We start from the raw sequence: 70,532 nt of genomic DNA, 5'->3' as shown, positions 1-70,532 counted from the left end.
CCTTATCTGTGGCATGGAATGTTCGACGGGAGCTGGAGGTCCGACAAATTGACGTAAATCTTTTCCTTCTTCAGCTCGAGCACTCAAGGGAGATAAATCTAGCTATGGTCAATGGGCCCTGGCTAGTAAAGCAATTTGTAATTGTATTCCAGCCATGGTCAAAGGAAACTCCCCCTGCTATGTTTTGATTGGGTGGACCTCTGGGTCCATGTGTTTGACCTCCCCTTATACCTCCATACAAGGGCAATCGCTGAGACAATCGCGGGAAGATTTGGAGTGTTTCGTGCGGTGAGGCTCCCTGCCTCATTTAGGAATTACTCAAAGTCCCTTGCTATCCGGGTCTCCATTCAAGTAGATACCCCAATACGAACTGGCATGCGCCTATCCTGTGTGGGTGCAGGCCTAATATGGGTAGAGTTTGTCTATGTAAAATTGCCTTCCTTTTGTTTCTATTGTGGCCTGATTGGACATGATATGCGCGGGTGCCATGTTAGGGGTGACTTTATTCAGGGGTTTCGTTCACCCCTTTTCATACATTTTCCCGTTCCTACAAGAAACTCTTGCTTTGAAACCTTATTTGAAGACTGGCTCCGCCTTGGTGGATCCACTGTTCGCCCCGTTGCAGTGGTACAAATGACCCTTACTGCAAAAGCTATTCTGATTGATCAGGAGCTATGTTATATAAAGATTGTATCTCCCTATGATCCCGATAAAGCACAAAGCATGTGCAATCTGATCTTCTCCCTGCTTAGCCCAGAGGACAGGTTCAAGCAAAGGCAATGCCCTTCAACAACACCAGTTTTCCTTGGGCCTCCCAATTTTAGGCCTAAAAAGTGCATGATGTCAGCCTCCAAAACAGCTAATAGAATTGGTGGTGGTTTCGGTTTAAGAAATAGTGGGCCTACCTTTAATGCCCCTACAAATGAGGAACCTTTTCCTTATGGTTTGAGATATGGGCCCCTTAGCCATTCAAAGCCCCATCTCGCGTGCTTTTCTCCGATGAAATCCCTGCATGCATTAATGTGGGATCTCTTCCCAAACGTCCTGTTTGCCCAATTAAGGACTCTGGTGTGGTCGTACCTATTTGTCCGCCTTCCTACTCAATGTTGCCACAAATGGAATAGGGTACTATTGGTGATTTGGAGCCACCTATTCTTATCCATTTCCTTTCTGAGGAGGTATCCCCCACTACTGCAGAATCTTCTGTTGGCTCCCAGTCTATACGTAGCTCACCAACGAAAAATCTATCACCAGGAGAAGATGCCTCCAGCACAATGGTACTTGCTACGACATCCAAAATAGTTGTCGTTACTTGACTAGATCCATGTGAAATCCATTCCTTTGTTAAAATTGAGGAAATCTACAGCACAAAGTCCCCAAGTAGTCGATCCTCATTAAAACGCAAATCAAATATTTGACCTAGCCCAATAATTCAGAATTTCAAGCGGCTTCAGATCTCCCAAGGCTTGGGTCTTGACCCTCCATTACTTGCTTGGCGCCCTCCTTCACAGGGTGCCCCCCGGCAACTTAAATTCCCTATGACAGAATCAAAATCTGAAAGGGTGTGGGTAGCTGCCCTCGACCAGCCCCCCAAGACGTAATGAGTCTATTATGCTGGAATTGCCAGGGAAGTGGTCGCCCCCTGATAATACAGTACTCGAGCACATTTTGCTCCTCATCTAAGCCAGACCTGGTCTTCTTAATGAAGACTAAACAACAGCAAACTCATTTAGTCAAGTTAAAAAGAAAGTTAGGCTTTGGCAATATGTTATGTGTTGACCCTATTGGACTCAGTGGAGGGAATGCCTTATTCTGGAATGACTCCTTTAACGTCAGTGTTCAGTCTGCCTCATCAGGGCTGGTTGACACTATTGTGGGCAATCAATCCTTTGACACTAGATTGTATATTACATTTGTGTATGGCGAACCCCGCTCTGATAAAAGACATATCTTTTTGCAGGAGCTAGCCCAACTTGGTAGAACCATCTCTAGGCCATGGCTATGCCTTGGGGATTTTAATGAGGTTCTCTCCAGTGATGAGAAACAGGGAGTGATCCCTAAAACCATTACACAAATTGGTAATTTCCAAAGCACTCTTGACTCATGCAATCTATTTGAGCTCAAATTCTTTGGCCCTCCTTTCTCTTGGTCAAACAAACGAAGAGATAATGATCTTATCATGTCTAGTATTGATAAAGTCCTTGGGAACCCGACTTCATTCGTATCTTTAGTTGTGTAACTGTCTATAAGCACCCTATATTGGATCAGACCACACTCCAATGGGAGTTCACATAGTCCCTTCTATGAAGAAAAAGTGGCATTGCCTTAGATTTGAAGATAAATGGGAAGGTCACCCAGACCTGAAAAGTACCATTGCTAATGCTTGGGCCACGGACTTTGATGGGTCTGCTCTATACACCCTACACCAAAAAATTAAGAAATGTGGTGGTGCACTTCGTTGTTAGAGTAAAGCCACTTTTGGTAATCCCGTGATGAAATCTGTAAAGTCCAAGAAGACCTTGCCCTTATTCAAGCTGACCCTAGTCGATTTTCCCTGCAACGCGAGGAGAGACTCCTTATCCTTTCCTTAGAAACTCTTCTCAATCAAGAGGAATGTTTTTGGGCACAACGATCTCGAGTTAAATGGTTGCAAGCTGTGGATTGCAACACAAATTTTTTTCATACTACTGCTTCCCGGCGGAGCCAATTTAATTCAATCCATCGCCTTGACTCTGTGGAATGGCTATCTTTTAAAACTGGTCTTGCAAATCATATGATCTCATACTTTAAAGAGGCTTATGAGTCCTCAAATCTAACAGATTCTTCATCTTATCTTGATAGGTTTTCCCCTAGGGTTTCTGCCTCCCAGAATTCCTTCCTTTATCGTCCTTTTTCTGCTGAGGAGATCAAGAAGGCAACCTTTCAAATTGGGTCGTATAAAGCTCCAGGCCTTGATGGGATGCCAGCAAAATTCTTCCAATCTAACTGGGATATAATTGGGCCTGATGTCATTGCTACTACTCTTAGGTTCTTTAATAATGGGTACATGCTCCATGACTTTAATAAAACTGTTATCATCCTTATACCAAAATAGAAACATCCAGAAGTCATAAGTCATTTCTGTCCTATCAGCCTTTGTGTTTTATAAAATAATTGCCAAGTGCTTGGTTAATAGGATGAAACCCTTTATGAATCTTATTCTTGGACCGTACCAAAGTGTCTTTATCCCTTCCCACTCAATTTCTGATAACATCTACATAGCTCATGAAATCCTACATTCCATGAAAACTAAGTCGGGTCGTTTAGGAAGCATGGCCATTAAACTTGACCTCAGTAAAACCTATGATAGGATAGAGTGCAGTTTTCTCGAGGCAATCCTCCTCAAGTTTGGTTTTTCTAGGGTCTGGGTACATTGGATTATGCAATGTGTTACAACTGTCGAATTCCATTTGAGGGTCAATGGCTTTATTAATGGGCGTTTTTCTCCCAAAAGGGGTCTCCGACAAGGTTGCTCCCTTAGCCCATATCTTTTTATCTTATGCCAATAAGCCCTCACCCATCACTTCACTTTAGTTGCTAGTAACGTTTCTCTCCCGGGCTTTCAAGCCAATAGAGCTGGACCTAAGATCTCCCATTTGTTTTTTTGTTGATGATTGCCTTATCTTTGCGAAAGCAAACGTGGGTAGTTGTAACACAATCTTGGATATTCTTCGTCAATATTGTTCGGTTTCGGGCCAAGAGATAAACTTCAACAAATCCTGCATTCTCTTTAGCCCCAATACCACCTCTCTCTTAAAATACGAGATCTCTTCCCTTTCAGGGTTTACTTTAGTCAATGATCTTGGTAAGTACCTTGGCCTACCAACTTCTTTTGGCCGTTCAAAACGTCTAGCTTTCCAGAATATTCTTCAATGAATACGTGCCAAGCTCTCTGGCTGGAAAGAAAACCTCCTTTCCGCAGCTGGGAAGGAAGTACTTATCAAATCTGTATTGTCATCTATTCCAATGTTTGCTATGTCAATGTTCCACCTCCCTTCCAACATTTGTTATGATCTTGATGAAATGTTAAAACAATTTTGGTGGAAGGATAATAAAGATAAAGACAGCTGTTGGGTCAAATGGGGCAAACTCTGTTTGAGTAAGAAATCTGGGGGCATGGGCTTTAGGGATTTTTCTTGTTTCAATCAAGCACTCTTAGCTAGACAATGTTGGCGACTTATACACCAGAGCGATGCCCTTTGGGTCCAGGTCTTTAAAAGCCGTTATTTTTCTAATTCCTCTTTCTTGGAAGCTTCTCTTCCCTCTAATTCTTCTTGGGCATCGAACAGCCTGTTGAAAGGACGCCCCCTCCTCCTTAGTGGCCTTCGAAAGAAGGTTGGCAATGGGTAAGATATTAATATCTACAATGATGCTTGGGTCACTGGTATCCCTGGCCGTCGTATAGTATCCCCTCCCATTAGTAATGGCCCTATGGTGATGGCTGACCTCATCAATCCACTTTCCCATACGTGAGATATCTCTTTAGTTCGATCTTGCTTCTCCCAATCTGAGGCCACCAATATTCTTACCAATCCTCTTACCCCTCGAGCTCAGAGAGGAGTGTGGTGGTGGGCTTTTGCTAAATCAGGGATGTTTAGTGTAAAAATTGCCTACTTTGCTGCTTTTGACAATAAAACTGCAGGAGCTTTTGAGAGCCCATCCGCTGTTAATCCGCTATGGTCAAAAATATGGAATTTGGATATCTTACCCGAGCTTAAGATTTTCTTATGGCGCTGTTGCACGGGTAGCCTGGCTGTCTATAGTGCTCTAGCTAATAGACACCTCTTGTCTATAGATACTTGCCCTATTTGTCACATAGAGTCTGAAACTATATTGCATTTACTTGTACAGTGTCCATTTGCGGCCTCTTGCTGGAGGGCGCCCTCTTTACGCATTGATGTTTCGGATTTCCATGGCTCTACGTTTTAGGATTGGATTTCTTTTCGCCTTTGTCAGTTCGACAACTCTACTGATAGTGGCAATTTTGTCATCATCTGGGTTTCGGTACTATGGGCTATTTGGAAAGCTCGCAACCATTCAGTTTTTCGCAAGTGTGATCCTGATCTTAGGAACATTATATGTGCTATGGACATTCTGATCGCAGAAGGTAGACAAGCAGCCCATCGCTCTGAGCAGCTTCATACTATTCCTCCTATGTTCTCCATGTGCCCCATTCCCTTATTGTCGGACTCCTACCATTTCTTGTTCACAGATGATGCTTGGTCGTCTTTGTCTCAAAGGGGTGGTCGTGGAGTGATGATCTGGAATAACTCTGGACGCTTTCTGATGGCACAAAGCACTGCTGAGTTAGGTATCTCCCTCTCTGCTATGGAGGCTGAGGCATTACAAGATAACCTTTTGTTGGGACTTCACATGGGCTTGCAGCGAGTGATCATTTTTTTTGATTGCCAGGCTCTTGTGGCAGCTTTACACTCTCCGTCTAGAACGGCTAATTGGGCTACTTTGGATATTCTAGCTGATATAGATTTTCTTGTTAATTTGTTTTCTTCAGTCTTTTTTCGTTACGTCTCTCGAACGCTCAATGCAGAGGCTCATTACCTTGCTACGCGAGCTTCAAACTTATTTCTTTTAAATGTATGGTGGTTAGTCCCCCCCCTCCTATCCCTGTATTACTCCCAGCGCCTTGCTAGATTTCTTCGATTTTATAAATCATGGTAGTGTTATGTTAAAAAAAAAAAAAAAAAAAAAACCCAAAAAAATCAACTTTCCCTAAGGTGAATTTTTAGATTTAAATGATGAATTTTCTATCTGTGCAAACAACAACAAACTCAGACTTATCCCAACTTAATGAGGTCGACATGAATTTTCTATCCCTCCATGCTAAATGAGCAAAAAAAAAAAAACAAAAACACAAAAAAAAGAATATTCTAAAGGGAGAAGGTTTTAAGCAAGCAACACTGAGGAGTAGGGGTGTAAGTTTGGCCCTATTGGCCCGAGCCTGCCCTGAGCCCGAATAGGGCTTGGGTTGGATTTTTTAAACCCTAAGGATTGGTTAGGGTTGAAATTTTCAGGCCTGGGGTCATGGTCAGGTTGGGCCAGGGTTGAGACCTCGGGCTAAGCCCAACCCGACCTGAGTCTATGTTAGATTATGCTTTACAATTTATTGTTTACCAAAAAAAAAGGGTAATTATCTATTGAACTAAAATATTTATAAATTTAAGATTAGATTAAGTTTTTTAACCCAAAGAAAAGTCTATTGGTCAATTGAGTATGAAACAAACCAATACCCAATCACATGTATCTGATTTTTTTAGTGCATAAGACCAGCCCGATTAGAGTCAATCAGGGGTGGGCTGGGCTGGGCTGGGCTGAGCCCGGCAGTATTGGACCTGGGCTGACTTTGCTCAGCCTGACCGAATGCCGGAGTGCGCTTGGGTTGGGCTAACAGGACTCAAGGTCGGGCTAGCGTACGACGTACCCTCCCCAAACACAGCAGACGCTTAATATTTTCGACGGTAACCCTAGACCTATCTAACTCGTCGTTTCAGTTGAAGACCCGTATTATCGAGTCGTTGAAGGACTCTTTTGCCATTGAATCCAATGTCTAAGTGGGCAGATGGCGGTGGATAGATTCGTAATCTACAATCAAATTTCTAAATCAGGGGCATTAGTTAAAGAGAATAAAATGCTCCAACACTAAACGGTGTCAGGTTTACATGTTGGATGAGATAGGAAGGCATCGTGGGATTGATTCGTTTCCTCTGAAGTGAAGTTCTCCCTTCCCGCTTGCGGCAGGAATGGCGTAAAGTGGAAAAGGCGTTAAATTCTCACTCACGGCAACTTACTTAACTCTCTCGTTCATCCTCAAAAACTATTTTTGCCCTTTTCAAACAGACACTTCCAAGTTTTGCTGATTTCTATCGAAGATGTCCGGCGGGTTCTTCCGAGTAAGAATCCCTTACTGTATATTTTTTAATATGTTCTGTAAAATTCGTGAATTTTTCCGATCCAGTGGTGTCTACGAGTTCCATTGTCAAAAGTCTTGGCTTGATGAACTGTTTATTGGATTTGAATTTTAGGGCACCTCGGCCGATCAAGACACTCGCTTCTCAAATAAACAGGCGAAGCTGTTGAAATCCCAGAAGTTCGCCCCGGAATTGGAACATCTGGTTCGTTTTCGTTTTCTTCGTTGGATTTTGTTTAGTACGCAGAAGTTAGGGCTTAGTATAGCTCAAGGAGCATCCATTAATCGAAAACAAAGCTTTTTCATTTTGTATGCAAAGGAAAAAAAACAAGAGAAAATGATCATTTTTTCCCTTTTATTTTTCGTTTTTTCAACTTGTGTGTCTAGGTGGACATGACTAAGGTGAAGATAGACACGATCAAACCCTGGATAGCTAAGAGGGTAACAGAGCTTCTGGGATTCGAGGACGAAGTTCTGATTAATTTCATTTACGGTCTGTTGGATAGAAAGGTAAAAGTTTGTTATATATGCATTTCTACATTCCACTTCCCCATGTGGGACTCATCTGTTTAATTTTGTCATTTGATTTTCAGTTTGATTAGTTGTTTTTTATTCTAATCTTGTTGCAGGAGGTGAACGGGAAGGAGGTTCAAATCCAGCTCACTGGATTTATGGAGAAAAACACTGGAAAATTCATGAAAGAACTTTGGACCCTCCTCTTGAGTGCTCAGAATAATGCCAGTGGTATCCCTCAACAGATATTGGATGCCACAGATGAGGAACTTAGGAAGAAGAAGGTTTGACATCATGTGAATTGTTACGTCATTGGTAGTTTCGATTGCAATAGGTAATAGTTTATATATTGTCTTACTTTTGTACGTGATCACTCTAGGCGGAAGCTGATCGAATTACCCATGAAATTCAGAAGAGGAAAGAGAAAGAAGGAAGAGAGTTCGAGCTAGAGAACCTGAAGAAGATGGTAACTAATCCATTATATGCCACTTTAAGCTTTTATGGAACTTTGGTTTTTGGTTTTAACTCCCGCTTATGTTTGTTCTGGCATTCAGCTTGCTTCTGCAATTATTTGGGTTCATGTCCTTCTTTGCCTCAAACTACTGTAGGACGGCGGTAATGATGACTTGAGGATCAATAATGCTGCATCTGATCCAATCTTGAGGCGTTCACAGGCCAGAGGCTCCAGTGAAGAGAAAGAAGCTGATGAGAGGAATGGCTCAAGGAAGATGAGCAGGTTAGAGCTGAAAGTATTGCTTTTCTTGTATTATCTTTTTACTTATTAAAAATATATATCTTTATTGCTTTCTTTCTCTTGCCACTTAGTTGTCTTCCATCACCGTATAATTTTCTGCATTCTGTTTTGACACCTTTGATTTGTTCTGTACTAAATTTTTTGTGTTTGATTTATGGAGTCAAATTGAGCAACTTTGAACAGGTAGCATAGGACCCTAATATGAGATTAATCCCCTTTTTTTGTTTTTTGATATTTTGAAGTGGCAAATGGTTGTCATTTTACAGAATTGTGTGTTGTTATGTTGGACAGAATGATCAAACCATGGTGGACAATGATGTCCCCAGCTGTGGGGATGTAATCAAGCCTCGTCTTGTACAGATTCAACAGCTTGATTGTAAAAATTTTACAGCATTTTTTTGGAGGGGGTGTTGGATTGGAAAATTTTCCTCTCGAGGCATGTTTAAGGAGGTAATAGCAGCAATGCTGCTTCCCAAGATGCTGGAATAAGAAAGCTCCATTGATGGGGGAGGCTCCAATGTTGGAGAATGTATTCTAGAGTCATTTAAGGAGGTACTAGCAGCAATGCTGCTTCCCAAGATGATGGAACAAAAGAATGCCATTATTGGACGAGGCTCCAAGGAGGAAAGACTATCAACCTCTCTGAAATTGCTATTTACCCCCCCCCCCCCCAAAAAAAAAAGAACAGAAAAAGAAGAAGCACATCCATGAGGTTGCTTTATGATGTTTGGTAGAAAATTGATTTTATCGAAGTAGTTGGCAAATGACCAGGCTTTACAATGTTTGAATGTTAGACTTCTAACTTCGGGGTATCTCATCACCTGGTGGTAGAGGGCCGGTTAGGAGAAAATGGGAACTTGGTAGAAGTCAGAGTTGCAGGGGGGAATAGAGAAGAAATTGCATAAAAAGGGGAGGGGGGGGGGGGAGAAGAAGAGTCCACACGCACAGAGCCCTCAGGCTACTCAAACCATATACTCAATTCATTCTTCAAATCTGTCTCCAACGATGGGGTCTCACACCATATATAAAGAGAAATAAAAGACTCCTAAAATTAGAGACTAACTCTCTAACTAGGAAACTAATTCAAATATTTAAACTAAGAACAATTGGGAAACCAAATATCCTACGTAGCTAACTTCTAAAATAAACAGACTAAAATTAACTAAAAGACATTATTTCCCCAAATAGTATAAATTCCTAAAATCCTACTAAATCCAAAAACTCAATCTAGACCCGGTTCATCTCCATCTGGATAACCAACTGGGCTTGGGTCAGTCCAAGGGTAAGAGTTAATGGCAAAACAGTGAATAGATGAAGTGTATGACAACAGTGGCAGAAGTGTAATTATGGGTAGTTAAATGATAACCAACAAAGGAGTATTGTGTATGGGAAAGGATAAACTTGGAACAAGTTTAAAAGAGCAAACTAAGCAAAGAATAAAAGGAGCAGGGGCAATCCTGGAAAAAAAGAAGGAAAAAAGACTTAAGGTACTGTGCTACCAGCGGAGAATATGGAGAGGATGGAGGGTGGTTTTACTTCTTCTAGAGTAGCAGCGTGGGAAAACCAGTGATGCGAATCAGGAGATCAGCAGAGAACCTTGCAAATCAAATGGCGGAAATCCAGGAGTTTAGCAGAAAACCAAGGATTCCAACTTCGACAAGGAGACGGCGTTAGGGATCCCAGATCAGGTACGCCTTCCTCGATGTTTCTCAATGATCTGCTCTTCTTTTTTTTTTTTTCCCACTTGGTTGAATCCGAGACGGGGGGTTGTGAAGGAATGCTTGATCAATTCACAGAAGGGGGAAAGAAGGCAGTGAGGAGGGTTTGATTGGTTCACAGAAATGGGAAAGTAAACGGTGGGATTCTGGAGGTTTTTATTTTTGGGTTCGTTGTGACAGAGAGGATGGGGTTGCTGTGGGTTGGGGTTCAGTGGGATCGAAGGTGAGGGGTGGGAGATGGAGGGTAATATGCAGGTTTTTTTTTTTTTGTTTTTTTTGAGCAGATCTAAAGGGATTGACTGCAGAAAACAGAGTGGAGGGGTGTCGGGGAGGTTACAGCAGGGAGGGAGGAAATGGGTTAGGGTTTCACAGTATGGGGGAACGAAGGGATGGGGTGTGCTAGGGTTTTGAATCGATATCTCTGTTTTGCAACAGAGACGATTTTTTTTGGGGGGGCTTGTGGTTACAACGGGGAATAAAAACAAAGATGGGGTTGCTTATTGGAGTTGGAGGAGTTGGGGAATGGATGCTGCGGTGATGTACAGCGCTGGGATGGGATGTGTTGGATGTCGAACAGAGAAAGAGAGAAGAGAGAAATTGATTGGGAAGGACAATGGATCCTTCGGCTTTGATACCAAATTGGTGGAGGGCCGGTTAGGAGAAAGGGGAACTTGGTAGAAATCAGAGTTGCAGGGGGGAAAGAGAGAAGAAATTGCATAAGAAGAAGGGGAGGGAGGGGGGAGAAGAAAAGTGTACACGCACACAGCCATCAGGCTACTCAAACCATAAACTCGATTCATTCTTCAAATCTGTCTCCAACGATGGGGAGTTGCACCATATATAAAGAGAAATAAAAGACTCCTAAAAATAAAGACAAACTCTGTAACTGGGAAACTAATTCAAATAAAGAAAAACTAAGAACAATTGGGAAACCAAATATCCTACCTAGCGAACTTCTAAAATAAACTAAAAGACATTATTTCCCCAAATAACATAAATTCCTAAAATCCTACGAAAAAAAAAATATTCCAAAAACTCAATCTCGACCCGGTTCATCTCCATCTGGATACCCAACTGGGTTTGAGTCAGTCCAAGGTAGTGTGTGTATCTGCATCACCTGGTCATGCTTATGTGGACGTTCATGTGGTACTCTTTGAGTAAGTGCTATGTTGAGGTGTGTTGTGTGTGTGTGTGTGTGTGCGTGCACACGCGCTAGGCAGTACATATTTTCCTGAGTATTGATATAGCATTCAAGGTTGGTCTCTAGTGGCTCTAGCAAGCAGAGCTGCTTTGTATCCGGCCACCCTCCCATCAAACATAAAAATAGGGTGGGAAATTGGGGCTAGAAATATTTATACTGTAGGGTTCCTTACTACTTTGTTTTATTCTGCCAAACTCTTACCCACAGTAATAAAAGAAACTGGGTAAAAATATTAATACTGTAGGATTCCCTGATTGTTCATGATGATTTTATTTGTGGCAGATTTCTTTCCACATGTTGGGATGAGATATTGTCATTATGATCAATGATTTCTTCAGGCTTCTGACAATCACTTAAAATAAAATGGGAAAGAATCTTTATTGCAACACAAATGAAAGATTACGGGAAGAAGTTACATAGACCGAAGAGGACAAGATAGAATAAGAAAGCGGTAGAGATGAGGGGAAGGGAGGACCGTGTATTGAATGTTGTTTTAAATATAATGTATTGATTTGCATAAAAGTAGAAGATTAGAACAAAATACTGCTTAGAATGAAGAAATATTTTGAATATTTAGTGAAAAAAAAAGAAATATGATACAATAAAATGACCTATAAAGAGCATTATTAATCAAGCCACTTGAATACTCCCCTCCCAAAACAAAAATAAAAATAAAAATAAAATAATAAATAAATAAAAAAAGAGAGGCATCGTGTATGTGTGGATAGAATTGCGCCTCAATTAGCTGAGGTACAGAAATTAATTTTCTTCTTCTGTATTGTGACACAATTCTATATTCCAGTTTCTAGGTTTTACACATGGGGATAAAGAATCAACAGCCAATTGAATTATTTATCCCTCTTCGTGTAATTAATAGGACAATTACTGCCAGATCCTGGGTGGGAAGTAACTGCTTCATATGTTGAAGATGGTGGGAGCACGAAAAATAATCAGTTCAATCCTTTTCTTTTAAACACCAGTGCAAGAGTAGCCCTTTTGAGTCCAGTCTTTTGAATTGGAAGAAACAAGGCATGGTGATTAGCAAAACAAAATTGCAGTAACTTTCTCAGTTTCAACCTAAACTCAAATTTGAAGAGGGGGTGGGAGGTGGGGGATAGAAATGAAATATTTTGTCTGTAGGAACCTAAAAAGTGTTCTTTATTTTTTTTCCTAGATTGTCCCTGAAATGAAAGTAATGTTTTTTTTTTTTCTTATTTTATCAATACTCATTTAGATCTAGCTCATTGGCCTATGGCTCTATCCGGCAACCATTTCACATTTTGACCTGCACTAAGAATCGACCAAGCCATTGGAAAACCCAAAAATGTCATTAAAGAATTTCAGATCAGTATTATTGTTATTGTAGAAGCATTTCCTTGCCCTGCTGGTATATCGTATCAACTCCACAGTTAATTTCCATGTGCCAGTTCAGGTGACACTCAAACTCTACGCCTTGTCCGTTTTACCGTCTATCCATGTGTTGAATTTTGTCCTGTTGGACTTGCCATGTGTCAGATTTTTTTGGGGGTAAAGTGCCATGTGTAAGAATTACTGTTTGAAATTGGCTGAAAGTTGATTTTCTTTAAAATTTTGGACTTTTGAAGATACAAGGGGTGGATTATGATAACATGGTGAGCTATATGTTGGAGATGGATCTCTTAAATTGACATGTAGGTGATGTAGCCAAACCAGAAGATACCTTTCTAACCAAGGGTTGGAGCAACTAAATCAGTCCTCCATAGCTAGGAAATTGGCTGCCAGACTCGGATTACAAAACATTTTCTTGTTACTGTTCATTATTATTTAGCATCATCGAATGCATTGTTAAATTATTCTTTGACATGGTGATTGGTGAGCTTAGTTTATTACTTTTATCCCACTAGTGTTATAGGGCAGGGCATTGACTTCTATTCTTAGTTTTTCCATGTTTAAATGGACAGTACATGTTAAGTAGAACTGATTGATGGTATTCATGTTTTAACTTATCTAGTCCCAAGTATGAACTATTTTTTCGTGTCTACTTAACAGCGCATCCAAATCTCCACATTCAATGGACCATTCCCCTTTTAATCGGTGTGTGATCTAACCATGTATTTAGTGATAGTTGTTATGTTTCCACTCAATGACTTCCTTTACATGACGGAATCATGTGTTGCTTCTGCTGCAGCTCTCTTTCCAGGTCAGTCAGCAAGTCATTTTCCAATTCGAGGAGTTATTCAGAGTATGTTTTCTTTTAATCCAGCTATGACATTTGTTTAGATTTTCTATAATTCAGTTATGTGCATTTAGGTTCCATCATTTAATGTGTTTTTTGGCTTCTCTTGTTCCAGCACATGAGGAGTTAAAGAGTACCTATACTGTAATTCACTCTTCTGATTCTATTTTCATCAATAATTTTACTTAACTCGATGTGTACCTATCTCAGTGAAAGGCACAGATCAAGGAGCCTATCCGGTTCTCCTCAACCACGAGGGCGCTTTATTTCTCCTGAAAGGCGGTATCGATCTCCTAGGAGGCGTTCTGTTTCTCCTCGTCACTGGCCTTCACCGCGAAAACCTCGTTCTCCTTTAAGGAGCAGATTATATCATTCTAGACATAGGTCACCATCATATTCGCGGCGTAGATCTCCTTCTCCTGTGCGGCGTAGACTGCCCTCTCCATCAAGACGTAGATCTCCTTCCCCTGTGCGGCGTAGATCTCCTCCTGTGCGGCGAAGATCTCCTTCTCCTGTGAGGCGTCGATCACGTAGATCTCCATCACTTCGACATAGGTCTCCACTTGGTGTCCGCAGGAGGTTGCCAACTCCCTCCCGGCGTCGGTCTCCACCTTCTAGGTGGAATTCCCCATCACCAGTTCGGCGCAGGTCACCCTCTCCATTGAGGAGGAGATCTCCTCCTCCTAGGTCCCCAAGACACAGGAGGAGGTCACCATTGGGATCACCAAGAATGAGATATAGGTATTTGAAATTTAACATGTTTTCAATGTTTTCTCTCCCCCCAAACTTTGCTTCAACCAAATAGTGCATGTGCAGGAGTCGTAGTCCATATAGAAGCCGCAGTCCTGCATATAGAAGTCATAGAAGCTTGAGTAGGGACCGCAATGCTAGAACTAATGGTGTGGAATCCAGAAGTACACGTAACGCTCATGTCTCTCAAAGGTAGCTGCTGTTACAATGTCCTGGATAGGTTTCTGTTTGATATCGACATAGTTCTTTTACTCTCTTCACAGTGAACCACTGATTACGTTATCTTTTATGATCTCATAAAATCTGTAACAGGGCCCGTGGGAAAATGTCTCCTGTTCATCATGCTCCACAGAGAGAGGTTGAGCGACTAGGTCAGGCACAAAGGGGAGTGGACACAGAGTCTCGCCAGCCACCAATTTCATTGAGGTCACCACAACGGGATCCTAATGTCCGTAGCAATGCCGATCAGAAAAAGCCTGCTTTGGCTCATACACCAGAATTTTCTCGAAGTCCATCAGATTCTTCACCACACATGGGGAAATTGAGCCCTCATGAGGATAGGTCTGTTTCATGGTTTTGGTCACTGTGTTATGGGATTATACTCCTCTTTTTCCTGTTCTTACTTAATCTGCTTACTTTCATGTACTACTGAAGGGTCCACAGCTCATCTGAGAGTCCTCCGAGGCAAGAGAAAGAACGGTTGAGTCGTCATGGCAGTGCAAGTCCTGTGAGGCGGCCAAGGAAACAGACAGTTCGTCATGACAGCTCAGAAACAAGTTGGGCGGAAGAGATCAGTCATGCGAGGTTGAATATCACATTGACAACTTCCTGCATTGTTTGTTGGAATTTGGACCTCATAATCATGCTTCGACATGTTCTCTTTGCTTGTTCAATATATTTAATTTATTATGCCTGACTTCTGTATTTCAGGGAGGATGAGAAATATAGGAATAATTTTTCAGATAGACATTCACCCAGATCTGGCAATTGGAAACATTCTTCTGTGAAGGATTTTCGACAGGAAGAGTACCGCCCTGAAAGAGTAGGTGGTCATCAGTCTGCTGAAGCTAGGGGTCATCCAGATAACACAGAATTGAGAAAGAAATACCGGGACAAAAAGAGGTACGCCATTATCTCACTAGTTTGCGCTCATGTGTGAAATCTGTAAGAATTATTGATGTCTTGATTTTTGTGGCAGTTCGAAAGCTTCAATGGGGTCTGGTCGTTCTGAAAGTCCTATACAAAAAGAATCTCCTATTTTGGGTGGTATTGAATATGGGCCTGGGAGGCCGGGCTTTGTACCAGATGATGTTCAGGCTGGACAACAACTAGCTAACAAACATGGAAGAGATTCTCCTTCATTAAGTGAAAGAGTACAGAAATCATCCTCCAGAGAAGGTAATAAAGCAGATGAGGGAAAGCATTCCCATTCAAGCAAGGCTGAAGACAGGGGCCGGCATGACAGGACAGAAGAAGTACAGAAATCGCTGAAGAATGTTGACAGGAAGAATCGTCCTGGTGACTCTGATTCTGATTCGGCTGAAAAAGAGAAATTTAGATCTGATTACGTGGAAAAGAGAAAGCATAAGAGGTCATGTAGGCTTGAAATGGCTTCAGATGATAATGCATATGATGATTCTGAAATTGATGAGAGGAAGGAGGCCAAGAGAAGAAGGAAGGAAGAAAAGAGATTGCGGAGAGATGAGAGGCGGCGACGGCGTGAAGAACGACACCGTAGAAGGGAAGAACGCCGTGCAAGCAAGCTAAAAGCCAAGTCAGGGGACACAGTCACTCCACCCTCAGATTTTGAAAAACTTCGAAATGATGCTGATGATTCAGAACGTGAAGGTGATGCTAGCAAAGATTCAAATCCAAGTGACACTGAAGAGAAACAGTCAGAGCAGAAAAAGCTTGAAATTGAGCTCCGAAAGAAGGCTCTTGAATCGCTAAGAGCAAAGAAGGGCATCAATCACTAAATTTGTTTTTTTTTTGGATCATCTTGCAATTTTTATTTTCTTTTTTCTTCTTGTTCTGCAGTATTTATTAACTTTTAATATTAAGAAATATTTGCTAAAAATGGGAATTTTCCTGTTGTGGCATAGTTGTTTAATGCACAGTCTGTGTTTACTGCTGGCAGCTTTACTGGATAAATGAAGATTCCTGAGCTATACTAGATGTGCAACTTTGTGCAGAACTTGCTCCTAGATTTTCTGGTAATATTTGCCTTCCCTTTGTTGGGAATTTGGTTTTATTATTTTTTAGGAGTTATTCACTGTATGGATATGAGAGCATCTCAACAAATTGAACAATCATTATTTCATGTAATTTACCACTATATATTATAATTTTATTTGGTATTCAGAACTTCCTGTAGCATTGAATTATATGCTGTGCCGTGCAAGTTAAAGAAATAGATACACGAATCAAGTAAACAGGGTCAATCAGATTGATTATAACTAGAGAAATAAAACCTAGAGGTCTTGGAAGTTTTATCTAATCTGAGGTGAATACTAAATCAGCTTTATGGTTGATTGATAGATGAAAATACTGTCAACTAGATGACTTGGTTGAGCAGGGCCTTGTGCAGAACCAGTTTTTGTACATCAAATCAGGTGATATGTCATACATGCTTTATGGGATTTTTAGAAGGAAGACTCCAATCTCTATTGTCTAAACCACTCATGTTAATAGTTGAGCTGTCTTGTATTGTGTGTTGTATTATACTGTGGTTTAACCTCTGTATGGTTGGCATCTTGACAGTGCTGGGGACTGTGTTTTTAAAATTCACCAAGATGATATAGGCTTCCAAGTCATCCTATCTTGATCTCAGTCTTAACTTACTGTGGAGAGCATCACAATGTATGTATAAATGCTGATAAATTTTGAAAAAAGTCTATCGAACTTATTTTTCATTGAATTTTGAAGTTGATAGTGCTGGCACTTACCATGTATGTTTGTTTGTTTTCCTCCCCCACTCCCCCTCTCTTTTGATTGGTGGGATTTTGCTATTGTGGTGTCTTACTGAACAAAATTTATATGTAAATTTCTTATTTGTTGCATCCATGTCCTTTTTGCGATTAAGAAATAGACACTTTGTTAATTTGCTTGTTTCCTTCTAATTTGTTTTTATTTTCCTTTCCCTTTTTAGTTTTTATTCTTTTTTGAACTGCTCCTGTTGCACTCTTAATAAACATCTGAAATTTGACATGGTCGTTGCCGACATGAATTATACAGCGGCCGTGACCTATAGTATGTAGCCTTGTCAGACCTGACCTGGTACAGGGGCATAACATCATTGCTGCAATTTTTCCCATGTTGCTCCAAAAAAGTGGTAGGTTCATCTTTATGTACTGCGGTATCGATCCATGCTGTTAGCTTTGGAAGAACTAAAAAAATTCTGCCAAAAAATATGCTCTTTTACCTGGTGCAATGAGTGCTGTACCTGTACCATTGCAGCTTTGTATTTGTCTCTGTGAGGTTTACTATTTTAATGCTATTTCTTACTAATTAGGAATGACCATATTAGAGCTGATTTGGGAGTAACCCCAATTCAAGATTAGCTACAAGAGGGTCGTTTGAGGTGGCATGGCCATGTTCAACGGAGGCCTTGGGATGCTCCAGTCTGGAGGAGTGACTTGATTCCGATTGAATGAACTAAAAGAGCTAGGGGCAGGCCCAAAATGACCCTAGGAGAAGTGGTGAGGAAAGACATGCATTGCTTAGGTTTTGTTTCATGTATGATATCGAATAGAGCTGATTGGAGGGCTAGGATCCATGTAGCCGATCTCATTTAGTGGGGATAAGGCTGTTGTTGTTGTTGTGTTCTTTTCTTTTGATATTTTTATTAATATTATCTTTTAAAGGATCCATGTAGCCGACCCCATTTAATTGGGATAAGGCTGAGTTGTTATCGTATGCCTGATTCCGTCTGCATGTCCTAAATCTAGTATGCCTCTGCTCTATGAGATAACTATTTATCAATGGAGGTTAATCTCATGGGCCACATTACAGTGGGAAATGAGACTAGGCATTATTAGATTTTTATTCGTGGGAACTAGAATTTCTATGTATTAATCTAGAAACCATAAACATGAATCTTTTTATTTTTTTTTCATATTTTCTTTGAAGGGTCCCGGGAATCCTATATTGTGGACTTCCTGCATTTACACCATATGTGGCAAGCAAGTTGTCAGTATGAACTGCCAGAGGAATCCAGACACTGGGAATTTTGAGCATTGAAAAGTTGGAAGTATGCCAAAAGGGGTTATGCTTTTGTGGAGTGAGCTCTCCGCACAATTAATATGTCCAATATCCAATGGTGCATTTCAATTTATCTTTTTGAGATTGTGCAAGATGCCTTCCAGTAGCATGGATTAATGTATGGACTGGGTATGGAGGAATGCCTTTGTAAGAAATATAGTGGCAAGTTCTGGTTCAAAGAGGGTGTAGTTAGGATCTTTCAAAAGAGGGTATAGAAGAATGCGTTGTAAAAAATCTCCTATGGTGCATTTCAATTTAGGTGTTTGATTTGTTTTGATGAGAGTTTCACTTCTGATATGAAATTTGTGACTCAGTCTCTATCATTCAGTCTATAGAAAATTGCTATTGAAGTCCAGTTATTGCGGCAATACTTGCCTAAGTTGAAATATTACAAGGTAGGGACTAGTGTGACATAAAGGTGATTTTGTCAGTGGTAATTTCTCGAGTTAAACATTTTGTTTGGGATATAAATAGAAAATATAAAGAGTATAGATAGATGTGGAAGGATCCTGCTGTGAGATTATTGGGGTACTTCATCTTTCTAGGTAAACAAGATTATACCAATGAATGCCTAAATATACAATAGATGTGACAAAACAAACAGAATTTTGCAAGACTTGGTTTGGACCTAGTTAAAAAGATGGGTGGAGTGGGGAGTTGGTAGTGATGGAAGAGTACTGTAGTGCCAAATTTGAAATGCTTCATAAGTTTGGGGTGCAGGAATATACATTTATTCCCAAGCAAGGGTTCAAGAATCGGGATCATTTCCTTGTACGGAAACTAAGGTTGGGGCATGTTTTGGCTGATTACAGCTGATTTCCCACCGTTCCTGAATGATTCTTTGTCTGGCATTTTTGGACACTGGCTCAGACATGCTGCTGATTAGAGCACTAGAGTGCTTGAACTCCATGGTGTATCCATGATAGTTGATCAGGGGGAAAAGAAAACCACGGACAGATGCTGAAAGGATTTAGTTATAGTGCAGAAAAACCTGTCTTAAGAAGCTAATAAGCCCATAACTACTACTAGTATGATATATAATATAATACAAATTCCTTTTTGACAGGTAAGCTCCAAGGAGAGCTGAACTCATGACTTCTTGATTGTGAGGTGCTAGTCTTTGCCAACTGATCTACTCCCTTGGGGTATATAAATTAGTTAGTTGCACAGACTCGACTCAACTTAAAGCAAGCCTTATCCCACCCCATGAGTCCTGTTTTTCCATTCTCCCTTATTTATTCCGTAGAATTAACTAAGTCATAAACAAATTACGGTTGGGTTAAAGATATGTATGAGGATGTGGTGACCAGTGTGAGATCTGTGGGAGGCCAGGCCAAGGAATCCCCAATTACGATTGGGTTACATCAAGGATCAGCCCTAAGCCCTTATTTGTTTGCGTTTATCATGGATCAGTTAACCAAGAAAATCCAAGTCGAGGTACCTTGGTGTATGCTCTTCGTTGATGATATTGTTTTGGTGGATGAGACAAAAGCAGGGGATTAGCGCTAAGTTAGAGTTGTGAAGATTAACCTTAGAAAGAAGAGGTCTTAAGATTAGTAGATCAAAGACGGAGTATATGATGTGTAACTTTAGTCACACTATGATGGATGATGACATGGTGAAAATTAAAGAGAGAGATAAAGCCAAGTGACAATTTCAGATATCCGGGGTCTATCATACACAAAGAAGGTGACATAGATGATGATGTTTCACAAAGAATTAAAGTGGGATGGATGAAATGGAGAGGTGTGACTGTAGTACTGTGTGACCGACACACTCTTTTAAAGCTTAGAGGAAAACTTCAATAGGACTGTTGTCTGATTTGCTATGATGTACGGGGCGGAATGTTGGGCAGTTAAGAAGTGCCATATAGCGAAACTGTGTGTTGCAGAGATGAGGATGTTAAGATGGATGTGCGGAAAAACTAGGAAGGATAAAGTGAGGAACAAGCGTATTAGAGCTGATGTGGGAGTTGCCCCGATCAGTGACAAGCTCCGAGAATATTGTCTGAGGTGGTTTGGTCACGTGCAACGAGGCTTGGGGACGCCCAAGTAAGGAGGGGTGATCTGATTCCGATTGAAGGAGTTAAAGGAGCTAGGGGTAGGCCTAAAATTACCATGGGTAAGGTTGTGAAGAATGACATGAATAGTCTGGGTCTTGTGCCAGGTATGACCTCAGATAGAGCCTATTGGAGAGCAAGGATCCACGTCGTCAACACCATGTAGTTGAGATTTTCCTGATTTCCTTGGCTATACTTCTTTCCTCTTACTTTCATTTTTCATTTCTCACTTTCCTTACCTCATTTCTTCATGTTTATTCTTTATTCCTCTTACTTTCATTTCCCTTTGTGTGGATCTCAGTTTTCCCTACTTTATTTTGAAAGGATCCATGTAGCCGACTCCATTTAGTTGGGATAAGGCTGAGTTGTTGTTATTCAAATTACTTTGTGATATATAAACATTATAGTCATCTACATAGTTTATGCAACTAAGAAAAAATGTAAAAATATTGTTATATTATATATAAGACATCAAATTAGTATTATGCAATATAGTTGAAAAACCAGGTTTTGACTAGGGCTACGAGTTAAAAAATGTGAAACCTGGTCAAGAGTCATGTAGACCTGTCCATTATAAAAAAAGACCAAACTCGGTCGGAGTACTGAGTCAAATTAAACTCGTCTCTCTCTCTTACTCACACACACACACACACACACACACACACACACACATGGTATCTCTCTCTGTCTCTTTCCACTGGCACAGAGATGGGAGACCTTGCCCATGAGTTGCTGTCTAAACCTCACAGTTGGTGAGGGTTTGTCTGGAGGTTTGAAAGAGCTGCCCCACCGATGTTGAGAGTGATGATACTGGTTTCTAATTTTTTAGGAATAAACCCAAACCCATTAGAGATATGAAGAAGATATCACCCACCAAAGGAGGCATATTCTGATATCTGAACTGTCCTAAGACTTCCCACAGAAGTTCTCTCTCAGGAACACCAGAGAAAAAGTCCTAAGAGGAATTTTTTTTTTGGGTGAGGGGGGGGGGGGTGGGTTGGAAGATATCTCAAAATTTATATTTACAACAAATTTTTTATTTGGTTGATACATTTACAACAATGAAAGGTAGCAAAAGAGGAACTTGTGAAATGTGGAGCAGAACTCTCATATAAATAGTTCTGAATTGTTTTATGAGCTTAATCAGAATGTGTGTGTTGATACTAAGGCTATTTTAAATCCATCAAATGATGGATGCCGCTTATTATTCCACCCATCGCGGTAGCTGAATGTTAAAATTCTTCTTCTGAAGGAATCAGACCGACCGTCCTGCTCTACCTCGACCTGAACTCATCGGGCGAAAAGAGACTCAAAGAAGACAGACCCAGGAAACACCTTTAATGGGGAGAGTGCAGAAAGTGTTTGATGGGATGCCCAAGAGGGATCTCGTCTCATGGAGCATAACATAATTGCTGCACTTGCACAGAATGGGACAACCCTTTAGTTCTGGTATGATTCGAACATGGGCTTTATGAGGGGTTTTACTGTTTCACAGGTTAGGTTGTGTATCCAATTTGTTGATTAGGTAGTGACTTGCTAAGCTTAGGGTTCACTTTGCTTTAAATTCATAGTGTAGCTCTCTTTATATTACTTCTGAAGATATTTGATTTGTATTGAGTTGTTTTATGATTGTATAGTGTATGTCTCTGTATATTTGCTTTGATTTGTTGCATCTGCAATTTCCTTGTTCTACAACAGCCCAAATCAACGTGTAAACTCACATAGCTGACAAAATATCAGTGATTTAATTTGCCTCCATTGAGTTTGATCTTACCTGTGTGCATATGAACTATAAAGAGCATGGACTGGAACGATGTGTGGTCTGGAGGTTGGTGAGGCTAATCCAAACAAGTCTCTTGAACACTTGAATAGCAGTTGTAGACAGGTTTTTTATTAGCATCGGTAAACAACATTAATGGAGTTTGGATTTTGGAAAGGGACCGCCTTGTCTAAAACCAATCTGGCTTATGTCCTTCTAATTGAGTTAAATTCAGATTAACATAGAGTTGATCAGGTGGGTTATGAATTAAATCTTAGGTTCTTGCGGTTCCAAGTCCTCCAAGCTCCTTTAGTTGGTGTCCAATTCAAAACCCAACTCAACAGCAATTGAGTTGGTTCAGGTGAGGCATTGCCATCCCAGACTTGCTGTAAAGTGTGTAATTAAACATAGAGCCACCTTGGAGTAGGGCCATAGGCTGGATGAAAGAGTACATGCCATAGTCATACACGTACAGCAAACTGAGCAAAGGCCTTTATAATTTTTTTTTCCCTGATGGAAAAGGCCTTATGAGTTGTTGGATGGAGTTTTCCTTCACTCACGCTGTAGAGAATCTCTTAAAACTACGGGGATATGACATTGAATTGAGAAAAGGTTCCTCGGACTTTTGAGGTGGGATTTGATGATAACATTCACCAATTACAAAAGTAGCGTCATATCACCGTGGTTGTAGTCTTGACGAGATTCTCTTCACCTTGGGTGAAGGAAAATTTTGTCGAAGCTGTTCGTGAAGTGGCCCGTACTTTATTTATAAGACTAAGAGGCAATTAATTAAAAAAAATTGCACAATTCCTCCCTTAGCATGTGGGACCTTAGTTAGTAAATTCGCGTATAATATGCATATTATACGTGTCTTCGTATTTTTAAACATATAATATTCCCGTTCTCGTATTTTCTTGTATTTTTATAAAAAAATGTGTTTTTTAATCAAACGAGTATTATATTTGTATAATAAGCATATTATATGTATTATATGTTTTTTTTTAAAATAAAAAAAAAAACCCAAAAGATTAGAATTTAGGGAAATGATTTCACTTTCCCTTTCGTCCCTTTCGATTTGCGTTGAACATCCAACCGTAGCAGGCAATAGTAGCCGCCCTCCATCTCCAATCATCCTCTCCATCTCCGTTCAACAAAGCGGCACTTAAGTCTTGTACTCTCCTCTTGTTTCTCTGGTCTTTGAACTTTGATGGTGGTAGTGAAGCAAATGAATCTGGAGTGATATTGGCGAGAACGGCTCAATCTCTATTCTATTTTATTCTTGTTTTTCTGTCTCTTGTAGCTAACGTGTACAGTGGAGATTCATATTTGGAGCTCTCCTTCTTGTCTTGTGTTGGTTAATTAGTGGAAACTGGGAAGTGGGAATTCATCCCCCTTCACAAGAACACATCTGGTTAAAAATATATGGTTATCTCATTATAGATAATAAGAAATGTAATGTTGGAAGAATGATTTAATGATAAGGTAATTAACTTGCTCATCTCATTTTCAGACAATGTACATTCATTTCTTATAGATTATTGATATTTTGGTATGGTAGAGATGTTATATAGCATATTATATTATTGTGTTTATTTTAATTCATAAAATCATGATATTATTTTGTTTATTAGGTAATGAATGCATGTTATATAATGAATATATGTCCCTTTTTTTAAAAGTATTATTGCCGTCTATGTCGTATTATACCCGTATTAAATACGTATCGTATTATTACTGTATGCATTTTATGAAATCGGATTTTTGAAAAGTATTATTACCGTCTAGTCCGTTTAATTGTCGTACGTATCCGTTCCCGTTCAATTGCTATTCCCGAACTTACTAAGTGTGGGACTGTGTGAGTGGGTGATGAGGGAAAAAGTCAGATGTTCAAGCCGAGACAATGTTGGGAACATAGCCTGCTTTTTTGTGTTTTTTATTTTCTGCCCTCTTTTGAGCTCCATACCTACTAAATCCGGATCAGCTACCCACATGGGGACGGGTGGGGACAGATCTGACCCCTCCATGGGGTATGAGTCCCACACCCTAGAGGTGGATCCCATACCCCACCCGTCCCCATGTGGGTAGCAGATCTGAACTCATACCTACTTGTATAGAAAAATTGGAGAAAATTAAACAATTACTTTCTCATTCTGATAGAGTGGTCAAAGTCTCTTTTATTAACCTGATATGGTAATTGGTGTCCAGGTCCTAGTATTTCCAGCCATTTGGTCGAGGTTTGGTCTATTTTTCCTCTTTGGAGATCTCGAGGCAACGATGATTTAGTCCTTTGTTTTCCTAATTATTAGCTTTGCCTTATTTGTAAGCGTATTTCATTGTTTGGCATGTTCTGACCTTATCTATCCTTATCCAAGAGTTCCTTCTTGAGAGTAATTTGACAATTTTTATTTGTTGTCAATGATGGAATTCTTTAGAAAATGTCGATCACTTTCTGTTTTTTCTGTTTTTTTTCAAGATCTATTTGGAAAGGGGTTCTTAATAAGTGATGGCTTCAACAAATAACAATATTTCCCTTTCTGAGAGAATGGAAGTCAATCATAAAAAATTTCAATGGTATATCAATCTGTGATTATATTGGAAAGCTTGCTTTTAGTGTGATCATTCATCATATTTGGTGAGAATATGGAATAAAAGATGGATCTCCTCGTTGTGTACTGTAGAATATATTTGTGAAACATTATTTTTATAAATCAGATATAGATTTTTTCATATTATATCTGAGCTCTATAGTACTTTAAGAAATTGGCATCTAGCCACAAGGTGGGACCTTTTTCTTATCTCACCCTTTTTTTCTAGGGTTCTTGATGTATTATTCTTTATTTCGGTGTTTTTTTTTTCCTTGGATTTTGATGTATCATCCTTTGTTTAGTTGTTTTTTCTCAACTGTCTTCTTATGTATCAAGTGTTGTGTATTTGTTTTTAGGCTTTGGAATAGGGTTCCCCTTAGGCATATCTTTTTGGCTTTTGTTTTGTACTCTGCTCATTCCTTTTTATCTGTTTTCCATCCACCAGAAAATAAAAAAAAAGTAAAAAAAAAAATTACCACAACACTAGTGTTCAGATTTCTTCATTAAAAACCCTTGATTGGACGATTTCCCACCGCTTGATTGGTGGGAAACTGTCCTATGGCGTCATAGCAAACCCTCTCCAATAAAAATGCATCACAAACATGTAGCAGTTTGTGCTCTGAATTGGAATTGAAATTGTCGAAGTGATGTTCAAATGACCAGGGAGGGAAAGCAGGGTGGGTTTTATCCCTCGAGTCCCCGCCTCACCCCTCGGTCTTCCAAACACTCCAACTTTGCAACCACAAGCCATCAATAGTCGATAGAAAATGGTAATAAGAAAGTAAGAAATGATGAAACTTGTAAGACTGAAAGTGAAAAGTCTCAATACACATACACTATTAGATTATTTTAGATTTTAAACTAAAAAGGTAAAAACTTAAAACAAGGTCGGGCTGAGCTCAAGGCTTCCACCCTAGTTGGGCTCTGATCTTGCGCCTGAAATTTTAACCTTAACCTGTCTTTAAGGTTAAAAAATCCAGTTCAGGCCCTGTTTGGGTTCAGGGCAGATTCGGCCCGACAGGCCCAAATTGACACCCCTAGGTGTTTCAAAGAAGCCACGTAATCAACAAATTCTATGTTGCCATGTTGTATTGACCAGCTAGTTATCTCACCAACCACATTGATAGCTTGATACCTTGATACCTTGATACCTTCTATAGTTCTATGACCGCCACCAAAGTAACTATATGGGAAAATGATTTCTGTGGGGGTAGCGTGGCATCTGAATTGACTGCCCGTCTCCCTTGAAATGCGAAATGATCATCTAATAGATGTTTTCATGTGCGCTCCCCCACATTAAACACTTTCCCTAATTATATTGCGAGAAGTATAATTTTTGGAGGAAGTTTTTATTCACCGTGTGGGAACGTTCATCACACCATCCTAGGGTTCACAAACCTCTATGGGATTCACAGACCCTTATAGGATTTTAGTAATTTCCCCAAAATACTCTCGTGATACCCACCGGCACCCATCTAAAGCTGTGAGATCAATAAATTCCCATTTATCCTGGGTGTAGGAAATCTCGGTCTATATTTTTTTGACTAATTCTATGATGATATGAGAGAAAAACGCATTCAACCAATGAATTGGAATATCTAAGGCCACTTTTGGAAGTTATAATGTTGTATATGTTTGAATGATTTTCAAAATATTATCATATAGAAATTAAAAATACTTGAAATTTTAAGATATAGGAAAAAGATCTCTTTCAGTCCGGGAGTGACGCTTACGCCAGCACTCCCATGAGTCTATCTCTCTCCTCCCTCATATGACAAGACACCTCTACCCCCTTGTTTTATGGAGGAGAGAGATAGACACATGGAAGTTCTGGTGTAAGCCACATTCCTGTACAGAAAACTGCTTCCTTTAAGATATATATGTTTTGTTGACAATAGGTCAGATATCTCATCCTTGTGTAGATCCCGACTCTCAACACCTCATCCTGGTATGGGTCCCACTTTTTTAGAAGAATGTATGTAACAGACTAGTCCATAGGAATCCTAATTTATCAATCATGAGTAATGACTAAGATTCCTTGTAGAATCCTCTATTATTCTTTATTCTTCTAAAAGAAAGGATCCACATATAGATGAATTGCCCAATCTAACACATCTTTACTTTTTTAATAATTTTTAGTTGGGAAAAAGATTGTTACATTGCCCTTGTACAGAGACGTACAAATTCCTTTATACCCTTCTCACATAATAAAATAGTGATGTTCATATTGACATTCTGTCTTATTCTGACCATGTGAACCCCAAGTGGATGATATCATTTTTCAACCCCTAATTGGTATAGTGTGTAGATTCCTTCTTACACTGCCCTTATAGAAAGTCCTTGCCCTTTTAAATTATTTTTAAATAATATTTATAACATAATTTGAACATATAACTGCTTAAGATGAGTTGTATTAAGCAAGGTTCTAAATCTCGATTTTGAGACTGATTTTGATCAGGCCTGAAACAAAGATGTGCTAGATCATGTTTCAAGGTTTTGACATTAGGTTTCGACCCTAGGCCTCCTTAGGTTAAAACTCAGGGACAAAACTTTGGTTTCAACCATGGGTTCCAATTTGTCTAGGCCCGAAATCGAGACAAATAAAAAATTTCGATTAGTTTCGGCCAAGTTTTAATTCCATGGTCTTAAGTATTCTAAATCGATGGTCAAAAAGTGTTTATTCTTATCATGCCTCTTCTCTAAAAGATTTGGGCAGTTGGATGGTTAGGTTTGACGACAGAGCACCTCCAAGGAGCCTCAATACTCACTCTACTTTTTGATCTATTGATATAGCCTGAAATTTCAAAACCTACTTTTTCTTTAGTTCTATCTATCTTTGTGATTATTTGTTGGGCTCATGTTCTCTGTGCCACAGCGCAGGCTGCGCCCAAACACATGGGCTTGCCACTCAGGGGGACAGAGTGGTCATTGCACCCACCCCCATGTATTTGGGCGCAGATTGCGCCCCTGGCATAGAGAACATTCTCCCTTATTTGTTTTTTCTTATGGCTTGCTAGGAATCTATATATTTTTCACATCCTGATGCTATCCTCAAAATTATCAAACCTATAACAAAGTATGTCAAAAGTAATGCCTGAGAGTTTTTTGTTGGATATCAAAACAAGACTTAATTTTTTTTTTTAATTTTTGTGAAAGTTGTAAAGAAGGAAAGATACTTTATTTTGGCTGTTTATTAGTTCACAGTTTGAGCTTGGAGTGAAAAACTATCCATGAATATAGATGATGATCATGATGTACCTTCAGCTCTTTCTTTTTAAAATATTTTCTGTATTTCACTCCAAAAAAATATTTTTTCTTGGGGCGATGTTCTCTGCTTAGGAGCATACGGGGGCGCAGGCTGCATCCAGACACATATGGCAGGATGCAATGATCATATCAGCCATTCAGGGGAGACGGGGATGTCATTTCGCCCAACCCTATGTGTTTGGGTGCATCTTGCGCCCCTAGTGTAGAGAACATTTCCCCTTTTTTGATATACGATAGAAAATCACCTTTCTCGACCACTCATGGTTTGTGGTATCAGTACGGATCGCCCGATACGTCTGATACTACAAGGTTTTGAAGATGATCAATATCTGGCCGATACTGTATCGGTGAAATGGTATGTACAATGGGTAAAATAGTCAATAAACCTTTTTTTTTTTTTTAATTAGGGGGTAAACTTGTCCAAAACGATAGATCCTTGCCATCGATAACGTATCGGTTTTAAAGATGACCGATACCCGTTACGATAGCGTTCACTAAAACCATGCATCCACTTGCACTGCTAGTCTACCACCAAGTAGATTCCTTGTGCATCCATCAAATCAGATGAAGTCATGTTGATTCTTTTTCGACGGCTTTCATTAATTTGATTAGAGTAGTGAAAAACATAGCTTACTATTGGGTGAAAAGAGTGGTTGATGTGTTACTGACAAGAATTTAAGAATAGACAGGTGGCTTTTACCAGTCGTGGATCTATCAATGTATGTCCCCTTAATGGTGAGAGGTGGAATGTGGGATCGAGATCCTCTCCAGCGCACATCGTGCGGCTGGGGGGCTTTGATCCACACCATGACACATATTCCGGTGCAGTGGTGCGTGGATCGAGGCCTCCCCAGCTGGACGATGTGCGCTGGACATCGTCCCGCACGGGAGAGGATCTCAATCCTGGAATGTGAGTCAAGGTTTTAAGTTGTTCATCGGCCTAGTATTGATCAATCTCAGATCGGTGTAGCGGTACAAACCAAGGGCAAAAAGATAAAAATCAATTTTAAGGAAAAATAATGGTAAAACCGTCCGATCCCATCAATACGTGCTGATTTGGTATCAATATTGACAGTGACCGATACTGTGATCTTAACGATGAGAGAAGCTTTAATAGCAATAGAGAACATTATAAACTACCTTCCTCTAGCCTCTCTATTTTACGGAGGGGAGTTTCTAAATAACACCTTTAGTCCTCTATTGATGTATTTAAAATTTGACATATTTACATAAAAAAAAAAAAAAAAAAAAAAAAAGAATTTAACACCTTCATTTAATTTTCTTGTCTTATTTCTAAAAGTATTTTCAATGATAGTGAATATGTTTTGATAAGTGCAAAAAAGTATATTACAAATTTATCAACACCTTATAAGGTATCAATAAGAAAATCCCCTTTACATTACCAAAAAAAAAAACAGAGATCAACAAGTGGGGGTTTGAGGATAATTATTCGAAACTTTCAAGGTCAAGTTCATTTCGCAAGTTTGAGAAGATGACATTTAACTCCATTCTGGTGTACGAAGCAATGACGGTCAAAAAATGGATTCTTGGAAACAATTTCAGATTGTATTGAAGACTTACTAGTGGAATTTGATTGTTGTGAGCTCGTTCTATTTTTTAGAGGAACATCCTTAACCATTCCACTAGCGGTTTAATCAGTAATAGAGGACATTATACATTTATCACCCAACTTTAGAGCATGCTTATGTCATTGCATGCCTTGAAAGATCAACTCTGACTCCATAGCAAGAAAGATCCTATCGACAACATATACGATAGTTTAACCAAATTCCACTTCATAATTGGAGGAGTCACAAGGCTCAAGAACTGTGTGTTCTCTATGTTCTTATGAATGAATTCCGTTTTACACCTTCCTCCTAAAAACACAAAGCCTATTAAGGCAACTTGATAAAAGGCTGAACTGAATAGAAATGAGTAGACATCAATTGAAACTAAACTTCAGTTTAATGGTTTGTTTTCGGTTTAATACATTAAATCAAGGGGCATATAGAATGTGGCAGGATTTTTGACTTTCAAGGGAGTGAGACGATCATTTCACTCTCTGCTATGTCTATGTCTGGGCATGACTGCGCCCCTCCCAGTTAGAAAGAACATTTTTCCAATTCAACTTAATCAAAACCAGTTTGAATTGATGGATTGACGCCCATAGTTTTGGCCATTATTGTTTAGTGGATAGTCCTCTAGATAATGGCAAAATTAAAAGGAGGAGACAGGGGACAGCCAGACAGAGAGTATAGATTGTTTTTTATTAAGTAGTTATAAAATGAAAAGTAAAATACTAATATTAAGATGTACTTGGTGTTCTCCGACCTTGGTATTCGATACCAATTATGTCGGGACTCGGGACGGCGAGGTGTTCCCTCCCACTTCCCCATTTCCTCATCCGCACGTTACCCCCCCCCCCTCCATCCTTTTTATGTTATCTTTCTACTCTACAAAATGTTATTTCCCATTCCATTTCCATTGCTGATCTTCCACTTCTTCCTTTGTTTTTATTTACTACCCTATTCTCCTCCGCTTCTCCCTCACTTCCACCACTAGCCCCCACATTTTTTGACATTACTTCTCTCTCTCTCTCTGGTCGGTCTGCAAAAGACAGGTTTGGGGAGAGAGAGAGAGAGAGAGAGAGAGAACCAGGATTCCAAAACCAGGTATTTTTCCAAGTTGTTGGTGAGGACCAAAATGTCTAAAACCTTCCCCAGTAGTATCAAAAGAGAAAAAAATTGATCTAAACCCTTCTCAGCGCTCACTTGTCTTTTTTTAAGAAAGCAAGAGAAAAACTAAAAAAGAAAGTTTTCAGAGAGAATCTTGCAAACCCCATTTTCCATTTTATTAAGAGCTCAGAAAGACATAAGAATGTTAGTGATGGCAATGGTAACGGTTTCCTCTTTATTTTCTTTTCATCTTCTTCTTCTTCTTTCACTGCTGTACTACTGCTTTTATTCATTGAATCAGACAGTTATATAGTCAGGTCCCTTCTATCGTACGCCAAGTGTGTGTTTTAGTTCGTTATCGTACGCCCTTTGTTGACAGTAGACTCAGAAAGAGCACCTCACCACCTGTTTGATGCTGTACTTGCCGTATCTGAAATTCTGGATGTGCAAGCAAGCAAGCAAGCAAGCAAAAGCCAATAAAGCTCTTAGCTCAGACTATCTCCTCCTTTCCTTCCTGCTTCGTTTCAGTTACAAATAAATGGAGTAGAAGTGAGTGAATGAGACCAAACGATGACTGAGAGAGAGAGAGAGCTATAAATAAACTACCAATTAAAAGCTGAAAAGTAAGGAAAGGGTCTCAGACTCTCAGAAACTCTCTCACTCTTGAGGTTCATAGTTCAAACACGTAACAGCGCTTGGGTGGTGGCTGGATAGTCTTGAAGTGATAGAGAAGAAAGCTAGCAGGGTTTTGGATTAGGTTAGATATGACTTGTTGGGAGAACGAAGAAGCAAATCAAGACTACACAAAATTCGTTTCAGTGAATTAGGTGCAAGAAACACTCAACTCTGGAGGAGCTGAAGTGCAGGTGAAGCAACAACTGATATATCTATATAAGATGAGGTGAATCAATTGAGTGTGAAAAGCTAAGATAAATCCCTTTTCATGGTTTCTGTGATTCAAACCAGCGTCTATGATGTGTTAGATAGCCTCACTTGGGCCTTTTTCTTCTTCTTCTGTTTTTTTTTTTTCGCCCTCTTTATGTTTGTTGTTTAATCTCATTCTCATAAGAGTCATTATCTATCGATTAGGGTTTCATGCATAAATAAAAAGGTAAGGTAACTGTGCCCCAAGAGATAAGATTTTGGATTTTCTCCATCTGGGTTTTGGAGTGTTCTTCTTCATCTATCACAGACGAGAGGTTTTGATTTTGATACCAAAGAAGAAGAAGAAGAAGAAGAAGAAGAAGAAGAAGAGCTGGCAAACAGGTGGTGGGATGGAAACATGGGGTTGGGAGGAGTCGACTCGACTCCATCCCTTCGCCTCTGTAACCCAGGCGACGACCATGGTGGTTTGGATCCGCTTGGACCCACTAAAAGAGAGCAGAAGCTCATGGACTCCACAATCAACACCAACAGCGATGGTAGCAATAGCAGTCCCAACAACCTCGAAGACGACGAGAGCAGAGACAACAACAATGACCTAGATACCGAAGACCAAAGTGGCGGTGGCGGCGGCGGCGGCGGGGGGGGCCACGAAATCTTCGAAGCCGGTACCGGAAGGAGGTCACGTGGGCGACCACCGGGGTCCAAGAACAAGCCGAAGCCACCAATAATCATCACCAAAGAAAGCCCCAACGCTCTTCGAAGTCATGTTCTCGAGATCAACAGCGGTAGTGATATCGCCGAGAGCCTCAATACATTCGCTCGCCGCCGACAACGTGGGGTTTGCATCTTAAGTGGTAGTGGTGTCGTCACCAATGTGACCCTACGACAGCCAGCTTCGCCGGGAGCTGTTGTAACCCTACACGGACGCTTTGAAATACTCTCACTCTCTGGTGCTTTCCTACCTGCGCCTTCGCCAGCAGGAGCGACGGGGCTGACGGTGTATCTGGCAGGAGGGCAAGGGCAGGTGGTGGGTGGGAGTGTCGTGGGTCCATTGGTTGCGTCAGGGCCGGTTATGGTGATTGCCGCGACGTTTACCAATGCGACTTATGAGCGGCTGCCGCTAGAAGAAGAATCCGCCGGTGCCGGAGAAGGAATGCAAACGTCGGGGGTGAATTCGGGATCGATTGGTGTTTCAGTGTCTCCTCATGGTGGTGGTGGTGGTGGTTTAGCAGAGGCATCTACCATGCCTATCTACAATCTGCCCCCAAATCTGGTGCCGAATGGTCAGATGCCACAGGATGTTTATTGGGCTAATCCTCGTCAACCTCCGTCTTATTGAAACACTTCATCAACAACTGTGACATGTAACAGACTAACATCCACAGACAGAGAGAAAGTGAAAGAGAGAGAGATTGAGAGAAAGAACTGATAAGTTAAACCTCTTTCATATTTCTCACCTTTTGTTTGTTTGTTACTTTTGAGTTTAATTTCTTGGATGTTCATCATGTAATCTCCCTGTAAGATACAAGCAGGTCCACACTTTTTTTTGTTTGTTTTTGTTTTCATTCCAATCCCTTTTGATTTTCAATGTGAATCTGATGATGTTCTTGTTAAGTTTTAATCTGGTGCATATATACCTTGTGTTTCATTCATGAAATTAATAGTTCTTCTTTTCTGTAGTTTCTCTGACCCTTTTTTTTTTTTGGTTTTTTGTTTTGAATGTGGAAGAACTAGTTTTGTATTCATCTTTTTGTAGAAAAGAGGGATAAGGGAAGAATGTCAGAGTTTGAAGTTTGAGATTTAGAGCTCCTTGATACTCATCTGATAGTTCTTGCAGAAATTGTATTTCTTGTTCTTCATTATTCTTTGTTATGTCAAAACCAGTAAGTAAACGACATTTTTATCTTTGTTTTGAATATTCTTTTCTTCTGTGTTAGTAATTTTAGTGAAGGTCTTTCAGTTAACCTAGGTGGTAGTCTCTTAGAAGCTTGGTTTAGAAAGTAGGCCGAGAGAGAGAGAGAGAGAGAGAATTTGGGTATAGATAGAATTCTTGAGAGCTTCTCTACTGGTAAAATTATTCAACCCATTCTTTGAAGATCTGTGTTGTGACTTCTAGAAACATCACAAACTTTTGTGATACAAATAGCTAGCCTAATAATAATAATTAATAAATAAATAAATAAATAATATTATTATTAGTACAAATAATAAGCATCATCTAAAACCATTTTAGGAAACCAGTACTGTCATAAGAGGAGGTCACTTTCCAGATATGAAACAATGGATATACTTGCAGGCTTCCAAAAGCCACACTCTTACATTGTGAGAAGTATCTACTCTTAAAAAACTTATTTTCATTCATTGAACTGCTCTACAATGTAGATGTATAAATTGATACAAAACCTGATTCCTATACATATTAGGACTCTTATCTCATGAAGCATAGTTGTAAGGTACATAGGATATAGAAATCATGTATGGAGAGTCTCCCTTCCCCTATAGTCGGTTGATAAATGTTAATGGTAATAATATTCCCTAATTCATTCATAATCCCAAAGGGATATATATACAAAATACACGTTGAGATTCTAGTTCTCTTAAACTAGGTAACCCAATATTGGGTGATACAAGAAATATGGAATTGCTAAGAATGGATGATCTCAACAGCCGATCAATATTGAGATGCTATAGATAGCACAAATCATATCACATGTAAATCACATGTGATAATAGACCGAGAAAGAAGGTGAATCGTCTCCAGTGTTCTTTCTCTCAATACACCCCCTTAAGGTGGAGAAACGGGTAACCGAATCTTCAGCTTGTCTCTTAGACTTTCAAATCTTGAGTGTGCCAGTGGTTTGGTCAGTGTGTCAGCTAGCTGATCATGAGTAGAGATGAACTGGATCTGTAACTGCTTCTTGGCCACACGATCATGGACAAAGTGGAAGTCAACTTCAACATGCTTTTTACGGCCATGAAATACTGGGTTAGCTGATAGAGACGTGGTCCCTAGATTATCACATCAGAGAATAGGTGTGCCAGATAAAGGATAACCGAGTTCAATAAGGAGTGATTCCAGCCAAACTAGCTCTACCGACGCATCGGCCAGTGCCTTATACTCCGCCTCAGTGGAAGAACAGGCAACAGTACGCTGCTTGCGAGATACCCAAGAGATAAGATTTGGGCCAAGAAAAATAGCGAAACCCCTTGTAGACTTACGGTTAGACCCATCATCGGCCCAGTCAGCAGCAGTAAAGGCTTGCAGGGAGTGAGATGGAGAGCGCTCAATAAGCAAGCCAGCCGATTGGGTGCTTTTTGAATACTGAAAAATGCATTTGGCAAGTTGCCAATGCTCCTCCGTTGGGGAATGCATGAATTGACATGCACAATTGATTGCAAAAGAGATGTTTGGATGAGTGAGGGTTACATACTGCAGGGCACCCACAACCTAACGACACTATGATGGATCAGATAGTAGGGCACCCCCTGAATCAGAGAACTTGGTAGTGGTAGCCATTACTTAATTTAGAATGTAGGTTGAGAGAGAGAGAGAGAGAGAGAGAGAGAGAGAGAAAATGCTTTATTCACTTAGGCTCGGGTCAGGTTCTCGTATGCCTGCAAGCCATCCACACGAAATCCACTGAGAGAGAGAGAGAGAGAGAGATGAATGCTTTATTCACTTAAGCTCGGGTCAGGTTCTCGTATGCCTGCAAGCTATCCACACGAAATCCACTCCTCTGGATGGCTGGGCGTATGAGGAGGGGATTCCATGTGCATGGCTTGCTGGCATACGAGAAGAGAACCTGATCCAGCTTCTATTCACTCATCTGGGCTTCTCCCAAATTTGTGGTTTTAATCCAAGCGACTTTAGACTTGGTGGAGCTTTCGACTGCTACTTTCACTTCAAAGAATGTTATCTACCTTCATCACTCCTTGGATCTTTTCAGCTTTCCGTGGATAGAATTCTTGAGAGCTACACTGCTGGTAAAATTATCCAACCCATTCTTGGCAACTACAAGGTGATTTAGATCTCTCTTGTTCTTTGAGCTGAGAGAATAACCCATCTTGCTGCTTGCATACCTCTTGTTTACTTCGCGCTCTTTCATTCCTTGATTCTACCACCTTGTTAGTTATTTAGTAATCTTTAGTTATTTAGTAATCTTAGTGTCCAGAAATGGTAAAGCTGTTTACATTGTCAATACAAACACACAAGACCCATGAAAAGATCTACTGTAAATTATAAATAGGAAGCTATATATACGGATGTAAATAGGAAGCTATATATACGGATGTACCAGTGTTTTATATGGTATTGAACTAGGAAATAGAGATCAGGAGAGCGAAGAAATTGAATTTTTAAACCCCAAGGGGGGTTGCTCAGTTGGAAAGGACCAACACCTCACAAACAAGAGGTCATGAGTTCAATTCTCCTTGGGCCTAACTATAAGGAAAAAAAAAAACTGAACTTGAATTTTAACAATCATAAGAATTCCCTTGTTTAAATACTGATCAAAGACAAAGTCATTTAATCTAGACCATTGTGTGCACTTTGTAAAACAATCAGAATTATGTAGATCTTGCTTCAGAATTAATGTCATATTTGTTCAACACAAATTACAAGGAAACACCAGGAAGCATGTTATTTAACCAGCGTCAAAGTCCATTCTTTGGGAACCATGATTTGGGTACATCACTCTTCACTTTGAAGAGCATTCTGATTGTTACATGATCCTTGTCTGTTTCACTTAGAATACATTACCTAAATTAAAGGGTAGGGAATCTAATTACCTGATTGACAATTATAATTATTGATTGTGGATACATTCCTTGCTATGATTCCATAGTATGGGATGTAAAACAATCAATGGGTTTTCCTACTAAGATTCTACTAACTTCGCTATGAATTTCTTTTACATGTTGGATGTAGGCCCTCACTAGCTTAGTTATATTGGATGATCTTTGTTTCAGGAAATAATTCCATCCACTAATAGAATATCCTTTAAGCCAGTAGAAATTACTTTAATTTTGTTTTCCTATTAGGTATATTCACTTGCCCATGGGCTTTCAACTCTAGAAATCAAGTCAATGAACATGTAATTCTTTTGAAGTCCAATTTAAATTGTGTTTCTAGTCAAATTTATATGGGTCAGGTTCAAAACTTGTTGTCAAGATCAGCTAGCATGCCATCTCCATGATACCTCGTTCATCCTTTAGCTATGGGAATATTTCATGCTAGAATCACATATTTGGTTTCCTTGTATAGTTTTATCACATATTCCTTACCTTGTATAACCTCTAGAGTTTCCATCCTAGAAGGAACTCATGTATCTTATACCAAGTCTATATATGAGGACCCTCTACATGGTAGAGGTAAGTGAGATTTCTTGGAATACTTTCTCAAAGTTAACGTGATATCAAGAGCTACTTTCTCCACCGAGCTCCCTCTTTCCTAATTGTTTTTTAGCTCCACCGAGCTACCCCTATGGCTGATTACCTCTCCCACAGCAGCCGCACCGTGGGCTTCTCCCTTGGGAGCTGCCACTCCTACCACTGTGGGCTCCACTTCCACCTTTGTTGCTGCGCATCATTTTCTTTCCTTCAAGCTTTTCAGTAAAAATTACATTTTCTAGAAGACACAGATGGTCCCTTATCTGCAGGGCCAAAACCTTTTTGGATTTAACCATGGAAGCCCTCCATGCCCCACTGAGCCCTTTTCTGCCCGTGCATGGGTGCAACAAGATTCTTCCATTCTCAATCTTCTAATTGCATCTCTCTTTGATGATGCCCTTCCTTGTTGGAAAATCCACAAGTAAGGAATTGTGGGATGCCCTACAGATTGCATATGGCTCCGCTTCCACCACAAGATTCTCTCCACATGGCTCTCTAAGATTTAACTCTGAAAGCTGATGAGTCCATCACACAATTCCTACAACGCGCCAAGACAATCTCTAATGAACTTGCAGCCTCCAGCCTCTTGCAACTGCCAATTCTAATATTCACATATTCAAAGCACTTCGCTCTGACTTCAAGCCTTTGGTTCCGACATTTCTTGCTTGTTTGGATCCAATACACTATATTGAACTGCACAACCTCCTCTTAAGTCATGAGTTTTTGAACAATAAGTCACTGAACAAACTGAAACTCCAGAAACCATTTGCAGCCGCATCACCCTCTGCGAATGATGCCTAGACCACTCCCTCTCCTCCCCCAGCCAGTCCTCAACTTCCCTCCTCTAGCCATGGATGCCGTGGTCGTGGGCGTAGGGGGTGTGGCCGTGGCGGACGCTTCTCTAATCAAGGCTGCCTCTTCTATACAATCTGCCATCGAACCAATTACTTGGTTGCCACTTGCTTTTATCAAAACCCAACCACCCCTTCACCTACACCACTGCCAACACCCATCCGCCTACCTCAGTCATCCCTACCCTACCCTCCATCCCACTTTCAACTGGCTTCAACCACCCCGTACACCTACCCTCACATGCCCTACACTTGGTATCCCGATACTAGCGCTTCACATCATGTCACCTAGTCTACAATCTCTAGTATCCTTTGACACCTACACAGGACTGAATCAGTTACAAGTTGGGAATAGGAAAGGCCTTTTTATCTCTCACATTGGTAATTCCTCCATTTCTTCTCCCCCCAATTCTTTTCTCTTATCTAACATCTTGCATGTCCCTTCCCTTACCAAACCCTTGTTATCTGTTTAGCAATTTGCCAAGGATAATAATGTTTTCTTTGAATTTTATGCCAACCATTTCTTTGTCAAGGATCAGCGGTCCAAGAATATTCTCCTGAGCGGTTCGAGTAAAGATGGTCTCTACACCTTGTCCGTCCACCCTCCACCGTCTACCAATATTGCTAAATAGACTTCCATCGATGGGTGACATCATCGCCTCAGGCCTCTCGGCCACCCTCATGCTCAAGTTCTTCGTTTCATGTTACATTCCAATAAGTTACTTTGTAATTCTTCTCGGTCTAGTAATTTATGTACCGCCAGTCAGCTTGGCAAGGCTTGTGGCTCACCTTGAAAGTATCCTCTTCTTGTAGCCTCTCTCCTTTGGACTTGATATTTAGTGACGTTTGGGGGCCTTCCTCTACTATTTTTTCTGATGGGCATTGTTACTTCATTATTTTCGTAGATGATTGTATCATACTTATTTGGTTTTATCCTCTCCTTAAAATAATCTGATGTTTTTGATACTTGAAGTTCCAAGCGCTCGTCGAACGACAATTTTCTAGGAAGATTAAGTCCATTCAAACTGGTTGGGGCGGCGAGTACCGCACCCTGCCTCGTTTCTTTGCTTCTCTTGGCAATCAACATTGACTGTCTAGCCCCCATACTTATGAACAACATGGATCGGTTAAACGCCGTCATCGACATATCGTCGAAACCGGCTTCACCCTGCTTGCTCATTGTGTGGTTCCCCAACATTACTGAGACTATGCCTATGACACTGCCGTCTTCCTCATCAATAGAATGCAGTGTTGGCATTCTATTTCAAGACACATTATAACGATCTCAACCCTTGCTTGAGTGAGAAGCTGCTTTAATCATCTTCTCCACTAAGCATCCTAGAGGTTCTCCAGATCAACTGTGCTTTCTGGTGTTCAAGTCTAACCAAAATTAAAATGCCAATTGTGAACTTCCACAAATCTAGTGATACCACATTGAACCTCTGTCTCAAAAAATCAAATACATTCTACATAAATATGACCTCTGCTAGCTTGGAACAAGGCCCTCCAATCACTTCTTCGACAAGAACCCCATCACCATTGTTAAAATACAAAGACAACAACCATCTTCCATTCCAATCACCTTATGTTCTTGTTAGATCAAGAAAATAGAAACACCAAACTCCAATCCAAACTTGTATTAAAGCTATAAATTTCCATTTTAAACTAGGTACTAACCCTTGTCACATAACCCTACTTTGGTGCCAAATGATCTGCGGAGAAGCATGATCAGTGAGTTGATGCCGACGGCAATACCAAAAGAGGATCTGTCTTTCCTTGCAAGTTCTGAGAGATTTGCTAATGGCCTGAAAGATGGGTTCAAACAACATTGCTCTATTGGTTTACTCTTGAGTCTTGACCTTATAAGGTCCTACAGTTACTTTTCCACCAAAGAAGCCAATATAGTAGTGCCAGGAATATATATATATATATATTTTTATTTTGGGGAGGGGAAGGAGTAGTAATAATATTATCAGAAGGATCAGTTACTTTTCCAAACATCACAAGACACCTATTCTGCCGCGTGGGCAGATGATGTGTCCACTCTGGCCGCTGGATAGAGAGGATATGGTCTAGATTAGCCATGTGTCAAATTTCAGAGTCCAATTTAGTCAAATACTTCCCGTGTATTGGCATGCATCTCGTGTATGTCCATGCATGTGTACCAATATTCTAGCCATTATTGTGCATTCTCTCAACTCTGAGCAGGAGCAGATGATTTAGATAGGAAAACTCAAGAAAATGGACGGCTCAGATCTGTCTTGTGACTTCTAGAAACACCACAAACATTTGTGACACCAATAAGTAGCCTAATAATAATTTGTTTTAATTTGTTTTTTAAAAATTATTATTGAATAGCCAACATCTAAAGCCATTTTGGGAAACCAGTGTCATAAGAGGTCAGTTTCCAAATATGAAACTATTCATATACACAGGCTTCCAAAGTCGAGCCACCTTCCTACAATTGTGAGAAGCAACTAAAAGAATTAAGCATTCCCAACTTCCAGAGTTGGTTGGTTGTCCAAACCTTTTCACTATAAATAAGTCTGTTTTGTGTGTGTGTGTGTTTGTCTTTTTTTTGGTGGGGGGGGGGGGGGGGGAGTTCTTTATAAGTAGGTCATGGTTGACTCATATAAAGTACCACCCAGCAATTGGAGATTACCGGGGCACTATAGGATGGTTGCACAATTTATGTATACCACACCTTAAAATCTCAATTTAAGGCAAGATCCCCAGAAAATGTTTTCTAGGTGTGGAGATATTAGTGGTCTAAGAGTAAGATCTAGAGCAACTGCAATTAATAATGTCAGTCCAAAGAGGAACAAAAAATGATACCTCAGCAATGGAATACTCAGCAGTTGCATACATGTGAAAGAAAAAAAGAGAGTAATGCAGAAGAAAAACCATGGCTACACTGATAGCCAATGTCATTAGAACACCACAATATTCAGTTTTGATTATACTCAAATCAACCACCATTGCATGCTGGTAATCCCCTTTGTGTCCTTTAAACTCCCTGGATACTAAACCTAGAAATGCCCATACTAAAAATCCCAAAGACATTGGTATTGAGTCAACATATGGATGAGTCTAGTAGTTTCTCACCTTATCCTGTTTGTGTTGTCCTTGTGATCAGCAACCGGCTGAGGTCTAAGACCATGAGTTCTTGGCTGGGGGATTTCGCTAAGTTGAAATTTAAACTCTATTATTACATGCCGTGGACATCACTATGTATGAAACATCCATCTCCTGAAGTGAAGGCTGATTTGAACTATTTCTGATTTCCTTTGTTAGATACTTGCAAATTCTGTTGCAGTTGCACCTCTAAGCATCTTGTTGAATGTATGAATACCCATATACTCACACTGACATGTGTACGCGCAGAAAATTATGTTGCAGTTACACACACACACACAAAAACACTTTGGTCATTGGAATTGAGACATAATAGAACAGATTGTCTCCTAACTTGCATTTCTTGAATTCTAGGTGTTTCTAGATCATGGTGTCCTTGCATCATTGGTAAATTATCATCTTGGTGTCCTTTAGAGCTGTTTAAGACCACCACTAACAATATATAGATAGGAATCAAAATTTTGAGCATTCCTTAATCATTATTTGACTTTGATGAGCTCATAAAGTATTGGGAATATATTATCAGAGTGGAATTAAAATATGGGTGATTGTTAAGCTGGTCAAGATTTTAATACCCTCGAGTATGCAGTCCAATTTGATCTTGATTCTACTTGTCTTGAAGATGGTGGGCAGAATCAAAAGAGACAATAAATAGCATTTGTTCTAAGTTAACCAAAAAAAATTGCGAACTGTAACATCTGGAACAATAGTTCATCACCTGCTGGACAATGTTGAGATTTGCTTCTTTAAATTTCATCAGTACTGGTTTAATGAGCTTGGGAGGTCTAGCAAAGTTCATGTAACACCAAAAGCATGTCAATGATGTTCCTGAGCTGACTAACAAATTTTGCATTCCATCTGAATCCCAAAACCTTAACTTTTTCTTTCCTCATTTATCTTTGTATTTGACTCCACTCTGTAGGTATCTTTCTGCAACAACCGATTTTGAGCATCCCTTTATCATTATTTGATTTTGATGAGCTCATAAAGTATTGGGAACATATTATCAGAATGAAATAAAATGTGGGTAATTGTGAAGCTGGTCAAGATGTTAATGTCCTTGAGTATGCAGTACAAATTTGATCTTCATTTTACTTGTCTTGAAGATGGGCAGAATTAAAAGAGCCAATAAATAGCATTTGTTTAAGTGAACCAAAAAAAAATTGCAGGTATTTGAGGATCTGTAACATCTGGAACAATAGTTCACCACCTGCCGGACAATGTTGAGAGTATTCTTCTTTTCATTTCATCAGTGCTGGTTTAATGAGCTTGGGAGGTCTAGCAAAGTTCATCTAACACAAAGAATGTCAATGATGTTCCTGAGCTGGCTAACAAATTTTGCATTCCATCCGAATTCCAAAACCTTACTTTTTCTTTCCGCATTTATCTGTGTATTTGACTCCACTTCGTAGGTATCTTTCTGCAACAACCAATTTGCAACTTTTAGTTAACTTGCAGTTAGAAAATGTGTGGATGCGCAAGACAAATTTCCCTTGCTCATGTTGAACCGGAAGGGACTTAAGGATTGCACATTTGAGATGGAATGCTTAAGCAGTTAAGAGAAAGTCTGTGGCGACCCTGTTATGATGATTGAAGAGAAGCCGAGTCAAATTGCATTCTCCTAATCAAACCCACCCGATCATGTTGAGTTTCTACCAAGAAATCTACTGAAGGGATTCCTGTGGGAATTGGGAAAACCTGCTCTCACCCCTAGTATTCTAATAATACGGGAATTACGGAAGAAGATACAATCCATAATACTAAAATCCTTGACGAAAACAAATGATTCTTTAGTTTCATACGGTATCACTGATTTATACTTATATATGCACAGATAGAATTGTAGATCTTCGACTCTTTTGAATTGAAAATTTAGTATGAAATAGCATAAGCAGGGATGGATTAGCTAGCCATTCTAGCTGGGATTGAGGCACCAGACGATTTTAGTCATTAATATCTAGTCCCTGTTGTGTTTGGCAGCTTCTTGAGCCTGATAATTCTGCTGCCAACCTCAACTATTATATGGTCCTGAAGTTGAGAGTAATGGTTTGAGTTCTTTCCCACTATCATCTGCAAAATATATAACTATTCCGATGATTAATTTTTAATAATCAAAGAGAATCAGATTGTATTCATTGTGACTGAGTTATGATGCCTTTCCATGGTACTGAATTTCTATTTCTCACAGGAGGGGGGGGGGGGGAGAGAGAGAGAGAGAGAGAGAGAGAGAGAGAGAGGGGGAGGGAGGAAAAATCTCAATCATCCATGTAGATGGTCTCTTGCTGAAACAGCCCACCAAAGACCTTCCTCACCTCCGGCTTCGTTTCGGCCGTTGTCTCAACCTTGGGTTTTAATGTGGGTGGTGGTTTAGAGGTTCTTTGTTTGAGGACCGCCTTCTGAGAAGGCAAGGTCCGAGCTTTGGCCTGTCCCCTAATGGTGGCGATTTGCACTTTCGGCTTCTGCTCAGTTTCATCCTCATCAGGCTTCTTCTGAATGGTCGAGGAGATCTGGGAACTCAGCTTTTGCCAGGACAACCCAGAACCAATATCCTTTGCCGTTTTCAAAAGGGTCTCCACAGAAGTACCTGCAACCTCTGCTTTCTGTCGTGCTTCTTCCGCAAGCCTTGCCGCAATTGCTTCCTGCTTCGACAACTTTTCCACTTCATCTTCCAGCTTCTTCGCAGCCTCAGCTGCTTCTCGTGCCCTTTCACTCGCCAATACTGCATCTTCCTCTGCCTTGGCCTTTGCCAGCGCTTCTGCATACGCCTTCCTTCTTCCATCCTCTGGGATCGCACTCAACAGCTCATCTATGGGCTTCCGTGGCGCTGACGGATCCGTAGAAACTTGAACCACCTGAAAATTAATCTCAATTAGCTTAACCAGCCCAATGCTGGAAACTGGAGATCGAATCAATGCGTCCCAAACACTCACCTTATTTTCCGCCATGGCCGTATTGGATAATACATCGGCTATGAGCGATGCTATCTGCGACTTTGCTACCTACTGGACCAAATATTACTGTATTAGGAAGCGAAGATGCCGAAACATTTACAAGCAAACACCATTACGAATTCTAAATTTATTACATTACTTTGAGGTCGTTGGTGCCGGAGATCCCTTCGGGTGAGACGACGACATTGTAGGAACTCTCAGGGGAGAAATCCTCTGTGAGGCTAGTCTTGATGAGGGTATAGGCGACGTCCGTCTGAACCACCTCCTCCAAGAACTCCGCCACCGTCAATGGCTGCGATTGGGGGGAGAAGAGGTTGCCGAAGAAGGACGAGATGCCGTCAAGAACGTTGTAAGTGGACGACGGCCCTGATATCGATCTACCATCGTATACTATGGCCACATGGCCAACTCCTGCCAACTGGGCTCCACGTATGACCTGCAAGGCGTCGGACGTCGTCACCTCCTTCGCCGGCCCGTTCTCTGTTGGTCCGATCGTCACCACCACTTTGCTGGCGTTGCCTATCGCCTTGGCGATGATTTCTGCGTCTTCGAAGGTGGATTGGACGGCGTTTAACCGCCTTGATTCTTGTGGAGATATGATCTGTAGTCGCAATTTGAGATTGCAAGTTTCATTTCATTCATGGTGTACTAAAGAAAGATTAATAAGAAATTGAGATAGCAGTAACAGAACAATTCTAGTAACCTGGTACTGTGAAGCAAGACGAGCTAAGTCTTGGGCAGCAGCGAGCTCCGGCACGCCGGCCCTAACAGTGAAGCCTTGGCGGAGGAGGGTTTGGGCGATACGAACACCGGCTTGACCTGTCGCACCTGCAACGTAGACAGTACCAGGATCCTTTCGTCCCCTGTTAACAAAAGAGAGAGCCGTAGCTGGCTGAGTAACCACTGGCACCAGAGACTTGACATCGGGGATCTTTTCCAGATTGAGAAGATGGAGTAAGTCTCCGAGCTTTCTACTGGGGGCTCCTCCTTCTCCTCCTGTTTGGGCCTCCGCAAGTATAGTGAATTTAGGGTTCTTAAGACCGACCCTCAACCTGGAACGAGGTGTAGTACTGAGAATAAATGAATTGGAGGTGAGGGTAGGAGCCATGACTCATGAGACCGAGGGAGAGAGAAGCGGTGTTAGTTGCTCATCCAAGTCTCTCTGGGCGTGACAGGGGAGAGAGAGTATTTTTTTTTCTGCAATTTTTTGTTTGGTTGGGATAATCTGGATCACTGGATGGGGAGATTCGAGCCATTAGCCAATGGGAATTATACATGTCATTGGCAATTATCTGGAACAGAGAATCGGAGACCAGACACTAGAAACTTGGAATGAAATTAGGATATATCTGTTAAATGAATTTGTGTTAAAAATGACATTCCCATTCACAATTCACCTTATCCGTTTTTTCTTGGTGGTTTGGTGCTTGGAACTTCTGTCTGGTTTCTAATCAAGCCTCAACCCTGTTAGATGTGAAATGAGGTGAAATAGAATCATCATTTATAGAGTAAATGATAGTGTGTGTGAGCGATGTCAAGGTTTAAAATTCCAGATTTTGATTTCATTTCGATAGTTGACGAAAGGGTCGGCGTTCTCTGTGTGGGAAGTGTGGCCCTTGTGTGTGCGGTGGCCAATGAGAGCACACACGTTGACATCATGGGTGTGGTGGGATTTCTACTTTTCATGGGGTGTGTGGTGGTCATTTTGCTCCCCTCTGTGTTTGGCTGTGGGCGATATATTCCTAGAGAGAACTCTCTCAGCTGAAATTAGGATTTAAACACTCCGAATTGGGATACAGATGGGAATGATCAAGATCGGTGAGGAATTGATAAGAATGGATTCCAGTTCGACCAATTCCCTTTCAAAACACAAAGGTTAGGGCATATTTGGGGTTCCGACTGTCCAGAATTGGGATATGCCTCTATTGATTTGACCCCGATTTTAAGACCTTGGTCGAAATTGAAATATTTTGACGATATTTTGAGTCATTTCTAAATTTCGATCAATTTTGACATTGCAATAATGGTAGTCATTTCATTCCTATTTTGTATGAAGTATGACTTCAAATAGAGTTGATTTGAGGATAAGGATACATGTAGTCGATCCTATTTAGTTAGGATAAGGTTGAGTAGTTGTTGTTGTTGTTCGTTTCTATTTTGTTCAAAACTATAATATTTTACACAATTTGTATCATTACGACAAATTTCAAGTCATGACTCATGACGACTGTAACCATGAAAGTGAGAGTACAAATAGCAAATACTTAATATCGAAAATCAAATTCCTTCTTTTTTTTTGTAATGCAACTTTTCTTCTTTTTGTTTAATAAATTCAATTTGAAAATATAAAAATTGTATGTTTTTATATATTTTTTGTTGAGTAATTTTTTTTGGGGCAAGAGATCACTGTCTGTATTGCCTACATTAGCGTAGAAACCAATGAAAGCACGTGCAAGAGTATTACCATACATGTGATTTTTGATTTCATGGGATGCAAGAGCCATCAGGTAATGTTCTTTTTCCCAAATTTTTTTTTTTACTTAAAATGTAATAAAATTACGAATAAAAAAGTTTCAATTCATATTTTCCTCTTCCATATGTTTTATTTACCTAATATCAATTTCAATTCATATATTTCTCATTTCCCTATGTTTTATTTATCAATATCAAATTATATTCTTACTTCAAATATAAACCCAACAAAGTTAAGATAATCACATGTGGAGAAAAAAGATATTTCGGGTGTGTAGCCCATGAGGTGAAATGATTGCCCCACTCCTCATGAAAGACGAAAATCCTATTCCTATTGATGCTTGTGCACGTGCTTCCATTGATCCCACGTTGGACAGATCTATGGATCGGGCTCCTCTCCTGTGAGCCCCATGCCCAGGGAATGTCCTTTGAGGCATCCAACGGAGATGAGTTGTTGAGCGCACCGCGGCACGGGGATGTGTGCCTGTGTGGCCCAGCGCCGTTCGATGCCTCAGTGGGCCCTTTGCTCTGAAGCCCATCTCCTCACGTTGCTGGAATTCAATTAAATCTCAGCTCTCAAGGGTAAAATCCATTTTGCTATGTTCCCTCTCGAGCTCTCATCCTACGCAGAGGCAATACTTCCCCGTATGTAGTATTTTCATTCGACCCCTTCGCTTCTATCATTCTTTTTGTGTCTCTGTCAAAATCTGAGCCACCTTTTTCATTTCAGTTTTTCTCTTCCGTATGGTCTTATGAGTGCTCGAATCTCCTCGGAACCTGTACTCTTCTGTCTGATTATCGTTTTCTACCTGGTTCTCTCGTCTTCCTCGATCCCGCGCTCGCTTTTAAGGTAATTGTTTCATCTTTTCTAAGTAAATTGCTAATGTCGAGAAAATTACTACTTAGGTTTGTTAGTGAGATTCGGCGTCTGTTTTTCGTTGCTATCATACATTCTTAATGTTTGTTGAATTTGGATTACTTATTCTTCACAACTGGAAATTTGCAGACACTTCGTAATGCTGGAATTTTATTTATTTTTGGTCAATGTTGAAACACAAAGTAATTGCAATATACACAAATTGTGGACGCACATGACACTGAATTGATTGTTACACCAACTGAACTCACTGAACCGTAAAGGGGCTGCTGGGGCAAGATAAGGACTGGGTTCTTGTAGTGCAGGAGGGAGACAAAGGATAGAAACTCTCCTACAAGGATTAAAAGAAGAAGCAGGAACACTAGAGAAGAGATGTGAATTGAAATTTCAAGAATCAAGATCTTTTACGATGGTCATATTGTTAGAAACGCAATCAGCACACACCAAACCCAGCTTAATAGGGGAGGGGCCTATCCTTGTCAAAACAGAGAGAAAAAAGACTGATTATAGAGAGGTTAGCTACACAGAGAGACTATCTTATAAATTATGTTATCCCAATTCTCATAAAATTCTGAAAAATGTGATCCCTGAAAAATCAAGCAAATAGAAAACCACAAGGAAGAGTAGATCAGTCACTTGCTAGATCCACTATCCTCCTTGATAGGTATCTAGGAATCCTAATGTTTGTGTCTTTGTAAACAGACTACCATACCACAAAGGATTGCAAGTTCCATAAACCCTTGGCATCTAGGAATGAGTGTTGCTAACATCACTGACTTTGACTAGATATCATTTGAAACATGGTTTGATGGATCAATATTAGATAGGTAGGAAGTAATCTCCACAGCTGGTTAGGACTAATCACTGGTATTGAAATGTTTGTTATTGTTGAGTTGTGCCATGAAATATCTTTTGGTCTTTATGATTACAAGTTATGTGCTTACTTCTTACTGCAGGCCAATTTAAGAAATGCATAGTTGGAAGGTGCACTTGATACAGGCAACACATCCTTGAGAGGATACATCATAACTGGAGCAGGTATGTCAGAGAACACTATTTTTTTTTTTTTTTTATGTATTAAAAAAATTATTTTTGGTGTGCCTGAGCAATTTATCATGTTAAAAAGCTCGTATTGATTTGCTTATTGATTTTTAAAGAAGAACGATTTCTTAAAGATAGCTGACTCCATTTAGTTGGGATAAGGCTGAGTAGTTGTAATGATTTCTTAAAGATCAGTCAAGGATCAATTTGTGTAGGGTGCTCAGATCCAACCTGCAATTGCAAAGAAATATGGTCCTTTGAGAATCGGTAGACTGTATCTTATATGAACTGTCCGAGATTGGAAGCAGCTTCCTGTTGGCTGTGTCGAAGTATCCTAGTGCAATGTTTCTGTATCACACCCGATTAAGTCTAACTTAGTATTCTAGTTGTTTTTGCATTGTTAATCTGATCCAAGCATTGATTTTTGAGTTATTGGCTTATTATATACTTGCGAGTTAAGATGCTTTGATTAGAAATTTCATATCTTGAATCTTGATAGAGATGGAGGTGGTCGATGCAAACTTTCTCCCAGTGGACTGGAAGAAGGTATGTAGCCAGAAGGAAGTGGGTGATCTGGGCCTTCATCATGTATGGACTATGAACAAAGCTTTTATGTTTAAGTAGCTATGGCACTTGGGAACGAACCTGAGGTTTATATAGGGTTAAAAGACTAGAGACTTGGGAAGTAGTGAAACTAATATCATCTTGGAGGAAGTATTGGAAAGGAATTTCTCAACTTATTCACTAGTTTAATGATGGTGGTCAATTCGAAGTTGGGAAAAGTGATAAATCCTGTTCCATGGTGATCAACACTGTGGTGTCAATCCTCTAGTTTTTTTTTTTTTTTTTGAGAAATTTACTATTTCCTCCCCTGTACTTTGCCCTAATTAAACTTTCCTCGTCTGTACTTTGTCTAATTAAACTTTCCTCCCCTCGACTTTCAATTATTACACTCGGACCACCTATAGCTGACGGTGTTAACCAGGTGTTGATTATTGTTTTGAAAAGACCATTTTACCCTTAAGTCCTTAACCCTTTCCCTGCAACCCCGCCCACACCCCCTTTCCTGCAACTTCGCCCCCACCCCCTTTCCTGCAACTTCGCCCCCACCCCTGCTGTTGGCGCAACCCATCTCCCCACCCCACTTATGCTCTCTCTCTCTCTTGGCCAATCAATCCCCATCTTCCCTTCTTTGAATCTCAGTCTCTGCAATGCTTTGAGTAACTTCTGCAAGATGGCCCAGAAACATTGTAGCTACTGCAAGAGGGTCCAGAAACCAGCAAGAACTGGTAGGAAAATAAGGAACACATAGAGCATTGCAGAAATAAATCACAGTAGTGTCGAGGATTTAGTGCTAAACATTTTATAGTGCTATTCATCTAGGTGCATCTTTGAAATTTGAATATCTGTGAGCTACCAAGTTCCTCATTGCTTGGCTGTTTGACCTCCACCTAGCCCCGTTTTATGAGAACGGTTGCCATTTTTTGAGATTGAGTTGGTACATGGCTTAGCTGTTTAGTCAAATTGTGTATATTTAATCGGGAACACTGGATCATCTCATCAGCTGAAAGATGTTTGCAACAAATGTGTTTGCTCGAGGTGGAGAGTAATTTCTTTGATTCCTTATTTATTTTACTTTAGCTTGTTACATATGGGTTTTCATATGGTCTTTGTTGAGTTCATTAGGTGAGCTCTAGAAGGATGCTCAACTAGATGAAAAACAAATGGTGCAGGGGCCTGGGTAAAAGGGAGTATGTCTTTAGGAAGATGATGCTGGGTTCCAAATTTTCTGTGTTTGAAAGGAAGTAATGGAATATCTTTGATAACTGAATTGTTTCCCCTGCTACCTGGTGTTTCATTTTCTGCTAATTGGGTTGATTCTGATTGCATATACGTTTATGTTCTCAAGTTATTTGCCATGGTCTCTTGAGTTTAACCTGATCCATGATACCTATACTCCTTTTATGAGGTGCACAAGTGACAGGGCAACATATTTTTAGTATGTAAAAGTGAAAGTAGGTCATTCCTAAATTGTTCAGATCACGAAAGGAAGGGGGGGGGGGGGGAGTACAGAAAAAGAAGTTATTCCATCATGGACTTGGATCCGAATATATAATAAGTTACTTTTTATGAAACTGATTAAACTCAGTTGTTAACCAGAGATTTTGCTTTTATGAAATGAAGAAATGCTGATCTTATAACTTCTTTGTGTCTAAGTAATGGTTTAGAGTTATGTAGATACAGTTGATGTTTAAGACTAGGGCTCTGGTTTACAGCATGGACCACCTAGGAAGGTCTTCCTCCACGACCGTAATATCTGCCATGTGACTAATCAAGTGGGCCCAAATTCCGTGGGAATGTGGGGTCTAGGGTCCCCCCCTTAAATTTCAACTTTCATCCAAACCAGAGTTGGACACAAGGAGATAAAAAGCTTGAGGATCTTTTGAAAAATGGTTGAAAATATGAAACTTATGGAACATGGGTGAAAATAAATGGATGGCTGAAAATTAAAAGAAAAAAGCCAATTCATGCGGGCATACAATTGAGGTTGGCTCTTAAAAATTTGACAAGTGGCTAATCCAGACCAGATCCTACCTATATAACAGTTGGAATTTCAACATCACCTTGCCATGTGAAAAAAGTAGTTGGACTGTGGAGAATGGCTTTCCCAGATGGATTGAGTAAAGGAAATTTTGCCTGTAAAATTTTTTGATCTGGTTAAAGTTCGTCCTCGGAAATGTCCTTGTATGATCCATTTTTTGGTGGATCCCCAATCACACATTGCAAGTAATAGTATATGCCCATTGTCGTTTTTTTTTAATGAACCCATTGTAGCAGTTTGTTGTTCCATCTGATGAGTCAAATGCGCCATTGAAGCTAAAGTTGGATTTATTCAGTTCTCATTATCATCCGAGTATCCGACAGAGTTCTAATATGCATTAAGATGCATTGGCAGTTGCTAACCAAGCTCTGATCTCAAGTAACTGACCTTAAAATAGTTTGGTCTTTGTTATGATCTTTAAAGACGTAAGCATGAAGATCCTAAAGGCATCACATTGAACTTCACATAAATCTCGTGAAGTCAAAAGGTGATTTTGCCTGAGTAGAATTAGTATAGTCTCTGATCTGATGTTGTTTCCAGATAAGAAGTATCAGGATTGAAACATGATGTATTAAACTCTAGATAGGCTCCAAAACTATTCTTCTCCCTCCTTACCCCCCCCCCCCCCAAAAAAAAGGGTTATTTTTATTATAAATTCTGTTAGACTACAAGATGTACCTTTGAGAGATGACCAACGGGAATGTCTTTGCAAAATAGCCGATGGGCGAGAAAATCTGTATTGATCCTTTGGTTATGTTTTCAGTATGCTTATAGATGCCAGGCCCCCATCCACAACTTGACTTGCATATTTTGCCCAACAGGGTTAATCTTACAACTGGAAATGTCACACAAGACTCGCTGCTCTGTGGGGAATTTCTTTTAATTGGTTTTCTGTGATGGAGGAGATGGCTGTGCTCATATGACAGGTCTATTTTTTGTGAATTGAGCAAGTTCTGTTATTTTATTATTTTCTGTGTAACCCGGTTGAATTTATTCTAGCGGCAACTCCTGTAAATTTTAATTGTAAGCTGAATCTTTCGTAGAAAGAAAGAAAGGAATTATAATTCCTATACACTTATGACAAACTTTTGTATTCAACAAATCAATGTTTCTGAGTCTTTTAAAGGACTTTTGGAGTGCATGGCTTCATTGCAGTTGGACCATTTGGAAAATACCCAGTGATCCATGGTTTTGAGAATATTCAAGATCAGATTATCGGGCCAGGTGATGGGATAATTCAGACCATTTACCATTGGGGCTGAACAATCTGAGTCCCTGTCTACTTTCTTTATAAACTTTTGATCTTCTCTTTTCCTTTCGCTTTCCCATGAGTCAATATGAAGCAGTTGATCTCTGTGATGAAACCATTGCTTGCAGGAGCAACTTGTGTTGGTTTAGAGAGGAACTGGTTTGTCAACTTTAGTCGAATAGATTAAATGATCTTTTCTGGATTCAGCCGTCAAACCTTCTGCTCCCTGACAATTTTACATTCTTGTCTCTCTTCCCAGTTCTGATTTGGTTCAACTGGTCCCATTCCTTATACCTTCCATCTGTTCCATTCATGAATATGGACTTTCTATTACGAGGTGGAAAACATTGTTCCTTTCCTTCTTGTTAAAAGAATTAGAGTGCTTGTTCCTTCATTGTTAATGGTGCTTGTCATGGTCTTGAGGCATCAAGCTCCAATGGCAATGGCATTCTCTACACTCTAACCCAAGGAGACATCAGAATTTTATGAACATGGAGTTCTGTTGGGTATCATGAAAGCCTCTATTAATGGAGAATTTTTAGTCTGTCTACCTATGTCAATAGAAAGAACAAAAGTGTCAATCGGTTTGGTTTCGGTTCGTTTCAGGATACAATATGTACTAACTGAAATTGAATGACTTTCATAACTTCAAATTGAATCTAAACCGAATTGGTTCAGTTTTATTTGGTTTCTATTTGGTTCATATATGGTTTTAATAATTCGATTTTGTTCGGTTCAATTCTTCTGCCTGTATGAGACTTGGGAATGTCTCATAGTGGTCTTGAAGAAGCAAGGCACAAAAGAGGGAACGAGCAGATGTGCAGAGCTGCAGAAGAGAAGTGAGGAGAGTAGATAGTTGAAGATGGAAGCACAAGAGACGAAAGTGAAAACTGAACTCTTACTACTCATGTTTTAACTTTTTAGGATTTAGTACTATTTAAGTTCGGTTCTTTTTTGGTTTATACGGATTACACTTCATTCGGTTTGAAAATTGGTTCAAACCAATGGTTTTTAACTTAAAACATAAATCGAACTGAATTGAATTAAAGTTCAATTTCCAAAACCAAAATCTGACAAATTTTTTTTTTCTTTCCCTAATTCAATTAGATTTGGTTTTAAATAGCCGTTTTAGCCTTCGCTTCCAGTTGTAAATTAACACCGTCATGAATAACAGTGAAATAATGCAGGTGAGATGGAGAGGATCAGTTGTATGGCTGCATGGTATCAAACAAACTTCTCTACCGAGCTTTTGCTGGAATCAATTGATACACCTAACAGAGTAACAGGGGTACCTTCTAAAATTTTCCCCTGGAATTAGGTTTAAAAAATACGGTATCAGATCCAGATCGGTCCTGGCCAGAATTGGGTTCAGCTGACCCGATCCAATTAAATGGTGCTTGCAAGTTCCCTGAAGATTGGTGTTAGTTTGGTAAACGCCCCCACAGTGTTTTGAAGGGACGAATGGAACAATTTGGCTCTACTCCAACCCAGCCAAAACAGGGGTGTTTTGGGTCATTTCCAGCACCCGCTATGTGTGGAGGAAAGCCAGGTTCTGAATGAAGAGCCCAACAGTGAACTAGGAATTTCTGGAGGCAAAGTACAACTTATCATGATTTGTGTGTTAGTCTCACGAGAAGAACTCAGCAATGGACACAATGCCCTCGATGGGATTGCCATTCCTGCACGTTTTGAACCGTTACGAGCCTTTCACCCAAGGCATGTAAAACGCAAGCCTTCACCTATATGAACTGCAAAAGTCCCTTACTTATAAAGCTGTAACAGTAAGCAGTTATATCCATCACAAGAATTAGCTATCCACTTTGGAGCAAAACCCAACTATGAAAACTTTCCTAAATCCCTTCCCACCTCAGAAGATCATCTGAATCACATCTATAGCTAGGCTTCTTGGTATCTTCCATTAACCACAAATGGCCTTGGAAATGGTGGAATTCAGTGTGGTTCTGACAAAACTGAAATCACTCTTTGATAAATCTGGAGGATTAATTCTGTTCAAATCATTGTTAATTACAGGATTATCTTTCTACTTGTTCTACATCTTCTTTGCCAACCAATCTCCAGAGCTCTCGACTTCACTACGCTATGGCTGGGATTCATATGCTCACCATAGTTTTTCCAATGCTGCTGCTGCTACTAACATTAGCCAGATTGTGTTTGGGGTATCAAGTAGTATCAATACATGGAGAAACAGGAGACATTATATTGAAGAATGGTGGCAGCCCAACATAACCAGGGGATTTGTATGGTTAGATAGAATTCCATCAGGGTTCTTCCCATGGTCTCCATCTTCTCCACCTTACCGTGTTTCCGCCGACATCACCGGAGCTTTCAAAAATTACAACAAACATGGGATGTCGCAAGCAATTCGAATGACCCGTGTGATCTTGGAGACATTTAGGGAGTCTAATGAAAGTGTTAGATGGTTTGTGCTAACTGATGATGACACAGTACTTCTTGTGGACAATCTAGTGGAGGTTCTTGCTCGGTATGATCACAACAAGTATTACTATATTGGGGGAAACTCAGAATCCATTTCAGCAAACGATCTGAACTCATTTGAAATGGCATTTGGTGGAGCTGGTTGTGCTTTGAGTTTCCCACTTGCAAAGGGTTTAGTCATCCACTTAGATGAGTGTATCAAGAGATACCCCACCTTGTATGGCAGTGATCATATCTTACAGTCCTGTATCATTGAGTTTGGTGTTTCACTCACTCAGGAAAGAGGATTTCATCAGGTAAAAGCTTGCTGCTGCTGCTGCAGTGCTACTTCTTCTTCCCTCCTCTCTCCTCTCTCTTCTGTGTATGGGTGGGCCAGGTGGCCCGAGCCCAACCCAACTCCACTTTGGGTTTTGTTTTCAACACTAAGTTTGTTGAGATGTTGGGAGTTATAGAGTTATATTCTCACCTTAGTTTGTTCAGATCCTTGGTGCCTTCAGAATTTTGAAGATTTAATTATGTACTGAATCATCTTCTCATTAACAAATTCCATATCTGTTGTTCATTACAGATTGATCTGCACAGAGACATATGGGGTTTCTTATCGGCCCACCCACAAGCTCCCCTGATCTCCTTCCACCACATTGATGTAGTTGAACCCATCTTCCCATCCATGGATCGCCATCAATCTCTCAAACACCTTATGAAAGCTGCAAAAGTTGATTCATCTCGTCTCTTACAACAAACCATCTGTTACCACAAGAAGAGTAACTGGTCTTTCTCCATTTCATGGGGTTACTCTGCTCAAATCTATGAGAAGATTCACCCCCCAAATTTTCTTCAGAGACCACTTCAGACATTCTTACCTTGGTCTAACCGGGCTAGACCTGGTTTCATGTTTAACACAAGACCACTGTCCAGAGACCCTTGTGAAGCTCCTCATGTCTTCTTCTTTGGGTCTGTAGAAAGAGAGAACAGAACCCAAGTCATTACCAGTTACATTCGGAGATGGCCACGTAATCTACCAACTTGTTTGTCTAGTGGGAATCACTCTGCCGACTCCATCTCAGAGATTCGGGTCTTCTCTCCTTTGAAAAGGCTTAATAATTGGGTGAGTGAACCTTCAACTTTAGCCACTTGGAATGGAGATGGTTTTGTTGTTTAGATTTCAATGTTTTAATGGACAGTTGAGACCAAATGATCCAACCATGACCCCTTTGAAAACCATTTCTGCATGATTGATTGAAGGCTTTGTAAGGAGATAGATGCCTGAACCAGTCAAGGTTATGGGTATCGGTGTCAATATTGGTCTCGGCCTATACCGATATGATCTATATTGTTATCATATCAGGATTGGGCTCGACCGATTCCATTACAGATCCATTGATACCAGGGTTTAAAAACCCAGAATCGGGATCCGATAACTGATCCATTTTCTAAACGATTAGTTTAGTTTGCTTGGTTTGGTGATTCCAGTCTCTCTTTCATCTTTAATCTGCAGGTTGGAAGGAGGGAATGCTGTGATATTGTGCGGTTTCTTGACTTGACTGTCACAGAGGTCAGAGTTAGGGGCTGCAGGAATGATGAAGTGGTGGCATAGATAGATATGGGCTTTTGATCTTTCAAGCGTACTACCCACAAGAACAGTAAAATGATCTTTGCCAAAATGTTTTTTTTTTTGGTTTTGTTCTTGACATTAGTTTGATTTCATTTTAAGTTGGATTTAAATTTTGGATTGAAAATTATCACATAATTAGACAATGATGTGGTAGAGAATAGCGTCAGTCTTGGAATTCTTCTTTATCTCTAAGTCGTTCGAAATATTTTATTTTCATCTAAAATATATCTTAGAAAAATATATTTTACTTCTTACATTCTCTAGGTTCTTACGATTTTCTCATAGTTTCACAATACTTTAAATCAACTCTATTTCTAATCAAATACTTTAATTGAAAGTTTCTTTTGTAATTTCTTTACATATCATTTTTTACTTCCTTTACCATTGAAGGGAAGGAATGAGACCTAAGGGAAGAGATAGGAGAAAGGTAATTCATAACTAAACCTGTGGCCGTATCGGTCACCATGGTCTATTACGGAGGATCCGAATTGAACAAAAATTCAAAAACCAATAATTTTGTTAACCCATACTCTCATTCCATATGGATATCATATACCGACAATACTAATATATATTGGTCGATACAATACTAATACCTTCGATTGAATTAAGCAGAAAAAAAAAAAAAAAACAAAAAATATAATAGAAAACTACCTTTCTTTTTTATTTTCCTTGTAATAATAAAAAGAGAATACTAGTACTGTGTGTTTGTGTGTGTGTTATTACTATAATTATTCTCCCTTCTATTGTCTTATGATTTAATTGAAGTAAATATTTACAAGGAAGTGGAGGAGAACGTTGTGGCTGTGAGCCTGAGACTTTGACGGCCGTGTTGAACACTGTAGTAGTGGAATGAGCCACCCCCATAAGTCAAAGTCTTTTTATAAATAAGAAGTCCGTCCATAACTTTTAATGTGGCGTGACAGACTCCCCTTGATGACAGCTTCTAATCCTCGCTTCAACAACGCTGCCCACTTCCACAATCTCACAACACTGTCTTCGTGGCGCCTGTTCCACAATTTTCATTTCCCCCAGACGTGTTCAGCAGTTAGCTTTCCCAAACACCATTATAATAAAACACCAACCCCCAAAATAAACGAAACACGGAGACCAACATTTCCACATTCAAAGACACTAAATTATCAATATGGATCAGTGACTGACATAGAAACTCGTCAATATAACATAACACTACCTGACGGTGACAGCAAACATTCATCGTATGCACCCCCCCCCCCCAATCTCATCAGCCGGTATTGGTGGGCTGGTTGGGGTTTGGTGATTGGTTATCCCTTTCAATTCCCTGTCCGCTTCAATTCCGCTAATTTTTCACATAGGAGTGGAAATAACCACCCTACCCTTTGCCTGAACACACTATCTAAGGTGAGGTATGGTGGTCATTTTCTGCTCCTACATGAAGAATTGGAGTAATTGGAGTGATCATTTCCACTCTTATATGAGAAATTGGAGGAAATTAGAGCGGACAGTGAATTGAAGGTGATCATTATTCTCGATGATCGTTGTCCATGATGGTAATCTATGGACATGGGTTTAAATCATGGTTCTAAGTATTGGTATCGTATCCACGTATCGGTTTTGCTACTCATCGATAACGATACCATATTGATACTATATCAGTAATGCAGTACGGACATGGGTAAAATGGTGTCTGACACAACCCGATACTGTATCGGTATTGTATCGGTTTTGCATGTGGCCGATACCCGTTCTGCACTAAAACCATGGTTCAAATCCAATCCGGACTAGTTGGACCGATTCAAAGCACAGTTCAAACCAAAACCAAACAAAAAGCTTAATTCCCAAAATACAACCCAACTAATTTACAAAAGTACCCTTATAATGCCGCCGCGATTGGCGGTGGAGCAGGAGACTCGGACTTTGCTCTCAAAAGATTAAAAAGAGCAAAAGAAAAAGGCTAAAAGATGGCCCAATTTGACAAGATGTCGATGGGAAGAGAAAAAGAAAGAGAGATGAGGGTAGTGGACTAGATGAAAATCGTACCTTTTTCCAATGGTCAGGATTCAACCTGGGAGCCGAAACTTTGATGGATTGCACAGCCAAGAGAGGGACGTATTGAGGGTTATCACAGTCCTTGTTCGGTTCAGGAACGAACCTCTTGTAAGTTGTTAAGGTCCTACCTACGTATTCCACTTCCACTTCCACTTCCACTTGCACTTGGTCAAAGAAATAGAAGATTGGACGGTCACAAGGATCTGAGCTCAGCCTCCTGGTATTGAAAGTGAAGGGTTCATTACTCCAGCTCCTCCACGTCTGAAACGTCTGGAGTGTCGTCTGGAGTTCCTTCGCCGTCAACAACGATGGATACAATTGAGCCGTGTAACCCCACCCGATTGACAAAGACCAATTCCTCTCCAAATCGTAACATATACTCTGTTGCAATGTCCTCCCTGGGTCCATCTCATACGCATCTCTCAACTTTCTCATCGACTCTACCTGGCTCCGCCCTTTCACCGCCTCCGTCGGCTTCTCCGCCGGGAACAACGGCTTCACATAATCCAAGTGGTGGAGCGACACCAACGGCGCCACCGGGTGTGCCGCTAGTAAACCGTACGGGTCTCCTCGGATATCAACCTGATCATAAGTTTCAGGCATCGTCAGACTCAGATTGGAATCAATTATAAAAAAAAATAAAATAAAAGCGGAGGGTCCCACTCCCAGTTCACAACTACCAAGCTCACGCATGTCTACCACGTGTCTTCCAATGCCCATGCACAATCATGGTACACACGATTTCAAATCAAATGGATCTGGAATGCAGAGGATTAAAATCCCAAAGAATCAATGGTAAGGAAACAGTGTAAAAGCAGACTGAACTGACAGGTGGAAAGCATCCGTTTCGGGAATTAACAGATGATGTGGCAAAAAAATCGCTACACGTCGATACGTACTTCCACGTGGTCAACCATTTTGGGAGAACTAGAAAAGAACCTGAAACTTCTGAACAGAAACGGAGGGGAGAGAGAGAGTGAACCTGATGGAAGCCGAGCTCTTTGGTGACTGGGACCCCAATTTCAGTTAAACAAGCTTGAATCCTCTGATCAGAGCCGTAGAAAGAGGCGTAACGGTCAATGCAACCGTCAAGAACCCTAACAAGCTCAGCTGCGAGAGGGTAACTGATCGCGAAACCACCGCCACCGTATGCCATTCCATAAGAGTGTATCACATCTTGCTCCACACTCTCGGAGTTTCCCCCGATGTAGTACATCTGACGGTGATCGTATTTCGACAGTACAGTCACTAAGTTCTCCACGAAAAACACCGTATCATCGTCTCCCATCACGAACCATCTCACATTTTCTAACCCTAACCGGAAACTCTCCAACACGATTCGAGCGATCCGAACTGCGGAACGGGTGCCGTACCAGCTGGTGTACTTGAACCTCGATGAGTCTTCCGACACTTGATACGGTGGCGAAGCTTCCGGCCAGGTTTCGTTCTCAGGCCATGGCTGGTCGAGCCAGACGAAACCGCGAGTGATGTTGGGTTTCCACCATAACTCGCTGTAATGTCGGCGATCCTTCCATGACTTCACTGAACCACCGATTCCAAATTGAATGTGTGAAATGTTCGTCGTTTCATGATCTTGATCATTGAAAATCACAGGAATTTCGCCCCTCCGACCATAATTCCGGATGATGCCGTCGCATTCTGGGCATCTGAACCATCGTGTCTGGTTGGAGAAAGCGGAGAAGAAAACGAAATAGATTGAAGCGAAGAAAAAGACGAGGAGGGCTCCTTTCATCAAGAGAGTTAAAATCTCGCCATTTCTGTCAGCCTTGGAAGTGAATATTTTCCAGGATTTAAATGGGTCCTGACTCGTTTCCCTGTGAGACTGAGGAGACATCTTTTCTTCTTCTTCAGAAACCCAATTAGCAATGAAGATATTTGGGAGTAACAGAATTAAAACCCTACAGAAATTCTGATTTCTTGATTGTCTATCCTTTCAAACTCTGAATCCCGGAAAAAATGGCAGCTTTTCTCCCTTTCCCTTTCTCTCTCTCTCTCTCTCTCTCTCTCTCTCTCTCTCTCTGTGGTTAAGAGTTAAGAGACATTGAGAACTTGTAACAGAATCCTGAGACTGAGAGAATCGTTTCTGTTATCCCCTGCAACACGATACTACTAAGAAGGGATAGACCCTGTTTTTATCCAGAGGGTTTTGGGAAAAAGAATAAAAACTTGCCAAAACCGTGGGGAATTGTCATATTAATTAAGGGAATTATTTTAAGAAAATAACCTTGCTGTTTTGTAAAATTACTGTACTACCCTGATCCGAATCTTTTTCTCAATCTAAAGGTATCTGGTTTCCAAGTATAACAGGACTAGTTTTAATTAGTTATTTTTAGGCCAAAATTTTATTTAAAAGGCTCCAAGATCCATCATATGGTAAATGTTAAATTTGTTAGTCATATATTGATAGGTCATAAAATTTGATTAGTGGTAGTTCAATAAAATCATAATCCATCTAACATCTAGTCTCTTAATTCAATAGTTCAGCTCAAATAATATAAGAAATGATTTCTCTGGAAAATAGAACATTTTTAAATTTTTTTTTTTAAATATATATTAGGCAAAATAATTAATAAGAGTGTCAATCGATTCAGTTTCAGTTCGATTCATGATACAATATATGGAAAAACAAAACCAAACTTAATAAGAACTTATTTTCAAAACAGGGTTTTGTTCAATTTTGGTTTCTTATTCAGTCTCCTATTCAATTTGGACCCTATTTGTATTTGATTTGAGCCTTATTTTAGGTTTTTAGGCAAATTTTTTGCAATCTTCAAAAAAAAAAAAACCTTGTATTAAAAAAGAAATTGAACCTAACTGAAAAAGATTCTAGATTTTGAAATCAAAACTAAACCAATTTGTTTCGATGCGATTTTAAACAACCGGTTTTCAATTTTAAAGTGATAATTTTTTTTTTTGATAACAAAATAGAGTGGAAATCCACATCAATGAAAGGGTGGGGACACATTTTGTACGAGGAAAGATAATGTCAATGTGAAGTCCACAACTATGTGAAAGGGCTTGGGAAGGAATACCAACTTCAGGCATCGTGCAAATCATTTTACCTAATTTTAATACAAAATTATTCCTTTTAATGAGGAAATGAAACTATTGATAACGATTAATTAAGCATTAACTACAAGTTACATAGTTTATTAGGTCCTACGAAGACGTGCATGTAACGTCCTTGAAGGCTTGAACACAATATTTCTTGTTGAAGGAGATCATAAATAGTTGTAAGGAGTGGCCAGGACCACTAGGATCAGCATTTGAAATATATGATTTGAATCCTTTTTACCATAACACTGTATATGTTCACCCTGAAAAAGTGCAATAAATGATCATAATTATAGAAAACAATTTAATCTACAATATTAGAGGAAAGTGTAATAAATGCTTAAAAATACTTGAAAGAGAACTAAGAAATGGAAGAGAAAAAAAAAAAAAACACTCAAATAATGAAGAAGGAAAATGGATTCCATCAATCTAAAGAAATGTAGAGATTTTTTTTTTTTTTACATATTTGTTAATGGGAGAATGTTTTTTGGATGGCCAAACCAGGAAATATTTGATTTGCAGATCTATTTCAATCGACAGTTATGAAGTGTCATGTAGAGAAGCTATATGTAACAGAGATGAGAATGTTAAGATGCATGTGAGGTAAAATTAGGAAGGATAGAGTTAGGAATGCACGTGTTAGAGCTGATCTGGGAGTTGTCTCCGAGAAAGTAGTTTAACGTGGTATGAGTCATATGGGGATGCCCAACGATATCCTGGAGATGCACTAATAAGGAAGAGTAATCTGATTCCTATTGAAGGAGCTAAAAGACTTAGGCGCACACCTAAATTAACCATAGGAGAAGCTGTGAGAAATGACATGCTTAGCCTTGGGGCTTGTCTCAAGTATGATCTATGATAGAGCCGAGTGAACTGTAAGGATCCATGTAGTTGACCCTATTTAGCTGAGATTTTGTAGTGCTGCTGGATTGTGCTTCTTTCCTTTTACTTTCATACATTCTATTACCTATTTGAATTCTTTTTATTTTAATATTATTTTGCTTTTGCTCGGATCCATGTAACCGACCCCATTGAGTTGGGATAACACTAAGTTTGTTGTTGTTGTTGTTGTTGGTAGATCTATTTCAACCATATAGCAAGTTGTATGTGGTTGAAATTTTGCGAACAAGTAGACCCCATAATCCTTTTCCCACATGTCATATTTTAACTTAAACAAAGTTTGCCACATGGCAAAGGAAGCATTGAAAAATTTTGCACTACCAAAGGGTGCACTGATAAACGAGAGAATGCATTGACATGTATCTGGGAGTAATGACTCAAACACTTGCCAAGTGGCCAATTTAGACCATTGAAATTGCCACATCATCCTTCCATGTGGCACTCACTCTGGGTATTCTATTTATATACCCTTTTTTCATGCCATCTCTATGCACTCTTTTTACCTTTATGTTTGAGGATTATTAGTTCCTCCACACAAAAACTTGTCAAAATCAAATTGAGACTATGAAGCTCAAAAGAAAAGTTACATTGTCAATGTAATTGCCAAGTAATGTTAACTTATTTTGTGAAGAGGGCCAGGTTAGAGAGAATGAGAGAGCTGTAGTTAATAGTTGTGTTAACAAATTGGCAAGGAATGAATATATAAAAAGTAATTGTACCCAGATAGTTTAATTGTAATTAATCTAAAATTAATTAAAAGGGTTCACTAATTGAGACTTGAGAGAGAAACCATTGAAAATTTGAAAAATATACCTCATTGAAGGTAATTGATTATAATGAATGTGTATTAATTGTAACCTGAAATTGAAAGAGAGAGAGATTGAAAGGAAAATTAATTTTTTGTTGGTAGAAAAGGAAAATTGGTTACAATTATAGATTTTCTTTTTTAGAAAAGAAACAAAAAACAGTAATGGCAACTTCCCCCCTCTCCCCCATGTTTTCTCCTTTTCTTTCTTGTACCGTACAGAGGGGACCAGAGAAATTATTTAATAGTGAATTTGTAGAAACATACAAAGTAGTGTTTAAGTCATAAGATGGTCTCGAGGACTTTCTCTAGCCTTGAGAAAGAGAAGGAAAAGAGAGGGCCTTCGGTCTTCCTAATACATTTTTTTCTTTTCTTTTGTGCGAAGAGGGGGGAGGGGGGGGGTCCTTAGAATTAGAACTTAGAACCTCACAAAAGAAAAAAAAAAAAAACGTAATAAGATAAAGGAGAGAAAAAAAAAACCTCTCCATGAGTGTGATCTACGTTAATGTTTCTTGTGCTTATCTCTCTAAATAAGGGGCAGAGATGTCTTTTCATAAGGGAGAGATACAGATATATGGAGTGTTAGCGTTGGCATATATAGGCTGCATATCCAGACATATATAGACTACTTTCTTAAGTTAATAGTAAAATGAAAATTATTATTGTCACAAAGGTTTGATATTTTATAAAATATAATAAAACCTCTATTCTATCACGTGATATGTCCATTCTAAGTGTGGGATAAAAGGAACATGGCCGGTTTAAATTAGTCGTATGTGTCGAATTTCAAAATGTAATTCAATCAATGCAAGAGAAAAAGAACGCAGCCCGACAACACCCTGCACCCTCTCACATGGGGCAGTGAAATGACCACCTGACCCTTTCCCTTGAATTTCCATACACGCGCTCCCATTGGCCCTCGCATTGTCGTGAGGGCCATAGAGCCTGGTAGCAAATCACTCCCCTTCAATCAAATACCCCTTTTGTATTAGAACACATCCTCCATATGTTCATGCATGCATTCGTACCAGTAATTTAAACATTATTGTGCATTCTCCCAACTCTAAGTAACAACAAGCGATTTAGATTAAAAAACAAAAACAAAAACAAAAAAATGGATGGCTTAATTTATGTGTATTTTTATTGGACTAGGACCCTCTACAGTATTGGCGGGGTGGCGGTGCATATTCGACTGCACAGCAGTGGCCAGGTGGCATACATGGCACACATGGTCTCTGCTGTGCTGCTGGATGTGCACCGTCGCCCCGCCGATACTGCAGAGGATTTTAATACATTTTTATTGCTTTATTTAAATTAAAAATTTTTCATTTTCTTTTCTTAATCTTGCATAGAGGTTACGTAAGCGGTGAATGATGGAAGCACTTTGTCAGTCAGCAATCAGGTTCTTAAGTATGGTACCGTATCAGCATATTGGCCGATACGTAGTGAATAACCGATACAGATAAAAAAATATCATCCTAAAGGTGGCTCTTCTTTGAATTTACGCCCGATGTGAGCCCAATCCGTTGTCGTATCAGTATTGGTATGTGGGTCGGGACTGGTGGCCCATTGGGCCAACACAAACCTAACCAATTTTAAGGGTCAATGAGGGTTAGGCTGATTCAAGTACTGGCGTATAAACCTTCATATTAGAAATAGAAATAGAAATAGAAATAGAATTAGAATGAATCAGAATTCAAAGTTGTTGTAGGTGGTTGTGGTGTCAAACATTCAAACCTCACAAGAAGACAACCCTAAATACATGTGTATGGATGTTACGAAGTGGGCGGCTGATGAGAGGCTTTCCCCCACCTCCCTCGGCGAAACGCCGGCACCAAACCAAGACTCTCTCTCTCTCATAAGTACCAAAATCTTCCATGGAGATAGAGCAAGCTGGGCACCCTCTAGCCTTTTCCTCCGAACTCAAAATGGCATTAAAATCTCCCCCAATGATCTCTGCATATAAATACACATTTGTTTTCATATTCGATCCGTTTCCGCTACGCATATCGGGTTCAAACCAACATATTGCTAAGAGGCAATTAAATTCTATGTTTTTCAGTGTTTCTTGGTAGCAGTGGCACATAATTGATTCTTATCATTAATCATGAAATTGATTGACAAAAGAGTATGGAATTACCAAAAAAAAAAAAACTTTAAACTGTTTTATGAGTTAGTAATTGAAGGTAGAGAGTAATGGCATCCTCGCCGTTTCTAGATGTTCAGTTCAGAATCTGAGAGTATCAACTCTTCTTCCATTGATGAGTGATGAGTGAAGAGTGAGGAAGAGATTGCGGTAAGACTTTTTTTTTCTTTGAGAGAGAGGCCCAATGGGCCCGATGAGCCCGAGCCCGATAGAGCCTGGGCTAGGGGTTAAATTTCCAGGTATGGTATAGGATCGGGCCAGGCCTGGGTTGAGGCCTTGGGGTGATTTTTTCATCCCATAGGGTGGGCTTGCTCTAGGATTTTGAAGCCTGAGGTCAGACCAGTCTGGGCCTGGGCTGAGGCATTAGGCTGAGCCCGGCCTAACCCATCCCGACCTTAAATATACCACCAACTCAACTGAAACACCACCAAATTCTATAGTTTATATCACTAACAACTATCTATTTTCAATTCACCAAAACACTCACAGTATTTTTTTAATCCTCAAAGGCGTAACTACATTACACATACTAAATTTTTTAATTCAACAACAATACATCACACCAGAGAAAAACAAGGCCAATGCGGCCCGGCCCGTCCCAATCAGGATCAATTAGGGCCGGGCTGGATTGGGCTGACTCCAATAGGATTGGGCTTGGGCTGAGAGATCCCAACCCGACCTAGGGATTGGGCCTGGGCTAAGTTAAGAGCTTAGGGTTGGCTTACCTTTTTAAAACCTGACACAACTCGGCCTATTGACACTCCTAGCCCAGCTTCTGTGGGTTTGATCAGTTCTGAGAGAATCCCATTTCCCATCTTGACTGCCTTCAGCCAGATAGTCCACTTCTCATAACTACGACTTAGTTTGGCCTAACCACCTAACCCGATCTCTGAACAGGTTCGATTCGGATCTTTATCCCGTCAATTTCCTAAATTCCATCTAATAAGAGGGGGGGGGGAATGACCACCCTACCCCCTACCCGAACAAATTGCCTGGAATCCTGGATGGGGTCCACCTCCCCTATTAGATGAAATTGAGGAAATTGACGGGCAGGCAAGTTGAGGAGATAATTTTTCGTTCGATTCAATTATTGCTCAACGAGTGAGTAGTTTGCCCAATGACTGTGAATTCATACTTAGCTTTTTATTTTAGTAAAACTCATACTTAGCCAATGCTTGGTATGCATTCTCGGAATAGATTTTTGGTTTAGAAAATAGAGATAAATAGAGTTTCAAGATGCGTTCCAGACCTAGAATCTCTTTCTAGAATGAAAATCAAGTACAACCATAAGCTAGGGTTGGGAACATAGTCATGTATTTGCTAACAAGTGGATAAGTAGAAACTTAAAATTTTTCTTAGGAAGGGTTTTCTGGATAATACGTTCAGTTTGTAGAATCTGCGGATGATACAAATATTTTCTATATGGTCAGTCTGATGGGGTTGAAAGTTTCTAAGACAAGCTTTTAGGTTCTTTACTCGCACGTCAAGTTTCATCCCAAATAGAATTGGTCACATGGCGAAATAAAACTTTTAAAAAATGAACGATTGAAAATATAAGAGGAATATATCAATACATAGTAGGGTATATGACTAATATTGAGTTTGAACATTTTACACATGGCCAAACTAGATCACACCTAAGAATGCAATGGTCAGAATTATCACATCGCCTCTCCTTGTAACACAGCTAAGTATATAGTCATGAGATACTATCTTGACTATGTGGTCCAAGGAAACCTTTTCCAATTTTCTTGCATTTCTCCATTGGATTCATTGTGTTAGAAAATCCTCTTAATGGAATGAGAATCTCAAAAAAACAAAAAATATATATCTTTAATTTTATTGAAAATTCATAGTTTCACAAGATTTTGTGATATATATGCTTCATATTTTCTAACCAGAAATTAAAATGTTCACATTTTCTTTTCACAAGGAATAATTTGAATTGGTGCAAGTGAATCCATATGATAAAGGATCCTGACATTTCTCATCAATCAAAGTTTCAGTATGACATAAGCATTGAATAGGATTAAAAGTTGAATTAATTAAAATTTTTTAATTACATAAATGCCATTTCACCATAGTACAATCTATTGTCAGTTTTCAAATAACTTCGTCATCAATTTAGAATAAATTTTAAGACACTTTCAATTTGAACGACGAAATGGTTATGAGATCAACTATCACATATAACTACCCATGTTTATCAACCACAAATAACTATGACATTAATCAAAGTGAGACAGTCAAATTACAAAAATTTAAAACTTTTTTGATTAATAATAAGGAAAATAGATAACATAACTCTACGGAATTCCTAAGGACTCCATTCTTGCAAAAGCTGTTCATTCGAGCATAGGAGTAGATATTTTATATTTTTAAGCACTTTGAACGATCATAGGAACTGGAAGAACATCTCCCACGAACAACTATTGCGAAGAAATGTAGCTAGATTCATTACTCACAATCTAGGGTTCAGAGCCCTAACTCCTAAGCATGAGAGAGAGAGAGAGAGAGAGAGCGAGTAATTTAAACTGGAAAAAATACTCCCCTTTAGCTGCTTATTTATAGAACCTTTATCCAATATCCCCATATATCTCAAACTGCCAAGTAGTGGAATCCTGTTTGGTGATTCTACATATTAAAAATGGAGTTCCTTTGTCTAATTTAAACTTATTTCTAAAATAAAGATAGTTAGATAAAAACACCTAAGAGAGAACAATTTAAACTGAAAAAAATCCTTTGCAATGCCTTATTCTGGCGGTGCACTGCAGTGCAGGCTTGAGAGCTCGACACATGGAAGATGCGATATCCAATGGTCCCGGGCAGGAGAAGAAAGAAAACAAAATAAAATAAAATAAAATAAAATCTGCATTGGATCGAGCTCACACCGTTGGATGAAGCTTCTTCCAACGTGTCGAGCTCTCAAGGCCGCACTGTAGTGCACCGCAAGATGCCCGCATTGCAGAGGATTTTAATCCATTTAAACCCCCTAAAAATTATAAATTGCTTATGGTTTAGTTCCTCTACTTTACTATAACGCATAATGGACCTATAAGCTTAGCAATAATTACTCTCACTACCCTGGTTCGTTAGAATGTCTCATATAAAGAATCTGAACCATCGATTGGCCATAAAAATAATTGCTAGAATTTTAAGAAAATAATAATTAATAGATAATAAATTAAAATCATTTTGTAAACTATTTACAAAGTTTGCCATCATAATCTGATATTTCTACCTTGATATTCTCTCATACAGGCAATGTATTTTTATCTAGCATCACTTTCATTCATAGATAAACAACATACACCCAATGCACTAATGTATAGCCCTATGGGATCAACTCTTCATAACGTATAACTTCAACAACAACAACATCCAAGCCTTATCCCAACTTAATTAAGCCCCGGGGGGGGGGGGGGGGGGGGGGGGGGGGGGGGGGGGGGGGGGGGGGGGGGGGGGGGGGGGGGGGGGGGCTTGGGCTAAAATGGGATATTCTTAGGGATTTTTAGGGGTCTCTTTGGCCATGAGAACAACTCCAACCAAGGTGCCATAGCATACACCCAACATGGGTTTGTAAACCCCATGATCGATTAGGTTTTCTTCCATTAAAATACATATGGAAAGAAAACTCATGGGTTTGGGTATTGGGGTTTTGAAAGGGTCTTTAATCAATGTTATTTAACAACCCACAAACCACACCTCTATGGTCTTCCATGAGGGTTGGTGAAACCCATAAATGGAGGTAAATCCCCAACTTCGGGTTCATAAATGGAGAAGGGTGAATGGGTTTAAGGTAGGGTTAGGTGCTTCATAGTTAAGCATCAAGGATTTACCATTAATGGCTCATAATTCCAAACCCTAGGTCTATAAATTAGGAAGTGATAGAGGGAGAGAGAGAGAGAGAGAGAGAGAGAGAGAGAGAGAGAGAGAGAGAGATAGAGAGATGAGAGAGAGATAGAGAATGCTCACCAATGTAGGAGCAAGCAGCTTGAGTTCCACCTCTCTCCTTTCTTCTTCTTCTTTCTTCTCCTTCTTCCTTCTCCTTCTTCTTCTTTTTCTTCTTCTTCTTTCTTTCCTTCTCTCCTTTCCTCTCCACGATTTAGGTTTTCTATTGTGAGGTGAATAGTGGATTGACCCCTATTTACCTCACTTTAGTCTTAAGTCATGTTTGGTTGTCTTAGGTCTTTAGGTCCATTTTAAGTTATTGGGCCCATTATACTACTAGGCCCATAATATGATTAGAAGGACATCGAGGTCCTAAGCCCATTCTAGTATTTATACTCATGAGTTATTAGGATATTAACTTACTCCCAATCATCCTGTAAGTGGGAACGGGTACACGGGCGGGCGGGCGGATCCTCGGAATGAGGAAATTCTAAGAATGCACCCTTGAAGACAAACTTTCCCCTATCTCTGTCGATGTACCTATCCTCAACGACTTCTCCGTCACGGTCAACAATCTTGTGGGATGGCTTGAGTATCATGGCCCACATTCACGAGCGTACTTCGTCCCGGTTCTACATAAAAGGTTCAAACCAGACCGGTGGTCAGACCGAGTTTTAAACCGGGTTTTGGGCACGGATTTAACAATATGGATCCTATAAGAGACAAAAGGTAAGAAGAAATAAAAAGGAGGGTGGGGGCATACAGATAATAAGAGGGGAAGGGGAGGGGAGGGGGGGAAACAACATCGATACAAATCTCTAGGGCATCGACCCTTCTTAACTATGTACCACTTCTTAACTGCCCAACATTTTGTGCTAGGTCTCGAAGAAGGGTGAATACATACAACTACAACACACAACAAATACCAACTAAATAGGGTCTACCGCATGGATCTTTGATCTCTAATCAGCTCTATTTATGGTCATTCTCAGAGCAAGACCTAAGCTAAGCATGTCTTTCTTCAGCAATTCTACTAAGGTTATCTTAGGTCTACCCTTAGTTCTTTTGGTTCCCTCAATCAGGATCATGTCACTCCTTCGGACTGAGGCCCCTGAAGGCCTCCATTAGACATGGCCATACCATCTCAAACGATTCTCTCTAAGTTTATCATGAAACAAGGCTACTCGCAACCAACTCTAATATGATCATTCCTTACTTTTTCATTTTAAGTTTTCCCACTCATCCATCTCAACATCCTCATCTCTGTCACACCAAGTATATTTATGTGGCACTTCTTCACAGTCCAGCATTCTGACCCGTACATCATAGCTGGTCTAATGACAGTCCTATACAATTTTCCTTTAAGCTTTAAAGGGAAACATTGATCACATAGTTTTCCGGTTGCATGCCTCTCCAGTTCATCCACCCTATTTTAATCTTT

General features: G+C 39.9%; 5 protein-coding genes and 1 long non-coding RNA gene across 18 annotated transcripts; 4 read left to right on the top strand and 2 right to left on the bottom strand.

The window, feature by feature from the left end:
* The first annotated feature begins 6,687 nt into the window (after positions 1-6,687).
* LOC122651492 (serine/arginine repetitive matrix protein 1-like) lies at positions 6,688-16,297 on the top strand. Of its 10 annotated transcripts, none has more exons than XM_043844895.1 (14): positions 6,688-6,947; positions 7,080-7,169; positions 7,352-7,474; positions 7,594-7,761; positions 7,857-7,943; positions 8,086-8,213; positions 13,179-13,223; positions 13,318-13,329; positions 13,588-14,106; positions 14,182-14,307; positions 14,428-14,676; positions 14,770-14,919; positions 15,046-15,237; positions 15,314-16,297. In XM_043844895.1, the coding sequence occupies exons 1-14, from the start codon at positions 6,927-6,929 to the stop codon at positions 16,089-16,091; spliced, it is 2,688 nt and encodes an 895-aa protein (XP_043700830.1). In that variant the 5' UTR covers positions 6,688-6,926; the 3' UTR covers positions 16,092-16,297. The 10 variants fall into 10 exon arrangements, with proteins under 10 accessions (XP_043700830.1, XP_043700829.1, XP_043700828.1 ...); XM_043844894.1 differs by having other exon boundaries at positions 13,576-14,106; XM_043844893.1 differs by having other exon boundaries at positions 13,318-13,371.
* A 3,829-nt stretch (positions 16,298-20,126) lies between these two features.
* Positions 20,127-31,153, top strand: LOC122651498. The gene is made up of 4 exons (XR_006331467.1): positions 20,127-20,139; positions 23,361-23,364; positions 24,794-24,803; positions 31,038-31,153. It is a non-coding gene; the product is annotated as an uncharacterized LOC122651498 (long non-coding RNA).
* Positions 31,154-31,973: 820 nt separating this feature from the next.
* LOC122651497 (AT-hook motif nuclear-localized protein 23-like) lies at positions 31,974-33,017 on the top strand. The gene has a single exon (XM_043844903.1). The coding sequence runs from the start codon at positions 32,003-32,005 to the stop codon at positions 32,942-32,944; it is 942 nt and encodes a 313-aa protein (XP_043700838.1). The 5' UTR covers positions 31,974-32,002; the 3' UTR covers positions 32,945-33,017.
* Positions 33,018-35,160: 2,143 nt separating this feature from the next.
* LOC122651494 (protein PLASTID TRANSCRIPTIONALLY ACTIVE 16, chloroplastic) lies at positions 35,161-69,127 on the bottom strand. 4 transcript variants are annotated; one of them, XR_006331466.1, is made up of 5 exons: positions 44,634-45,110; positions 44,070-44,531; positions 43,910-43,978; positions 43,182-43,831; positions 35,161-35,178 (listed from the first exon to the last, which is right to left on the bottom strand). XR_006331466.1 is itself a non-coding variant. In XM_043844900.1 (5 exons), exons 2-5 carry the CDS (start codon positions 45,036-45,038, stop codon positions 43,235-43,237), a joined length of 1,533 nt encoding a protein of 510 aa, XP_043700835.1. In that variant the 5' UTR covers positions 45,039-45,053; positions 69,095-69,127; the 3' UTR covers positions 43,104-43,234. The 4 variants fall into 4 exon arrangements, 3 of the variants coding, with proteins under 3 accessions (XP_043700835.1, XP_043700834.1, XP_043700836.1); XM_043844900.1 differs by lacking the exon at positions 35,161-35,178 and adding an exon at positions 69,095-69,127 and having other exon boundaries at positions 43,104-43,831; positions 44,634-45,053; XM_043844899.1 differs by lacking the exon at positions 35,161-35,178 and adding an exon at positions 69,104-69,127 and having other exon boundaries at positions 43,104-43,831; positions 44,634-45,054.
* On the top strand, positions 54,029-56,245 carry LOC122651496. Its single transcript, XM_043844902.1, has 3 exons — positions 54,029-54,924; positions 55,197-55,736; positions 56,127-56,245. The coding sequence occupies exons 1-3, from the start codon at positions 54,100-54,102 to the stop codon at positions 56,223-56,225; spliced, it is 1,464 nt and encodes a 487-aa protein (XP_043700837.1). The 5' UTR covers positions 54,029-54,099; the 3' UTR covers positions 56,226-56,245.
* LOC122651493 lies at positions 57,148-60,138 on the bottom strand. Its single transcript, XM_043844898.1, has 3 exons — positions 59,257-60,138; positions 58,266-58,856; positions 57,148-57,251 (listed from the first exon to the last, which is right to left on the bottom strand). The coding sequence occupies exons 1-3, from the start codon at positions 60,127-60,129 to the stop codon at positions 57,153-57,155; spliced, it is 1,563 nt and encodes a 520-aa protein (XP_043700833.1). The 5' UTR covers positions 60,130-60,138; the 3' UTR covers positions 57,148-57,152.
* Positions 69,128-70,532: the final 1,405 nt, after the last annotated feature.

Source organism: Telopea speciosissima, chromosome 2 (genome assembly GCF_018873765.1).
Source record: "Telopea speciosissima isolate NSW1024214 ecotype Mountain lineage chromosome 2, Tspe_v1, whole genome shotgun sequence".
NCBI lineage: Eukaryota > Viridiplantae > Streptophyta > Magnoliopsida > Proteales > Proteaceae > Telopea > Telopea speciosissima.
This window is presented reverse-complemented; position numbering and strand designations above follow the sequence as displayed.

Coding starts and splice junctions, on each gene's coding strand:
- LOC122651492 (XM_043844888.1), top strand. CDS start 6,927: ATGTCCGGCGGGTTCTTCCGA. Junction 14,107..14,181: donor TCACCAAGAATGAGATATAG/GTATTTGAAATT, acceptor GTGCATGTGCAG/GAGTCGTAGTCCATATAGAA. Junction 15,238..15,313: donor AAATACCGGGACAAAAAGAG/GTACGCCATTAT, acceptor TTTTTGTGGCAG/TTCGAAAGCTTCAATGGGGT.
- LOC122651497 (XM_043844903.1), top strand. CDS start 32,003: ATGGGGTTGGGAGGAGTCGACTCGACTCCATCCCTTCGCCTCTGTAAC.
- LOC122651494 (XM_043844900.1), bottom strand. CDS start 45,038: ATGGCTCCTACCCTCACCTCCAATTCATTTATTCTCAGTACTACACCT. Junction 44,532..44,633: donor GTCTTGCTTCACAGTACCAG/GTTACTAGAATT, acceptor TTGCGACTACAG/ATCATATCTCCACAAGAATC. Junction 43,979..44,069: donor CCGGCACCAACGACCTCAAA/GTAATGTAATAA, acceptor TTGGTCCAGTAG/GTAGCAAAGTCGCAGATAGC.
- LOC122651496 (XM_043844902.1), top strand. CDS start 54,100: ATGGCCTTGGAAATGGTGGAATTCAGTGTGGTTCTGACAAAACTGAAA. Junction 54,925..55,196: donor AGGAAAGAGGATTTCATCAG/GTAAAAGCTTGC, acceptor TGTTCATTACAG/ATTGATCTGCACAGAGACAT. Junction 55,737..56,126: donor TGAAAAGGCTTAATAATTGG/GTGAGTGAACCT, acceptor TTTAATCTGCAG/GTTGGAAGGAGGGAATGCTG.
- LOC122651493 (XM_043844898.1), bottom strand. CDS start 60,129: ATGTCTCCTCAGTCTCACAGGGAAACGAGTCAGGACCCATTTAAATCC. Junction 58,857..59,256: donor AAGAGCTCGGCTTCCATCAG/GTTCACTCTCTC, acceptor ACTTATGATCAG/GTTGATATCCGAGGAGACCC. Junction 57,252..58,265: donor ATCCTGACCATTGGAAAAAG/GTACGATTTTCA, acceptor ATTGTGGAACAG/GCGCCACGAAGACAGTGTTG.